This window comes from Phalacrocorax carbo, chromosome 1, assembly GCF_963921805.1.
Source record: "Phalacrocorax carbo chromosome 1, bPhaCar2.1, whole genome shotgun sequence".
Lineage (NCBI taxonomy): Eukaryota > Metazoa > Chordata > Aves > Suliformes > Phalacrocoracidae > Phalacrocorax > Phalacrocorax carbo.
In genome coordinates, this window is record NC_087513.1 from 120,498,131 (window position 1) to 120,569,205 (window position 71,075).

Sequence of the window (71,075 nt, forward strand, 5' to 3'; positions counted from 1 at the left end):
GGAAAGTATGGACCCCTTGGTTTCATCCAGAGGAGAAAGCTAAGCAGGTCCCAACCGGAAAGGTCCAGCTCCGCTTCCCAAACTCCCGTGCTCAGGGAAGACGACCCGCGCCTCAGCAGCCCTCCCAGGCTCGGCGCAGTCAGGACCCCGTCACCGGTAACGTTCGCCCTCCCTTTCCCCGCCGGAGCTCCCCCGTCCCCTGCCCGAGGCTCCCGGGGCCGAGAGCCGTTTCCTGCCCCGCTCCTCCCCGGCACCGCCCCGGCGGACCCCCAGCTCGGCCTCCGCCTCCTCGGTCCCCTCCGAGCTCAGGTCCGACATGGCCGCGCCGCCGCCGTCACCGTGGCAACCAAGGCGCGCGGCGGAGGGCAGGGGCTCGCGCTGCTGTCCCGGGTGCTGAGAGCAACGGCCGGCCCCGCCCCTCACGGGACCGCGCGAGGAGCGGGGGGCGGGTCCGCCCCGCCGCCGTCCCGCCTCTGAGGAGGGGGGCCGGCGGCCTGCGCTGCCACCGAAGGCAGAGGGTCCCGCCTCCCCGGGAGGCCCCCGGGGCTGCCTGGTAGCTCTCGGCGCGGGAGCCCTGGGAGGGGTGGGCCGGCGGGTTAATAACGCTCGGGGGTGTGGGACGCCGCCGTTCCCCCTTCTGCTTCTTCCACTTAGCTCTTCTCCCGACCTCTACCTTAAGCGTCGTGAAACAGGCCGGTGACACTGATATCCCGAAGAAAACAGAATTTTCTTCTAAGTAATAACAATGAACCATGTGAGCCTGGCAAAACAGAATTTGGCAGCCAGAGAAGGGAGCTGAGAGATAGGGAAGCACTTGTTTTACGACTACATCCATGAAGAGAGCTGAGAAACTGATAGAAGGGAACATCCCACCTGAGAAGATGCTGAGAACTGGGGGATAAAGTATATAGTCAAGGAGAACAACTATTGGGATCTTGATAAGAACTAAAACTAAGTGTCCTTTAGGTGAACTGTCCTCATTATAATACTAACAATCATGCCCATAGGCCAGAAAACCCCCCACTCAAATAAGCCCCTTACTCTCTGAGCATGCATGGTAAATTTAAAGGGAGGTGTATCTTTAAGTTGAAATGAGAAAGAAACTAACCAATTATTAGCTGAAGGGTATAAATATTAGCTGTGACTGACACGTTTAATTGTATTCATACCTTCTGGTTTCTTGGTGCGGGGTGCTAGCTTTGTGGAGTCACCACCTAGCACCCATCTTTGTACAAAAATTAAATTAATAAAATACCTCTGCTCTGTGTGTAGTTTGGCATTTTGTACACTGGGTGAACGAACCCACTTTTCAGGATAACAACATCTGAGTTGAGACCCGAGACCCTTCAGTCTTCTGAGAGCTCCCAGTAGTTTGGCCAGTTTGGCCTGTAAGCCACATTTATTGGGTTTTTTCTGTCAGGTGTAATTATGTTTAGAAATTCTAGTCCATGGATCATATGCTTTCATTTTATATCTTAATAGTTTCAATCTGATGAGCCTCATTCACCTCCTCAGCAGACCAGGCATTTCCCTGCACACAGTGTGGTGAATCCCACTGGAAATGCAGTAACTCCTTACATTGGAGTGAGAAGGCCAACGGCATTCAGCTCCAGTCTCCAAAATCCCACAGGATTACCACAGCTAGCTTGGTGGTGCACGTCTGATGGTGCAGTTAGAGACAGAGGACCCACGTATACTCCTCAAGGGTCGTCACAGAAACGTGCTTTGGCCATCACCGGCATGCCTGGGGCACTGTCCTACTCTTAGTGGTCAGGCTCAGGGGCACTCTGAAGAGATTCCCTTGTTTTCAGTGCAGAGCACAGCAGAACAGTGGTAATTCGGGGGTCAGGACAGAGGTGGGGAAATGCTCTGGTGGCCAGGAAAACCCTGTGTTTCTGCCTAAATGAACGAAGGAGTGCAAGTTATCTCTCCTGTTATTTTTTCTAGGTTGAACTAACTGCTGTGGTGACATGGGCACTGTGCAGTTCTAACAGAGTTACTAGTAAGATAGCAGAACAATGAGTCAGTCAGGTTTTTACGTCGCTTAAGCATCTTCTGCTTTCACGTATACAATTACTTTTACTTCCACTAATTTTTTTGTCTTTTCCTTTTAGGAACTATAATTCTTAAGGATCTTAACATGTAGGTAAATCTCTGTGTTCTGACTTTTCCCCAAACTCCTCTACTCAGTCAGCCTCAGCAGTGACCTACATAAGTCTGATTACATGTTCAGTCACCTCAGCCAGTCAAGAGCCTCCCGTAACAATATAATTACAGCTAAATCAATGCAGGGAGGCAAGAGAAGGCTCTCCTTTCTCAAAGGGCCAAGAAGAGTAGAAGGGAGTAGCTCACCAGGAAGAGCAGAGAGGATAGTGCATCATAGCCACCCTCAGTCCATATGAATCAGTAATAACACCCCAACTGGAAAAGACCTGCTTTGTATTTTATGTCACATCTTTTTATGTTTCATATGTGAGCTGCAGTATTCAAAAACAATCACTCTCTAAAACCGCCTTACCTCAATCCACGGTAGTGCTTTGTTATTCTTTACAGAGGAAAATGCCCCTAGCCTTGGCTAAGGGAGTTGATGGTGACGGCATTACAGCTCATGCCCACCTCCTGCAGACGTTAAGGATGGGTTGCCTTGCTGAACACAAGTGGCGCTTTGCTTCCCTGCAAAGCAGTGGCTTCACAGTGCTTGCAGGAGCTTGGCAGGACTCAGGGCCTGCTGGAGACAGAGGAGTCAGGCAAATCACCTCACTATTCCTTTTGCACAGTAATTTAATGGCCGAGGTTTCACAAGAGGAGCCATGCAAGGATATGCGTGGTGGAAAGCTGTTAGCTAACTAAGCACTGGGCAGAGGAGGTGACGCTTCTGGGGTAGGCAGTAAAAGGAGTGGCAAGTGGCTGGAAAATGTGGTGGAGGTGACCTTGTACCCTAGGTCAGAGCTTTACCACTCAAACAAGAAGAAAAACAGTGCCATCTCTATACAAAGGTACACCATATATTCAGGTAATTTTCTTGGTTTTCATAGGTAGGAATCTAAATAGCCAGTATTCCAATAATAAATAAATAGCATTTATTTATTAAAATGTGTCACTTATGTGGCATATGTGGTTTTTTTGTTTTCAGTTGGGCAAAGATGAAAATGAAAGAGAACTATTGCTAAATACCATTATGTTCTTAGCTCATAGGAAACGTTTGGGTTTCCGAGTTAAACACCCGGTTACTAATTTGAGAGCGCTTTCTGTTTTGAAACATTTAAGTACACTGAAATTAAATTTTGTTAGCTGGCAGAGCGTTAGGAAGCTGTACGTTTATTAACTCAAAATTGTATGGTTATTTCTCTTTCCTGTACTTTCCAGCGTTTGACTAGGGAAGCCTAATTTGCATAATGGGGCCATACCGTTATGAAGTAACTGCAGAGTACGCGAACTACTGCTCCGATTGCTTACCTCCTGCGGAACTGGGTATGAGTGCATGTTATCTGAAGCACAGTCTTCACATTTCCTCCCTTTTCACTCTCAGTAATGCCTCAGTATCTTCTTTCACCTAAGGATGGCTAAATCCTTTTATCTACAATAAGGTAATGTCTCGCATTATAAAACTGGTTACTTAGTCTGAGTGGCATGTTAATTCTAAGTAGACACTGCGGCTCAGAGTTGTAAGGGAAAATACGTTTGGGAAGCATATAGCGGTGCTCCCTGCTAAATTTGATGACAAAAATAACCAGATATGTCTTTTGGCTTCAAAGCTCACGTAGCCCAGGGAACAGCTGTGACACAAACAGGATGCAGTGACAAGCCGCCCAAGACACTCCCCCTAATGATCACTAACTGCTCTTGCTCTTCATATTGTTTCAGAGTCCTGAAGGAGGAAAGTATCTGAAGGAAGAACAACTCATTTTCTTGGGAACTAAGCAGGAACTATTTCATTGTAAAATTTAAACTGCTCTGAACCTAGAAATGGCAGATAGCACAAACGTCTGCGTGTCAGGATCATAGAGGTCAGTTTGACCTCTATGAGGGAGGCACCATTTACAGCTTTCTATTCTTAGAAACTGTCTTGTGAGGACAACTACAGCTTATATAGATGCATATAATTAATGACAAGGAGGATATATTTTGTAGTTTCTGGTCTTTCAGTTGCATTTGGGTGTGTTTCAATGTCAGATTAAAGTTAAGCTTTAGGTATGTTACTCTTGAAACAAGGGCCGCTATCCTTACTTACTTGTTCTTTTTCCTTTTCCATCAAAGACCAACATAATACCATAAATATTCTTAAGATCCTGCTGATCTTGTACATAAATTTCATTTGGCAAAAGGCCCATGAGGGATAGCGGGTGTGCTGATTATCTGCTCTGCTCTTACTGCTAGCTTGGCTGGCAGCTGCCAGCACCAACTGCCAGTCACCCTGGCAGGAGAGGGCAGAAGCTGCCATAGCTGTGAGCTGCCCTGCATAAGCTCCTGGTTTGCAGTTTAAGCAGAAGCCCCACACGGAGAGAAAGCTCCAGCGAAACCTGAGGCCGTTTCTGTCAGAGGTGCTTATGAACAGGGAAAGACAGTGACATAGCAAAGCAAATGGCTGTTAGGCACAGGACCCCATATGGTACCTCCTGGGGGAGAGGACAGCCCTGGCTGTCCTCTTATCCTGCTTTGCAGGTCTTCACTTTGAATTTAGCCAGAGACCTAAGGAAGAATGACCAAAAGGCACTTTTAAGGCCTGCTATGCTCCCGGCTCTCTCTGGACTTTACCCTGTGTTAGGAGTGGGGAGACTTTTGGCAGCACCCAGGTTTTGCAAGGAAAATCCTGCAGTGCCAGGCCTGGCCTCAGGGGCTCCTTCCAGCACTGACTGAGCTTTGAAAACACATGTTGCACAATGAACATTAGAAACTACAGTACTTTTTGTTCACCCCTGCATTGCAATCAGTGTCTCGCTACAAAGAGGTGATAAAAATATAGCAGGCTGCACACATTACCTCTGATGTGGTAAAGGTGGCGTGCTGCTTAATTCACGCTAGGTGCACTTCGGTGTTCCTGCCCTCTAGGAGCTCTCTGCTCCATGCCCCTGTCCTACCATGCATCCTTCTTCCAGGGGCAATGCCGTTGTGAACCAGCTTTTATCCACCCAGCCAGCAATGTGGCTCTAGAGAACCATCTTTTAAAATTCTGCCATCAAAATTAATGGGAAGAGCGGATGTAGTCTGCCTGATTCACAGGTTGGTTTTCTTGCTTTGCCTACAGTTCAATCATTTATTGGTTACTTTGTGAGAGCCAGTCCTTGGGCACTCAAGTCAGCTTGAGTTTTGCTCTGAGCTAAATTAGAAATGCAAATGACCATGTATTGCTTTTGGTAGGGGATACCTGGGAAAGATTGTCTTTTGGCAGGAATTTAGAGAACAGAAATCTGTAGGAAAATATTTTTTTACCTCTTAGAAGGTAGTCTTCTACATCTTTCTCTTTATAAAAGCTAAAACCACAGTCTAGTGTACTGCATGGTCAGTATTAGATATTAGCAAAGTGTAAACTGGAGCTGTCAGGAAAAACTTGATGAAATCAGCTCTCTTCATCCTGAAACTTTATATAAACCAGGTTGATTTCATCAGCCTTTTGGAGGAAAACTGTGGGATTAGGGAATTAAGATAATACCTAAAGGGGAGTTCTTGTTTGGGAATATATATTTCAGGACTTTTTTATTATTCTGCAATTTATACTATCAGACACAGTTAAAGAATTCAAAATATTTTCTTAGATTATGGGACAAACAGTGGACAAATTGCAATTTACTGTCACTACCTTCAGTATATTGAGCTTTCTTCCTCCAATTCAGAATTAAGCCAGATTCTGAAATGTCAAAATCCTTTGCAAAATGGGAACTTCTCTCTGCACAGCTCTTTTTAAGCCCTTTACAGGCAAAATGAAAGCTGCTTAGTATGTTTGTATGCCAAGTAAAGATGGCCTCTTTTTGTGCTCATAACCAAGGCAGAAAAACAAGTAAATGACATTTCTAGCCACTCAGTTTACAACTGCCTCCTCCAAGTACAGTTAACATTGGGATTTCCTGAAAGTGTGATAATTAGGAAAGAAAAGTTTGTATGAAAGCTATTCTTGAAATACCAGTAATATTTTTTTGCATCTTGGCTAAATATAACCTTTCAGTTCCCTCCTGCAAATTATCCAAGGGAAAGTGTTCTGCTGTATTTATACCCTGCCTCCCAGCTCTCTGACCGTACTGCTCGTTTCGAAGCAGAGCTCATTCCATTCTTCAGCCACATGGGAAAATTCTCAAGTTTTTCTTTTTATCTATGGGGTCTCCCTTTCCACTAAAGTGCAATAGGGACATACACAGGTCACTTCCATTCCATTTAGGCAACTGTTGCTAATGTCTTCTCTCAAGACTTTTATGACAGTCAGCATTACTACTGCTACCAACAGAGCAGTTGGCATTCATGGGATGAAAAACTATCTTACAGTCAGTATAAGAGTAAAGTAGTGTTACTATTACATTTTTCTCCACTTCTTCCTGGAAGTGGGTCTTGTTTCATTAAATAACAAAAGCCCAAACCTCAGCTGCTTTATTTAGGCATAGCTTGTAACAACATAAAGCTAAAGCAGCCCAATCCTTTTGTCCGTACCATCTCAAGTCCTGACCTGCTAGCTCAGAATGAATTCAGAATGAAACAATTGAGGAAGATGGGACTAATTGCTGCCTCCTCACTCCTGTCAGCTTGAATACCTTTGTATTTTGTCTTCTTACACCTGACTTGCAAGGCATTTGCTTTAGTGTAAGCTCTCTGTTGCAGTCTGCTTTCTATTTCACTGTGGTGCTTGTAACTGTTCTGGTACTTGATGTCTATTAAAATATGCCTCAGTCCTCCCTTCTCATATAAATGCCTTCCAGTGATCAAGTCTGCAGGCACGGAGAAATGAAATCTATCGGTAGCCTATTTCAATCTGTTTACTCTTCAGCAATTGTTTCCATAGCCATTTCCTGCACTTCCACTCAGCTCTCCATGCTGTTGAAGAGGAGTAGAAATAAAGGCAAAGTAACAAGAGAAACTCTCCCATTTCCTGCTGGCAGCAGAATTAAATTCTTCAAGAAAAGTTCCCCAAAATAGACATTCTTCTTTTGTAATGAAAGATGGTCTATATATTGTTTTACAGATTCCATTTATAACAATACAGCTTGGCTGTGTTTTGGTTTTTTTTTTTAATTATGTGTTCTTGGTACATTCTTGTTCATTTTTCTGCGAGCAGGTGGCTGACAGTACAAGAGCTGACTGGGATCTCTAACCAGGGAACCCCCAACCTAGCCACAGGGGCCACTGATCCCCGTAGCAACAGGTCACGTGCAGCAGCCCAGCCCAGGACTCCCTTCAGTAGATCCTACACCAACAGACACCTCTGTTTTTACAGATTTTTACAGATTTTTCCTTAGGCAGCATGCAGTGATTTAACAGTCCCACTCTCCAGCCCTCTGGAAAGCCTTGGGGAGAGTCAAGAGTAGTATACTGTCAGCACCGCTGATCTCAGTTTTCTAAGCAGAACAGGAGGCTGATAGGCAACTCACAGGGTTCAAATAAATGTCCTTATTTGATTTAGAGATTTAGAAATTAATTTAGAATTTCACTTAGAAATTAGTCTCCTGCAGTCATAGCAATATCTCTCCTTGTGGAAGAGGCCTGGAGGCAGTTTTACTACACACACACCCCCACACATACCCCCCCGTTCCACTTGCTATAGTTTTTTTCTTCCTAAGTAGCCTGTAGTACTCGGGTACTGTCCTGCTCTGGCTGGGGAAACAGCTGTGCTGGCACAGCGGTCTTGTCTGCTGGTCTCTTTTCCTAAAGATACCGACTGGTGATTCTCACCAGCTTTCTGGCAAGCTAGACGCAATGAAAGTACCGATCTGGAAACTATATAGTCACACTGGTGTGGCGCTGTGCCGGCACTAAAATTTCTCATCAACAGGCAGGACATACTGTGCAAACTCAGCTAGATGTCTTCCAGACCACAGCTGGCTTACCTCTAGCCCTTTCTGAGTATGGCCGCAGCAGGGCTATACCTGCCTACTCCCAGCCATACGGGCGTATCCTTCACAGCCTCCTCCTTTTTTGGCTCTCCTGGATGTTTTGGGTTTTTTTTGTCTGCTGAAGCTCTATGGCAGGTTATGTCTGGATTGCACCCAGTGTTGATGTGAACTGCTTATACAATATCCCAGCTGCTCTGTTGGGAACACAAAGCATGCAAAACTAATAAAGGCAACTAAAAGCCATGACTCTCTTGGTCCTGAGAATCCTGCTACTTGTGTGGAATGAAGTCGAAGTAGATATTGAATTTTATATAGTAAAATGTATATGTTAAATACTATTTAACAACCCACTGTTATGTAAAGAAATTATGAACTTTTCTGCTCCCCTAAGACAAAGAGATCACTCAGTGACTAAACAGATTAGCCTCTTCCATCTGTGCAATTATGAATCATAAAATAACACTTGTGCAATTTACTGGAAAGAAAATGCATTAATCGGCTAAAGGATGCAATAGTCTGCATTCAGACCTCTGTTAAGCCAGCATCACCTATTCAGCAAAGGAAAGACTACACTGACATCCACTGCTTCAGTGTTTTGCTACACCAGGACTTGAGAAGTTACGAGCACCACTCTTGTTCAGTGGAAGTAAAATTTAACTGTCAACCAGGAAATTAGATAATCAACTTTTGTGAGAGAAGCACCAGCAGAAGCATACGTAAGCATCTGCCAACTCATACATCTTTACTTCTCTTTGGTTTTGCAGACAAGAACACAACCTGTTCTATTTCCTCTTGTATGAACATTGCCAGCAGCTTAGAAAGCCAAGCTGCTGCCACACTCGCTGCCCTGTATAACCATTTACTGGACCATATCCTTAATATGTATTTCTTTCTAGAAAGGAACTGGCAAAATGTCCTTCCCGTTCTTCTCTGTGAGACTCTAGATTACATAAGTTATTTTAAAAAATGTTTTGTGTTCTTTATTTTAACCATTTACTCCTGGCTGTAGACCCCTTTTTATCTCAACAGACCTCTGGCCCTCCTTTGATACCCTACACCAGCAGGCTGCTGTGCAACCAGCAGCACAAGCTCATGTCATGCTGCTCCTTCACCCTGCGTTCTTACTTATTTGATAGCTTCTGGCAACTGTGGCTGCTGGTGGCCAGCACTGGCACTGCAGAGAGAGCAGCTGTGCCAAGCGTGGCATCTAGCAGGTTTCAGTGATGTTCGCGGCATGCATTAGGAGGAACCTTTATTTTAACGGGAGACGCGGTTTCTACGAGAAGTAGGAAAAATATCACGGGGGTTTGTGGCTGTTTGGCTTGTGCTTTTTTGCAAGTTGGTTGTAACTGACGATACAAAGGTACTCAAGCAAGGTTACATTCTTTAAGGAACTTAAAAAGGGCCAAGCCAACATAAATTTAAAAAATATAAGGACCTTGCATGATGATGATAGTTGTGATAATTTGGGATGGATAATCATGTATACAAACAAATGCACTGTGACAGGTCTGACCTCTTCTGCTGTAAAGAGACAAAGCTTGATTTGTGTGTGTGTGTGTGTGTGTGTGTGTGCCAGTCATAATAAATGGTGCCAGGGTGCTTTCTCGTGCTGGTGCAAAAGCGTGGTGACGTGATTCCTGCAGACCCCTTTTCCTCGAGGAGCATTCCCTGTCTAGTTTTGTCTCTGCTAAATGGTTGTTACAGTAGAAATTACAAACATCAACTCACATAGATGCTCTGCTCTTGTTGTAATTACCCCACCTATATCTGATGTTAGCTATGCTTTTCCACCCCAGGGAACAAACGCTCTCTCCATGAGACAATGGCATTTCCATGATACAGGTGCTTAGAAGAATAACAATGCTTGAAGTATTTCCTTGTCTAGTTCATGCACCATCATACAGAGGAGAGTAAACACGGAGAGCTAAGGCGGCGTCGGGATGTGCCCATTTGTGCTCCACCTCCAAGCGTGAAGAGTCGCTAAGCTTAGCATGCCACCCAGGGCACCAGCCATTCCAGCTGAGCTGATGGGGGTTTGGGGCAGCTGGTTTTTCGTTTGGATTCACAAAGGACACAGAACTGTATTGCCAAAAAGCAACTACACGCTGTCCTTTCCCCAGGATGCTGGATGAAACCGTGGTTTGTCTTCTACTGCATGATGGTTCTGTAAAAGCTGTGCCATTGTGAGACCTTTTGATGCTGAGTAGCGGCTTTTGCTTTTATCTGTGAACCAAAATCATCTCCTTAGAAGCTAAGATGGATGCTAATCAGGAGCAGTGCATTAGCTGTTCAAGTAGGAACTTTGTAGCATTTAGGGAGATTAAGACATTTTTTTTAACCTCTGATTCACTACTTACAAATCTCAGCTACACAGATGTGAGCCTGAGCAGGACTCAACACCTGCCCGTGACAAGCTGAGCAGCAGCAGTTTGTGCAGCCCCCACCTGCACTGCAACGCTCTTGTGCAACTCCGAGACCCTGGTTCTGCAAACCTTACCGTAAGGGAGAAAGGCTTGTTTATTGACCCAGAGAGTGTGAAAGAAAAATGCGCCTGGGATCACGGACCAAAGCCAAGCACGTGTCTAAGCGTTTGAAAGGTGGGGCCTAAGTAATATCATACTGGGAGAAAAAGAGTTTATTTTACTGGAATTACTGGCACAGGCAGTGCAAGAAAAGAAGGCAGAGATAAAACAGAACTGAACGCTTTCCTGAGTGCCTTAAGTGGGCTGCTTGTCTCAGGCATGTGATACCCCACATAGGACAAAGTTATATAGATAAAACCCGCAGAAGGTAACTGTTAGCAGCTATTCCCTTTAGGATGAAATAAATAGCGTAGGGTTACCTGCACCGGTGAGGTGGTCATCAGAAAGAAATACACCTGCAGCTGAACGTACACATTTCTATAAATAACTAACTAAGCTTTGAAATATGTGTGGTTGCTGAAAATGAAAAAGCACTCCAGGATCAGGAAACCAGAAGGCAAATAAAATGATTATCTTTCTTTTAAAAAAAAAAAAAAGGAATAATTTTTTTCTTTTCAAAGAAAAGGAATAATTTCTTTCTTTTTAAAAGAAGTGCCACCGAATTTTTCCGTCAGTTTTCACATGACCTGACGCCTGATTTCTGAACGTTTGTTGTTTGGCGCCAGAAGCACCCCCGCGTGTTTCAGGCGGGCAGCCGCCAGCGCCGCACGGAAGCTCCCGCCGCACACCCGCCGGGCCGGGGCCCGGCCCGGGGACCCCGCCGGCGATGCCGGCCACCGCGGAGGCCGTCGGGCCGCTGCCCCGGAGCCCCCGGAGCGGGGGAGGCCGCCGAGGTGACAGGTGGGTCGGCGGGGACGGCAGGCAGCACCGCCTCAAGGAGCCGCTTTTCTCTCCGCCGCTCCCCGGCGGGCCGGGCCCCCCCCCCGAGGGGCCGCCTCCCACCCTCAGCCCCGCGGCGGAGAGGCCTGGGGAACCGCGGGCAGACGGCTCCCCTCGCTGGCTTCGCCAGCCCATGCAGAAGCGGCCCGGAGCCGAGCTGAGCCCTGCAGAGCCCAGCCCTATCGCGGCCCGCCCCACCACCGCGGGGCGCCTTCGTCCTCCTCCTCCGCCGCCGCCGCCGCGGTGGGGAGGGGCTCGGGCAGGCCGGTCCGCCGCGCAGCTCCCGCGGCCGGGCGGCGATCCGCAGCCGCGCCCGGCCGCGCCGCTCGGCTGGGCTCGGCTCGGCTGGGCTCGGCTCAGCGCAGGCCAGGCAGGAAGCAGGAAGCTACCGGCGGCGGGAGGAGGAGAGGAGCGGCGGCGGGTAGGCTCGGCGGGCGGGGGGCGGCCGTGCACCTGCCGTGCCCGCGGAGGGGGCGGAGCGGGGGCGTCGCCGCCGCCGCTTCCCGCTCGTCTGGCGGCGGCCCCGCGGGGCTGCCCCGGAGCGGCGGCCGGGCGGGGGCTGTCCCGGGAGCGGCGGCCCCGGCTCTCCGCCGGAGGCACGGGGAAGGCGGCTGCAGCGCTGCCGGGGCTCAGGCGTTTGCCCCAACTGCCACCACCGCCCTCGGGTCTCTGTTTTCTTTCCTTCACCTTTTGCCGTGCTTTCCACCCCATTTTATTTCTTTGAGGCTGGGCTTGCTGTGAGACCCCCCTACCACCCCCCCAGCCGGCGGAGTCAGGCCCCGGAGCCGGGGAGCGGTGTTTTGGGGTGCCCCTGGGTGTCGTTGGTGGCAGAGGGAGTCAGCCCTTGTGTCCCTAAGGGTGCAGGCAAGGTCCCACCGAGCAGCTGGAACCCAGAGGCAGAGCCCAGCCCTGGGCTGGCATTGAACTGCGTGAAACCTCCCCGTGCGGTGGGAGCGGGGGCTCCGGGAGCCCACGGCGCCTCATACCCCTGTGAAGGGCCCGCCGTGGGGAGAGGGTTGTGCTTGCCACCTTCCCCTGGCTTGGCGCCTGGGCTGGCCCCGCGGGGTGAGGGTGTGCTGGCCTAGGCCTGGCTCGACCTCTAGGCCTCCACTGGGTCATCTGGTGGTGTGGTAGCGCGTGGACTCGTACGGTTGGTGATGCAGGGTCCTGGGGCACAGGTGTGGATTCACTCTCTAATCACAGGGACTCTTGTCCCCTGCTGTTAAAGCAGGATTAACTCATTTTCCATGTTCCGTGTTAAATGGAAGGAATATGGCCATTCAAGGTCCAAAGCTGATGGGTTTGGCAGTTTATGGCTCAGGTGCTGAGCTGCTGGGTATTAAGCACAATATGCATTTCATCTGCACGTGTCTAAAGGCCCTTGGGGTCCTTAAGGACACCCTGATGAGGACTTGGCATTTCCCACTGTATCTGTGTACACAGTATTAATGTCTGCCCTCCAGGGGAACCGTGCACAACCAGGCAGGGGCCAGGCAGGAGCTTCGCTCTGTCTCTGGTGTGCAGCACAGCTGAGCCAGTGGTAAAGGCCAGTCACGAGTGACTGTATTTTCCTGAAACAGGGAGGGAGCTATGTTTCAGCCAGTGCAGCAGGAAGCCTGAAGAAGTAATACAAAGTTTGGAAGGTAAATGTGGATTCCAAGTAAGTACCAGGATATTGCGTTATATGTTGCAGTACAACAAGGAGGGAGCAAAAGTATTTGTTTTCGTTGTCAGGTAAAATAGTTGCTGAAAATGAAAGGACAGAAAACCAGTTCGAGTGACTGAATTGGAGCTTGTCCTTGGCTTCATTAGTGAAACGGAAATATAAAGGATGTGCTGGTAAACTACCAGTTATGTGTTGTAGCCTGTTAATGTCACTTTTGAAGAATAGCTTGGTTTTAAAATCTGGTTTAATCTACAGCAGGATGCAGCCTTTATAACCTGTTACCACAAGTTTTATTGCCCCAAGTTTCTTTGCTTTTGTGGGGGAAGTTTTATTTGTTTATTAAAAGCACATCAATGTCAGAGGAACTTATGGATATATGGGGACAGAGGTAAGCTGTTGATGAGTAAATGAGAACGTGGATCTCTCTGCCTGCAGTAGATAAAATGAAATCAGCTCCTGTCAAATATAGTTAGGGTGCAGTTCTCTAAATGCTGCTGAGAATCCAGTCATCTTTGCTAGGGCCTCGTGACTGGATTTATGGCCAGGATATGCTGTTGGGAGGTGGTGCGAGTGTGATCTGTGCCGCAGGTGCACAGATGTGCGACCATGTGTGACCACTTAGGGTTAAAAGCTCTTTGTAAGATGCATGAAATCTTTTTCTGCATACGCTAAAGCTGTTAAATAGTAACCTGCAAAACAGTTCCTTTTCTGTGATGACAATTGCCTTGTCCCATTGTAAGAGAACCATTTAAAGAGGTTTATAGCCTCAGAGTTTTATTCTTTGCCAGCCTTTCAGTTTTTTCCCAGTAGATATGTGTGTCACCTCACTTAAAGTGTGGCCAGTTAAATAATAGCTTAGGTGTTTGGGATAACTGCGAGAGAGGGGAGATGGGGTTTGGGACCACCCTGAAACAGATCTGATACTGCTGGCAGAAAAGTTCACTCCTCCTCTGGGTTGCCTGTGCCTGCCTCTTCTTTCCTTTCTTCTCCCACTGGAGCTATCCGCAGCTCATTTCAACCAAACACGAAATTACTGACAAGCAGTTGTTGGTTTGAAATTAGAGTTCAGCTGACCTAACTGGCTAGCCATGGCTGTAAGGGGCAGTTCCCCCCTTTAGTCCCTGCCTTTATGCTCCTGCATAAAGGAGCATCCTATGTAGCAATTTCATGGCCGCAGAGTGAGTAAATATTGTCTGTTGGATCAGCTGTTTTTCAGGGCAGGTTTTCTGAGGGAACAGCCACCTGAACCATCGCTGCATGAGTACAAGGTCTGACACAGGGAGAGGCAGGGATCTGCAGCCGGGGGTGGGAGAGGGGAGGAGAGTGTAAGGTTGCACTTTCCCTAACCTCTGCAACCTCAGAGAGGAGGTAGGAAACTGATGTTGGGTGGGAATGATTATGGGGTTTGCTGATTGATTGCACAACCAGTTATCTGATTCAGGACTGGGGGAAGGAGGTGGAACACGCCAAACGAGATTAGCAAGTCAGTTCACTTTTAGGGGAGGGAGGTGTCAAGCTGAACCAGGACATTGTGGAAAAATTAAAGGTATGACAAAAACATGTCAGTGTAAAGGAACAGACCCTTGATCTTTTGGTGGGATACGCTGTTTTGTGAAGAGATGGTAGTTTTCCTCCATTTCTGGGGAAGAGCCTGTGTGGATAGTGAACCTTTCAAGTTGCCAGCTTTGACCAAGCAGATACTGTTTGGTGTTGTCATTCAGCTGGCTAGGGAGGAGTGGTTTTGATTTCTGTAGTAAGATGGGGCAATAAAGAGGAGAGGAGAGAGGGTCACACCTTTGCCTGCCTGGTGGCAGCCTCTAAAATTTCCAGGTTCTCACAAACCCTTGGTCTTGGCAGGTGTGTTTTCTTCAAAGGAGATTTTTGATTTAGCTCATCTCCTCTTGTTTAACCAGAAGAGCTAGTCCTGTGTCCTGCCAGCTTCCTGTCAGGAGCATGACAGTGGCTGATGCTGGCGTTAAGCCCGCTAGCTGGGCTACTACCAGCAGGGTAGGGGTTATGCTGCAGACCCTGGTGCGTTATGTGGCATCCTGCTGGGGTGGCTCTGCTGTCAGCAAACAGGGAGGCTCAGCTTGCCTGCGTGAGTTGCAGTCACACCTTTTGCCTACAGTGCCTTTTGTTATTATACTCAACAGTTGGCTCAGACTTGCTGCAAGATAACAGAGCATTGTAATACGCTGTTGCAGTGCCTCTAATAAAGGGTACTGTATATATTTTCCTGTTGAGGGGCTTCAGCCCAAATTTGAAGAAACAGGAGGAACTCTACAAGATTTTAAATCAGACTGAATTGATGCTGCCACAGTCTCACTCTTCGCCCCATGTCACGTACACACGTGAGCCTGCCTTCTCCCTTGTGCTGGATGAGCTGGTGCAGGGAGCTCAAGTGGTAAAAGAACTTTTTTCTTTTTTTCATTCTCAAGTTTTCTGGTGATATGCAGCGCTGATACTGGGGTGGGGAAATTGGGCTGGAAGAGGGAGAGCTGGTCAAGCCTTGCTGGCAGCGTTGTTCAGCAGCACCAACTCTCAAGCTGGAGGAGTCTCTATTCTGGGCTGAAAATACTACAGTCATTTTTGAACAAATTTCAAACTCATGAGTGTCTCTGATGTGTTAAAATAGATCTCTGTAAGGTGGGGAATTGCCTATTTATAGTCTTTCTGGGACAAAGAGCAGTGTGTTTTGATGTCAGCTGGCTTTGTATCATGTTCTAAGTTCATCTTTCCCTTATGTCCCCACTGCTTTATACTAGGTTGACTTTTCAAAAATAGATTATACATGATAAAATTCAGAAAAGGCTGCAATTTGTATTGGCTTAAAGGTCCCCATTGCATTTTTGATGTCTAGATGGTAATTACTTGTCTCTGAAATAGATAATTGCTATTCAAACATTATGATTAGAAAATATTACAATAAGTCGATAAGAATATTTACTTATCAGCTTCTCTTATTTGAAGATCAGCAATTAACAAAGGCAGAGTGAAGAATTTGCTACATCGTGACTGACGGTATAAGAAAAATACCTACAGGGAAATCAGCTCTGCAGCGTCTCTTCCAAGTTTCCTAACAGCCTACCATCCCACAGGTTTGGGACGATCTTTGGTAGGCATTCTGAAGAACAGATAACGTTGTCGCAAGTTTACAACTGTGTCACCTAAAATTTGATACCAGCTGTAGAGTAGATGGCTCAGCTTCCTCCTGGGATTCGCTTCATCACTTCGTTTTCAAGAGATCAGTGGTAAGTCTTGAAGTATGGTGGTGATCTTTGTTTTGGACAATGTGAGTTTGTATCTGGGGAAGATGATACTGTTGCCTTGCTCTGGTTTTGCTTTTTCATTGCTCAATATATACAGCAAGAAAATATAGTCAGTTGTATAATGAATAAATATTGCTGGCATTTAAAAAGCGAGATACTTTGTTGGAGGAACCCAGACAGGTCCTTATTAGTCAAGCGTGCTAGAGAGCAAAGCCTTTTGTCCCTTTCTTTGCAAGGTATGTATTTAAAGGGATAAATTTCAGATTTTCATTTTCAACCTCTTAGGTGGGAGGAGTGCTCAAGGCCAGCTTTCTTTTCTTAACCAGAAGTGTATTTTCTCTCCCATAATTTGATGTGCAATATAGACGTGTAGTACTACAGTTTTAGTTCTTGCTACTGTAATATTAAAAAAAAAAAAAAAACAAACCCCAAACACAAAAGGAACAACAAAACAAAACTGAAAACTCTTTTGCTTTAGGAAGACTAATCTTGGAAGTTGGATGGCATCAGTTCTTGTGCTTTCTGTGACAGAATACTGAGTCAATTGTGTGTGAATAACAAAAATAACAAATGAAAGACCAGGCACTTCCCATTTGAGTATTTTTATCACGTGCTTTCTCTAGTAGAGCAGCAAGGGCAAAGTCATTTCAGTTTTATCACTTGTGAGGATGTTTTCCTCATGGGGGTGAATAACTCAGCTCGTGGGATAACTTTTTGTTTTTATTGTTTCTGTGAATATGCTGGAACAATAAAACAAGACCATTGTTATGTAAAAGTTTGTAAGGCAGAAAGTGATTGAAAAAGGCTAATTAAAAATTAGGGACCATAGCAGACAGTGTGATATCAGATCTTTGTATGTCTGTATGTACTTTTATTTACAGATGTTAATTTTAAGATCAAGGCTAGAAAGAGCCAGTATATACACCCTGATCTCTGTGTATTGTGAAATGCACAAATCCACAAAACACTCTCCTCCTCAAACAACTGAAACGCGCTGCAGGTACAGAATAGAATAGATCAGATTGCTATTTTTGTTTAATGCTCGCAGTGACAGGGTGTCTGAGGTGCCCTTTTAATGCAGATGAACTGCAGGGAAAGACCGAAGGATGCCAGTGAGATACAAGGGAAATTTCCTTCCCCATCCTAAAGCTGGTTAATTATGTTCATGTGCTCCAGCTGACAGTACGCAGTCAGTGTCAGTCCATCTCTAGAAATGGCTGATTTTGGTTGTTACAGAGGAAGGCAAAAGTAAACCAAAATCCTAAAACCAGTAAGGAAGGAAAGAAGTAATAACACACAGTAGCCAAACTGACAATTCACAGAGCCATTGTTTATGTCCTTATTATACTGGAAAACTGGATGAGAGAGTGAAATGTGAAATCTGATTATCAGTATGTTTAATGTTGAACTGCCTTTTAATCGACCCCAAAGGAAGGTTGTAAATAAGGCAGATCAGCTGCCAGAGCACTGCCGTGTTGTCCTGCTCATACCTGTGTGCTACCAAGCTCCCTCCCAAAGCCAGATCAGACTAGGTGTTGTAAAGCAGTGTAACTGCTACGGTGGTTCTTCAGGCTGTTAGAGAACGTGAAAAAAGTTGTCTTCCACTTTTCCAAGATTACCAATGCCGTGTGTAATGTTTTTGTGTAAGTTAGTACTAAAAGTAAATATGAATAAAATAATTTTCAAATACTCTTTTTTTTTTTTTTTTTATATATATTGTAGGTATAGAGCCTTCATTTTCTCTCTCACTTTCTTGTTGTATGCCAGCTTCCATTTATCAAGGAAACCTATTAGTATAGTTAAGGTAAGCAAGGTTGCATCCTTCTTTAAACATCCTTCTACACCTGCCAAACACGGAAGTAGTTGTATTTTTCAGTATTTCCTTTTGCGAAAGGCAGTGTTTAACTTGGAATGGTTTGAAAGGTGAAAAACTGATAAGGCTAATACGCAGTGACATTTGCTTGATAAACTTTAGTAACGCCACACCCAGAATATTGTGTATACCCCTAATTGTTGGGCTTAAGACTTGAAAGAGCTATGCCTACATTTAATTCATGTGAATTAATCTAGTTATAGAAATTAAGAGTTTACAGGTTTACATTCATATGTTTGAGAAAAGTTGCTCATAACTGCTGAGTCAAACATGGTAAAATTCTACTGGTGTTCACAAGACTGTTCCAAGTACTGTTGAGCGTCATAGTTGTCTGTACACCTGGGATTCTGTTTCCAGTGAAGCTGGTGGCAAAACATTATCTCATTCTAGGTTTGTTTAATCTTTGGCCTGTGTAACTTGCCAAACACAAATTAAATCCCCCAGGGCTGTATTTTTCTGTAACTGATGAGTAACAGTGGGCAAAGTAGCTTGGTGTTAGGGAAGAATTTTGAAATTCTGCAGTATCAGAAACACCAATTCACTGTAGCATTTTGTTTTTAATGTTGTAATTAATCATTCATGTAATGGTGGTTTCACCCAGCAAAATACCAAGTAATAGATAATGGCTAACAATTTTACTGATTTCAGTGGGTTTGACACAGGTTCGTGCAGAACTAGAATTGTTAAATTTATTGCTGTACAGGGGATTAACAGTCACAAGTGAATTTTCCATTTTGAAATTTCCTTTCTGTATCAGGGAGAGCTGCATAAGCATTGTGCTGCTTCACATGAAGTTGAAGTCAACTCCTACAAAGAAAATGCTGTCCAGATTCAGCCTGTCAAAAAGCCATCTAATATTTCTCAGTGCGGTTGGGAGCCATTTGGTAAGGGTTGGGTTTTTTTGTTGCTGTTGGTTTTTTAATTTAGTTTTTAATTTTTTAAGTTTTTATTTTTCTTTCATAATAATGAGCTGGTATTCATAATTAGATTATTTGCCTCTTGCTATATCTTCTTCATGTGTGGAGGTATTCAGATGTGTATGGGAGGGGTGTTTTGTCTTCCATGTTCTCACTGATTTTTCCAAAGAAAGTTAAGTTGTGACTTACCTTATGATGTCTTTCCTACCTAAAGTCGCTTAAACAACTGACATTATTTTATCTGTTATAGCTATGAGATAGTTCCAGTAGATCAGTTTTCAGTCAGAAAATGGGATTTGTCTTTAGAATGTCTGTAAGGGGAAAAAAGGGGTGAAGAATAAAATAAATCATTATAATTGTCTGCTGTTTTAATTCAAGGTCCAGCAATCATTTACATGAAATTACTTGGTGTTTATCTAAATTGGAAGTTTTCAGAATCCTTATCTGCCAGAAAGAGTGTTTTTCTCCCCATTTTAATGGAGAACAATGGGAGACACTGTTGCAGAATAGAGTTGACAGCTTACTGAATAGCTTACGAACCTGGCCTTTCACTTAAATACAAAAAGTATTTGCCTACTAACAATTAAATTTGAATTTAATTGTATTTGAGGTTAATAGAGATTTTTAATAATTCCTTAACACTTTTGTCACTACCAAGAACGTCAGTGAAGTAGAATAGTCTATTCTGTCAATGTGCCAGTCCGCTCCAGTCTATCTAACCATTCATTCCAATTATTCTTTAATCAGCAATTAAAACAAAGTCCTACTCTGTTCAAAGATAGTTAAAGATCTGAGCTCTGGGCTTCCCGTGAACAAAATTCCTGGTATAAACTGCCTGTTGCAAGGTAATCTGTCTGCTGAAATTATTTAGTCCCACAGGTTTCCAGATGTATTGGGATGCAGTTAAACTTGGTGGTTGTTTCATGTCCCTGGACCAAAGGGAGACTGAGTTTGCTTGTCTAAAACACTACTTAGCTTTTTTTAATGGTCATTTGCTGTACGGAGCAGAACCCTGGCTTTTTTTTTTTTTTTTTAACAAGACTTCTAGCTCTGTGCCTTATGAATAGTCGGAAGATGAAATGCAAAAAGCTTTAACCATTTAAAAATATATATTAAGCTGATTCCTTAAAAGCCTATATGATGATGGATTTTTTTTTAGCCATTTTGACTGTTAGGACCTCACACATTTGCCTCACATCTCTCCACTTTTAATAAAGTCTGTTAAAGTTTGGCTTTTCTTTTGTCGAAAGATCTATATGAAAAGAGGACCTTGTTAATACCTTGTGTTTCTTCTCTCCCAAAATGCTGTTTTGAATAAGGTGGAGTTAACAATGGCCTACCAATATTTTTCTAATTTATTACATGCAGAAGGGTCAACTGTAGAGGGAATTTCTTTGGTTAAACAAAATGTTTTGCAAAATATATGCTTAAGTCAAACTGCCTATAGAAAATTAAATGTCAGCGCGTGTTCACTAAGATTTCTTTTGTAATATGCAAAAATGGTTGGGGAGTTTTTGGTACATTTAAACTGATAATTTGTTTTGAATATTATTCTTAGATAAGAACAACTACAAACAGTTACTGGGAGCACTGGATTACTCGTTTCTGTGTGCATATGCAATTGGAATGTATTTAAGGTAAACCTCACTCTCTTGGAAATCTGCTTTATCGCTTACTGTTAATTTATGAGGCTGTACTACTTCTGAGATATTGTCCTTTCCTACTGTAAAGTTTCTGGAGAAGAGAGTGTGAACTTAGTAGCTGAGGAAAAAAGCCTACATCATCCTGAGTTGTATCATACTTGTTGGTATATAGAAGGCTTCTTACCTGCACCCGTCCTGACTGCTGTGTGCAGGAATGCTTTGTGACTTGCCATCTAGCCTGTCTTTCCTTCATATGGAATATGAAGAAATATATGCTGGAATATATGTCCTCAAACTTTACCAGTCTCTAGCTTGCACATGTAAACTAAACTCATTGTCAGCTTTCTCTGTAGTCACAGGACAGAAGCAGATGCCTCCTAAAAAATAATCCCAAAACCATCTTAAAATGTGCAATATTAGCTGCTGTTTGGAGATGCTTCTTTTTATTGACTAAAACTAGAACCTTCATAACTAGAATAATTAGCAAGGGAGACAAGTCTCGCTTTAAATGGCCGGAGACATGTCCCACCCTATGGGTCATTTGGAAAACAACTCTGTAAGTAAATGACTTCCAACACGCTTCAGGTGAGTATCTCCCTGAAAGGTGGTCGTGTAGATGTCAGCACTTGGAACTTAGTGAACAGGAAATGTTTGTTGGTTTTTTTCTGTCATGTGCTAAAACCTGCTCATTTGCTGCTGTGAAGGAAAACAGCAGTTACTAGTAAAGTTTCTGCTTAACGAGAATTAGACAACACAAAATACTCTTTTATTTGTGAAGGCTTGGGGTATGATTTCATTTTTAATTTTTGCCTTTCTTTTTATTTTCTTCCATATTCCAAGTGGAATAATAGGAGAACGGCTACCTATCCGGTACTATCTGACAGTTGGGATGCTTGCTAGCGGACTCTTCACTGCTATGTTTGGATTGGGTTATTTCTATAATATACATAATCTGTGGTTTTACATAATGGCCCAGGTAGGCACAATGTTACCTAGATATTCTTGAGTTTCCATGGTGCTGTTTAGTATTGTACTGGGTTTTTTTCAGCTGCAAACAGTGATTAGTGGTTGGATGGGAGGATGTAAATGCTGGCATACATTGTTGTCGATGACAGGCAGAAATGATAGAGTAGATAGCCCCAGGTTTTATTTTTGAAACATGTTTTTTTAATGCAAGAAATCTTTGAAAACAAATTAAAGTGTTTCAGTCTGTCAAATCAGTGGTGAAATCTTTGCAAGCTTACATGTGGGTGAGTTTTAAAACAAATATATTTACTTTTGTCAGTCTGCCAAGACCTGCGTGACTCATCCTGGCTTTCTCTGCAGGAAAACTACATTTATACTGCTAATGATGAACAGTCTCCCACATTGGTGTGGCTGAGAGCAGGCAGTTTCTGTAATGAGATTAATTGTGTGGGATTTTTCAGACCATTTGTAGATTTCATCAGGTCACAGGTCCCAAGAATATTTACCATTGACCTAAAACGGAATATAGGTCAGGACCAGGATATGGTTAGCACCTCTGAGCCTTTTTGGACAGGTCTGCACCTGGCACTGCTGCTTTCTTTGTGTTACTGCAGTAGCACTTTCACCACTGGCACGTTTGCATGGCATTGTGCAAAATGGCATGCAGCGATACTAACTTGGGTACTGCAAGCTTTTATAACCCTTTCACCAAGTCATCCATTTAACCATGTCACTGCCCCAGTGCTCTTGGCTTATGTGGTTTCCACGACAGGAGCTGGCTCCTTTAGGGTTAAGCTAACTATCTCTACCAATGCCACACTGCGCGGTGTGATCAGTGAATCCTGTAATACTGCGGGTGGTCTCACACCACCAGCCTGATTGGTTTTTGTTGGGTAGAGTAAGGTTGTTCATTGCATGTTCAAACGTTCTTTGCACATGTGCATTATTGTACTGTGACCTTTATGTTAATGTGTAATTCTAGACAGGGAGCTTTTTAGGAGTTGAGATAAGTTAGGATTATGATCTGTGCAACATGGAGGCTGAAATAGTTCTGACTTCAGCCTGAATACAGTAAGTTAAGTTTCTCACTCAGTTTATTTACAGGTGTCTGTTAAGCATTTTAAAGTTAATGTTCAAAGTTATCCAGTCTCCCCTCAAGTTTTCTTTTTTTCTGCTTTGTTTGACTACAAACATGCTTTGCCGTATGTTCAAATTGAGATCAGTATTATGTTGCTGTTTGAGTGTGGGGAATTCATTTCTCTGTTCAGTTCAGTCCAATGTGATTTTTTTATTTATTTATTTTATAAGCACACAATTGAATGATTATCTTTTGTGGTTCAAATCCTAAAAGAATTGGAGAGATGTAGGTAGAGGGAAGAATCTCTGCAGAACATTGTAACTTGTTTATTCTTGGAGAATAATGCTTTCAAACCCCCTCCTAAATTTCTAAATTCAAAGCATTTGTGTAGGCTTCCTTTTCCCAAAGCAGCACTCGGCAGGAATTGTGTAAGAAACGGACTTATTATAGGGTATGTTTATTTATTATTATTATTTTTATATACTTTCAGATAGCTAATGGGTTGGTGCAAACTACTGGCTGGCCGAGTGTCGTTACATGTATTGGCAACTGGTTTGGAAAAGGAAGGTAAATAATACGTAATCCAGAGTTTTGGAAGTACAAATCAGCACGTTCTGGGCTGTAATATTATAGTCAATTTAAATATCTTTTTTTTGCTTCAGTGTTTTTTGGGGATGAAACAAGCAGTTAGGTAGATCTTTAAGAGGCGTTTCTTTTTTTAGGCTGATTAGTTTATATATCCGTTTGAAATATTCTCTCTCATGTCACAGTGTTCTGTGGTAGCTCTTTTAGTCTGATGTTTAATTTTTCAGGTGAAATATTTCAGAATTGAATTAAGAATAATTCTTGTGAATATTAACAGTCTGAAACCACTTTTTAATAAAGGCTGTTATTACACCATTTTAATGTATAATTTCCCATGTTTTCATTTGTGTTTCAAAGCAGTTGTCAGGGTGTACCTTTAAAAGTATCTTTTGTCTAATGTCTTTTTTCTAACACACTTACAGAAATTTGAAAATTTAATTAAAAAAGAAAATACACATGGCAGCTGATTTAACATTTCTTTTTGTCACTTTCTTTAAATCATCTTTTTTTTTTTTTCCTTTAATCCTCCATAGAGATCACTCATAATGTTTGTTTTGGCATATCGTACAGGAGTTTTCCATAAATTTTAGCATGCAGCTCTTGCAAATCCATTGGCTCTGATAATGGTTGATGCATGTAGCATATAGTAATGCTACTGTAGTACCATCCGTTGTAGATACATACCATTGAACAAACATTATCGTCAGTCGGTTCAAGAGAAAGACATATGAAAATTAAGTATATGCTTTCTAAATAAAATCACAGGACAGTTATGAAGATGTAGGTTCAAACTAGTTTTCCATAGTCCCTGCAGTCTTTCTGGTGAATGTTACAAAATGCAGAGAATGACACCATCATACAATACTGAACAAAACTGATGAGTCTGTGTAAAACAATTAAGTTTATTTAGATTCTGCTTTGTGTAAAAGCAGCAGCCTTTACTTTTAAGAGGCCGCATAGTAGACTGGTAGATGGGACTCTCGTTTGAATGTCAGTGATCTGGTTCTTGTTTCCATTTTGTTACAAATTCTGTGAAACATGAGCAGACCTCTCAAATCTTGTTTTCAGCCAAAGGAGATGATTTGGTTTAGTTCAAATTAGGTTGTTCCAGGTAAACTCCTGCTGAGGGCAAGGCAGTTTTCCCATGACTTACAAGGGAAAAAAGAAATCTGCTAACTGTTGTGACTTTGGTAGGATTTTTGTAGTTTACATTAGCTGAACTGGACCTATTCTACAGCAGCTCTAATCTGGGATTTCCAGGCAGGCAGCAGTTTGATGTGTCTGTTAGCTAAGCTTGCACAGGTGTTATCTTCTACTAGTACCTAGCAAGTCCAGAATGCAATTAGAAAATACTGAATTTGCTCTACCTGTCCTGTACAGATTGTTTTCTTCTGCATGATAAATCTCACATATCCTGAAAGCATCAGATTATCGGTGCAATGTGTTTGCAAAGACATTTATTCCCAGAAGCATCAGACTTAGCGTGCACATGCTACACAACATCTGCACACTTGTTTTTATAAAAGAAGCTCTATCCAGAACTATGCAAGCCCTAGTGGTGCCTTTAAATGCCATTAAATGCAGGATGAGTTCTGTCGTGCACAGAGGAGTATTTAGAACACTTCTATTAATATTTAGGTGCCTTGAAATTGCCAGATGAAAGACTAGCATAAAGAGGTGGTCATGGTCAGTTAAGGAACAGTAGGTTGCAAATATTTCACTAACAGATGAACAGTAATTTTTGATACACTTTTCTCAAGGTAGTAATATTTACTGTTGGAATAATAATAAATGTTTGTGGTTCTTTTTTAAACGCAGGAGAGGTTTGATCATGGGAATCTGGAATTCACACACTTCAGTGGGAAATATCTTGGGATCCTTAATTGCTGCTTATTGGGTGTCTACATGCTGGGGTCTCTCTTTCGTGATGCCTGGTGTTATCATTGCTGTGATGGGGATTGTTTGTTTCCTGTTTCTTATTGAACGTAAGTACATTAATAGGACAGAACCATGGAGGGCTCATTATGGGTAAAGAACACCAACTGTTCAAGCTAAATGACCCAGTGCAAAGTATATTCCTCAAGGTATGCCAATACTTAAATAAATTCTTCCCAGAACACTAGATGGAGAAGAACCTGTGTACTTCTAAAGAGTTTATTCACTCAGACTCTGGCATACCTGAGAGAGTAACACTTGAGAATTCAGTCCACTGCCCTGTCATTAGTTTCCTGTCTTTAATAATCAGTTAAGTGTATCTTAGCAGAATGCCCCACCGGGCTGTAGTGTATATTCTGTGCTACCATTCAACCCATGCCATCCATATTCTGTGCTATGAAATACAGAAGTCACCTGATAGAGCAAGTTTTGCCAATTTAAATTAGAAATTAAAAAGGAATGCCCCATCTTGTCCCAACATAGACTCAGAGATATTAGTATGAATGCTTATTTTACTGTAACTGTCCTGTTTCAAGGAGTAAAGCGTTCTGCAGATATAACTAGAATGATGTAATGAGCTGGACTGCCAGAATAGGACTTAACGTGGCCATAGGATGGGAAGGGTACTTGGAGCACCCTTTTCTTTTTCTCTAAACCTACAGTTACACATTTCTACCAGGACTAGTTCTGTGTTACCTATACTGGTGGTTTATTGTTGCTAAATTACGCTTCTGGTAAGCGTTTTAAGAGATATTAGTTATGCTTGTTTTCACTACTAACTATGTGTGGTATTGTATTTCAGATCCTAAAGATATAAGTTGCTCCAGCACACCATCCAGTGTAAGTGAATGCTTTTTCTATTTTGATTTTTGCCTCCTAATACACCTGTTTATTATGATAGCTCTGGAGGTCAGAGGATCTGCGTGGCCCTTTTGTACCAGGCTATTATAACTGACCCTATACGTGAGGGAATGATATGGTCTTCTGTGCTTCACTGGTAAAGCAGTAGCTTACTTCCTATCAAAGCAATGTCAGTCAAGAGGTGAATGAGCTAAAACCATGACAGTTTGTTTTAACTAAAGTTTTGGGTAGGTGATCTTGCTACAGTAAGCCAAGTAAAAACTGTTCATGGTTGTTTTTTTGAGTTTTCTTACTTCCCTCCAGTCTTCCCGGGCATCTCTAGAGCATTTTGACCTATCTCCTGCTGTTGCCTGCCTTGCTTAAGTATGGCATAATGAGGTAGCTCCCAACCATATCCCGCAAAGGGTCTCACTGAGAATCCTGTATTAGGCATTGCAGAAAGAGAAAACAGCCCTTTTGCTGACATATAGCGTCAATGAACCATGCATCTATGGGCTTGGGGATGGAAGGTGGGGTGTTCCCTTGTACAGTGGGAAGGAGAGTAGGAGCACATGGCAACGGAAAAGAGGAAGCAAGAGATTGATATGGAGCTGAGATTGGAGCAGTCAGTCTGTAACAGTGAATTTAGACACAATATAATATGGCCTTTATTTAACCAAAATTGACATTAATGAAGTGCTGTGAAAGGAGAAATAATCTGTGCTTAGTGGTATGGGTCACATGACAAATCAATACTTCAGTTTTTATGGCATCACAGAATAATTTAGGTTGGAAGAGATGGGGTCTCTGAACATTGTATGGTCCTACCCTCTGCTCATACTAGGTCTAAATTTGACATAGGATCCAATTGCTTAGGTTTTGCCTGTCAACTTTTGAAATCTTCAAGAATGCAGATGCTGTTTATACATAGATGACTTTTTCTTTTAAATATAGAGTGAGTTTTTAGACTGCATTGATCACATGTTTTATTGGCATCAAGGCAGTGGATCCTGATATTGTATGATGGCTTCAAGGCCTTAAATTTTGGCAAGGTAGTGAACTTCACTAAGCTGTAAATATACTGTCACACCCAAACTGTGGTACGGATACTGCCTGGATCACAAGGGAAAATGCAACTCTCGTGACACAGGAGTCTGAAATCCAGCATCACAGATAGAGTGCTTAAGGCATTGTTGAAGCAGGCTTGAAGTATGTGTGCGTGTGCAAATGTCTAAGCTTTCTTTGAGTTGCTGGACATTGCGTGTGTACTTCCTTGTGCCATTGTGGCAGCAAAACTCATAGCTTTTTAATTTGTTTTTAAAAGGAAAGCTTTCTTTTTAAGTATTAGAATAAGGTTGTTCAAACGCTATTTTAAAAGTAGGTTGGAAGTGGTTAAGCTCTGGTACCAAGACGTTTGCCCAATTCTTTTGAACCAAAAGTTCATAACACATTTTATGTACTCAAAATTAAGTGATGTGGAAAGCCATGTGAATGGCAGAAAGGTGTGCCTTAGAAACCTTTAGTTACTACATGAGAAGATGATTCCTTTCTTGCTTTGTGTAGCTGTGACCCAAGAGGAGGGAGGCAATCCAAATAGAACAACAGAAAAATAAAAAGCAAGGAAAGAGAACAAAAAGAAAAGCATTAGGAAGACCAGCTGTGTATAGCTTCTCATAACAGAATGTCATTTGTAGCCCAGTGTCGTTTCGGACTGTGTTTGCAGGTTGATCTCTCTTTCATGTTCCATAAGACTCTGGTATGTGTTTGTCTCTATTGTAACCAAAACCTAAAGCAGCGTGTTGCTCCAGGCTCTTTCTCCTTTGGCTCCCAGAGGCCTGTGGAAAATCAGGTTTGACACATTTTCAGCTAGTTCTGTGGAAGAATAGGAGGGGGAGGTTGGCAAAGAAGGTCTCAAGGTTTCCTATGTGTGAGGGCAAATCAGGGCTGTTCGGGAGAGTGTTGGAGGGAAGGTCCCAAAAGAATCCGACGTATGTTTTCCAATGCTAGGGGATTATACATGGAGACTGTCTGCACATGTAGGTTAACATGAACTATACCTTTTAGTTGCAAGCCTCACAGGTAGATTGTACAGGGATGGTTGCTGTTTTTTGACCGCCCCCCCATTAGTTTCAGGTAGATGGCTTTTTACATTTTAATGCTCTCTTCTTCTTGAATAGTAACTGACGGCAATTCTTCTAGTCTGTGTTATCTCTTCTTTACCAGATAATGCTTTTTTTTTCCCCTCATATGAAGTACTCCTGATAAAGCTGAATACTTCTAACGGTCTGTGGAACTCCTATTCTTAGTTTTTTACTGTGAGATAAGGTGTGCTCACAATGAACTCTCTATTTTCCATTGAATTCTCTTTCATTTCTTAAAGGTAACTTCTGTCAAGTATGAGAATATTCTAAGTGTCCCTTAGAGACTCCTAACAGGAGGTATTTTCTTCCTTAGCTTTTATGTAGTTCAGAAATGCTTTCATGAACATTTCAGCTGCTTTTATAATACCTAGAGTATAATGTTTAAAGAATTTGCTGTTAAGCTTTATGGAAGTAAATGTTTGTTATTTGTTTGAAATACACTTTTACTGGAAAGCATAACTAGAAGAGTTCTGCACAATGTGTTGCTCATATGTCTGAAGGAGCTGGTATGGAAAAACTTGACGTTCAATATCTACTTGCTGTGATATTTTTAACAGAAATTTACTATTTTAGGAGCTTCCCCCTGCCCCCACTTCCATTCACCACCCTTTCCCCCAGTCCCAGAAACAGGCTAGCATTTGACCTAATCATCTCTAGGACACCAGCAAGATCACTGTTTCAGGCGCAGTCTCATTGTGTAGGGATGCATCTGACCTGCTTCCCTGGAAACCTTGCTCTCCAGAGCAAAGGACATCAATTCTTCCTTCCCTATTCCACATATTCGCATCTGCAAATCTTGTAGGAGGTTTATAAAGGTGCTTCCTGACCTGCCTTGGACCCTTCTCAGATTAAGATTTGCCATTGTCTTGGGAAGCTGTATGCCATTTGAATTGCTCAAAACCTCTCTTCAGACGTGTGTGGTCTGCAAAGTATAATGGTTTCTAAATTCTTCATGAATAGGGGTCTCTGCTTCTAGTCGCTATGGGGAGGGTGGTTTTAGAAGTTAAGGAAATTAATAAGGTAAGAGTAGAAGTTCAAGATTGCCCACAAATGCAGATGTGGTAGTGACAATGACTGTAAAGAATACTGATTGCTAATTGAAGGAAGGTTCATGTAGTAAAATGGACTGTTATTACTGGGAACAAAGAATTTCAGCCATGTTGTACAAGAGGTAGAATTTGCTGGCAGGCATAAAATACTCTCTCTTTTTTTGCTCAGTCATTTCAGTGAAAACCTGAACAACCTGTGTGGTTTTGCAAACATAAATGTTTTTCCTAAGATATTAAAGAACCTACATACTTGCTTTGCTCATAAGTCTGTAGTAGGTCACTTTGGGCAGATGTCTTGGCTAGGTGCAGGCAGTTCTGCCAGCTGGTGCCAAAAGCCTAAGCTTATTGTGGAACAATGAGGCCAGTTAAATTTAAGCACAACTAAAATAAATGCTCAACATGAGGGAAGGACTTCAGGTATATTTATATTAAGATTTATGGATCAGATTCATCTCTGTGTGTTATTACTATCTTGGATGAATTTGGTCTACTGTTTATTTGCAGCATGATTGTGAGCCCAGTATTTCTACAGAATTTGTAGTGGTGAGTAATCTGATTTGACTGAGTTGTCAAGAAGCATAGACAGAGAAGCAGGCAGAGAGTCTTGAATGCGCGGTTCTTATTCTTTATTCACCACTTTCTTGGGCTGTGCTTCATTTCCTTGTATTCACCTTAGGTCTGATTTATTAATCCAGAATTTGTTTCAAAATACATATTTGAGTACAATAAAGTGCTTTTAAACGCTAGCATTGAAGGCTTAATGTAATACTTTCCAAAAGGCTATACCTATGACAAGTGTAAGAGAGAAGTCAGTGTGTTTTATTAAGCATTGGTGTGCTTTCGTAATGAAAGTTAGAGTAGATTTAATGGCATTTGTGAAATGTGATGATTTAGAACTGGTTTTATGGCTTCTCATCTTTTCTCCGTGTACCTCTATTTTTTTTTTCATAGGTAAACATGTTAGTTGCAGCACGTTCATACAGACCCGTCTTTATGTTCTAGGAACTTTCTTTGACCTGACTTTACATTTCCAGGAAACTTAGCTCTTTTAAACTCCTGTGGCAAAGTGCTTGTGCATTTAAAGGATACCAGCTGCAATTTTTATTTTCTGAAAAGGAGAAAGAAGTCTAAGTACAAAGTACAAAAGTACTTTTTTGTACTAAGTACAAAAAAGAAAGAAGTCTAAATGTACAGCCTCCCAGTCTAGTCGTTTTCCCCAGGAATTTCCTCCTTACCACAGTGAATCTTATTTTTGATAGTCAAATGAAAAAGCCTAATTTTCTGTAAGATAAAATCTAAAAATCTGTTTTATCAGACCCTGGGGGTTTGAGTGTTGCTTGTTTATTTTGGGGAATGCATGCCCAAAACTGCTTGCGCCTCAGGTCTCTGCTGAGCAGCAGAAATACTTCAGTTTACTCTCAGAAGTTTTTTGCCTTCTTAGAAGGATTTGGCTGATGAATGGCAGTTTGTCTAAAGAATACTGTAATACATACCTTTGTATTTTTGTTGGGGAAGAATTACCTAGTGATTCATTTTAATTCAAAATGTTCAGTGAGGATGGGCATTCTTTTTTAGTTGTGGTAGTGGGTTTTGGGGGGTTTTATCTGGGGCATGGTTTGGGGTTTTTTTTGTTGTTGTTGTTTTTTTTAATGTGTCATCCAGAGCGTGATTAGCCACTTAAACAAATATCTCATCCTTGAAGAATGCATAGTGCCTCGTGTGGTCTTAGCAATAGGTTGTCCCTACCTGACTGCAAACCTACTTTGAAGCTGTATATATAATTTGGCAGTCAAACCTTAATGTCCCTGGCAAATCTTTTTAGATGAAGGATCTCAGAATAATGTTTTCTGGTGAATCCAGTTTTGGTGTGAACTGATACACTAATGCACTTGTTAATAAGTAACTATAAAAAGCAGGTCCATTCAGGGCCTAATATAGCTTTTATATATATAAGCTTATATATATATATATAGAAGCAACAATACAGCTTGTTGCCTGGATTTCAGTACTGAGCATGCTGGAGTTACTCAGACTCTTCATTAATCCTCCTGCCCACAAGAGCACAGTCCATTTCTGGGTTAGAAGAATATGGTGAATATAAGCTAAAGGGATAAACTTTTATCTTAAAGGGGTGGGGAACTGAAGAATCAAGGTTTTCCTGAAACAAATCAACTCCTGTCGCTGCTAGTAGGTTCATCTGCTTATGAGAAAAAACTAAGTTTGCAATGTCAGTGAAAGTTCAGCAGAGGAAAAAGCAGCTGAAGATGTTAAGAATGGCATGACTGTGCTCTGAGCTCAGTATGCTGCTTCTGTGTAAAACCAGTATGAAGCTAGCCTTCAAATGTATTTGTGATTGCATTTTATGTACTTTGCCATAGGTCTGCATATGAACTTTAAAAACCAAAAATACATGGTCATTAAATTAAAGATGCTTCATTTGGGGTTTCATTACAATGCTCAGACTTTGGCTGCAGAGAAATGATTCACGCTGATGTAGTCCTTAACAAAACCCCCCCCTGCACTTTTGTTACTTGTTTTTTATTCTTTTGTTTTTTTTCTTCAGAGTTCTAAAACCTTTCTGAATGGTACATCTCGATTCAGAATCCAGATGCCAACCTTAAATGCTAAGGAAACAAGCAAACCTCAGGTAAAGTATAACGTATTGTTGTAAAATAGTATAGAAGACTTCCTAAAGCTCACATGGAATATTTACAGTAGATTTACTATTGGTAAAGATTGTTCTTCCTTTTATTATGCTGAAATCTACTTCTATTTTCTATACACAAATGTAGCTTCAGACAAGGGAACTAAACATTATCTAACACAAATACTGCAAACCCAGCTGAATAAGGTGGCGTACTTACTCAGGTGGTCTTAACTTGCGGTCTTCATACAATTCCAGCAAAAGTAACACACTGCAAAATACTTCAAATATAGCCCTTTTGAAATCTTTAAACTACTTCTGTCATGTTTGTCACCTCCTTGCAGTCCCACTTCTCTCCCTTTTTAATGTAATAGATGTATGTACTTACAAGATTATACATGGAGACAGAGAGTTCTAAATATGAGCAATTATTCACAGAAGTCCTGGTTAAGACTTGTAACTGTAAGTGCTGGTAATTCTCACTGGAAACTGAATTCTGGATTTGCCCATTTGTGGGCAGAAATGCATTTTGTCTTGTCATGGACATTAGCTGAAAATTTCCATTTGAAATTTTGTATTTGTATTCAGTACACTTGGCACATCATATCCTGAGAGGATAACTTTTTTTCTAACTTCTTTTCAGACTTCTACAGGAATATAGAAACTTCCTGTTCTTTTCATCCTTTGCCCATAGGAAAATGATCAGCATTCACAGGGTGTAATAATCAGTGTTGATGAAAAGGTTTTGAAATTTTTGTTAAGGAAACACTTCACTCATAATTTTTTATCAGTCCACCTTAAACCCCCCCTGTACTGAGTTTATTCGTGTTCATTTGAGCTGCCCAAGAGCAGCCTCCAGCCTGGAAACCACTTGCCAATATTATTTCACAAACAACTGGAAGATAAGGAGAGGTGATACAAATATATCAGTAGATGTTTTTAGACAAGTCATGAAGACAATTAAAATATTGTCAGCAAATCAGTAAACAAATATTTCTATTCTAACTCTGCTAACTCTAATTGCACCCTCACTGTCAGCCTATGCAGTCTCCATAGCAAGTGGGCAAGGAAGATGTACCCCCTCTCACACTGCCTGGTGCTCCCTTGTGAGCAGGCAGAGAGACAACACGGACAACAAAGCACGAGGGCACTTGCTGGCAATACCGTCAATATTCCCTTTTTTATTTTCTCCACCCGGCCAGCTGGGTTACATGTTTGTAGTGTGGAGTCCTAACAAGGCTTTAAGAAGAAATTAATAAAAAACAAAAAACAAAAAACAACTTGTTTATCACTGTTTGGGACCTCCCTGATTTTTTTTGCCAGTGACAAAAGCTAATCTTTTTCCTGTCGAAGTGGAGCTGAGCATCTTTCCGTCTTACAGAGGTTGTGTTACAGTTATGCTGAGCTGGCCATCACAGTCAGCTTTTTTCCCCCGTATAAACAACAGATGTTTTGCATTTATGAGCTGGTCTTCTCCAAGCACACTGGAATGACAGCTTTTACTGATTTTTCATTGAGCTCTTCAATTACTGTAAAAAGACAGCAAATATTCAGGATATGCAGTGATTGAAAGCAGAATGTGTTCTTGGCTGCGTGACCTGAATACCTATGTGTGTTCATTACCACTTATATCAGGTTGGCCTATTAAAAATTACACAAAATTAAGGGATAATGAATCCTTCCCTGGAGATCAAGAGTCTGCCATACATCTAATCATGCTGTATGGCAAGCTGGCAAGGCTGAACATTATCTCTGCCAATCACAAACTGCTGGTTTTATTTATCATTTAGCTATGTGCAGTATAAAAATCCCATATTGTTGATAAACGTTTCCAGCATGAGTTGCTAAATAAGGTGTTTGGACTTTGGACACCTCCACTTCAATATTCAACCCTCTCTTAAATAGGCTTGGAGCTACCTGTTTGAGAAATGAGCAGCATTACCTCAGACAATCCTGGTTAGGGTTGCTGTGCAAATTGTGCAAGAGATATTCACTTAAGATGCTATCTAGACACATATTCCTTTTAATCCACTGGGGAGCTTCACTGCTTAAGCCTTTTTTTTTCCTATTGCATCCTTTTTCCTGTTAATAGCTGGTAGTTTGAATTGCTGCCATTAAAATAGTTCAAATTTTGAAGTTGCTCCAGTAATTCAGAAGATAAATACTTAATGATGATGGAGTGACTTATGTGCCATAGCATAGGTCTACAGTGCCATGTCAGAGGTCTATAGGTGTTTTTCCAGTCTTCTAGTTAATCAGGGTGCAGGGTCTCCTGTAAACCCTGCCTCCTGCCAATCCTGTGCAAATATTTTGGATGCTGCATGGTAGCTTCTAAAATTATGCTAAGTGTCTGGGCTCAGGTGCCCAGACGGTTCCCTAGTGTCTTCTCCTAAATGAAGTTCTTTAAAAACAGAATTTATTTAGAACCACTGAGTGTAAAATTGCAGAGTTGAATTTGTCCAGCACTTAATTATTTTTTTGCTTTCTTCCTCTATCAGCTTACCAAATATTAATTGGAAAGTTTTCATCTTTGTAATAACTACTGGAAATGGAATGGCCTGCCATTTTATCCTTACTAACCTACAGCCAAATATATATTTGAGGTTTAATCCTTCACCGAGGCTTTATTCAAATGCACAAGAATTGGGAGAAAGAAGATAGTATGTAGAATACATCCATAGCTAGTAAAAGTACACAGCAGCTGAAAGTGAGGATAGCTACATCCTGTCCTTTTTCTAGTTGGAAGAGAAGTACTGAGGACTATTTATACCTGAAATTTCTTTTACTGTGTACAGCTGTAGGATGTAAATTTCCAGTTCTATTCTGAGAGTTTACTTCAGTGTGGTAGATGGATAAAAATAACAAGATATCCTCATGGCTAGATGGGGTGGCTCATTCTTGTTGAGTGATAACTTGCTACACAGGTATTCTTAGCAGCCAGTGGAATTATTAGAGTAAAATCCTTCCTAGGGCTAGAAAAGAACTCAGAATTCACAACTTAGAAAAGCCTGGAGTTTACCAATATTGCCTAAGTTGTGGCTTGCAAGGCTCAAATGAAACAGACGTGAAAAAATAAGTGCTTGCTTAACATAAAGCACTCAGTATCCATAATTCAATTGGAAAGATGGCCTGTATTTAAATCATGATGCATTTAAATAAGATGATGTTACAGAATGTGAAAAAATGGGCTTAATATTTGTACAGAAAGAAAATAATACATGCTTTTATACAGAAATGTGTTTTAGTACTCAGTTTTAATTAGATCACGTTTACGTAGTGGGGTAAGGGAAGACTGGAAATTCTTTTACTCCATTGAATTGAAATTGTTCCACAATAGAACAGAAACTTGAGTCCATAATGGAGTGTATGCACTCAGACATAAACGAACAGGCTTGTTTCACCTGATAGCCTGTATATACTCTCTACTCTCTCTTTATACACTGTATATCCAAATCAAGAGATCTTTAAAAGCTCTAACTTTCTGTGATAAAATAATTTTTATAAATTATTTTGGAATGATTTGATTTCTTGATATGTGTTTTGATGCATTGTGCCTTTCTTTTTCATATGGTGGTGTTGGGGGTAATTGCAGGATCCAGAGATGCAGCATTTACTTCTTGACTGTGAAAATTGCAGTGTGTCACTGAACTCCAGCACTGTGGTCACTGGGGAAAGCAGACATGGGACATCAGCTATCAGCTTCCTTGGGGCCCTGCAAATACCTGTGAGTACACATGCTATTCTTGCCTGTTCCTCTAAGAATTAAGTTTTGCCTCAAAATTCGTATTTCCATGAAGTTCTAGAGGGAGTGGTAGATGACGTTAACTTTGCATCACAGGCTTTGATTGGCAGCGCTGGTATATATGGGCTAAAGCAGATTCTGGTACACAAGATAAGGTGTGCCCCTCTCAGGAGGAGTGAAAATAGGTACAAGAGTACTGTCATCCCCAGTAAGCAGATGGCATAAGCTCATTGGTTGCATCTTAGAAACTACAAACATCTAGGTTCTAGCACCCATATAAGGTGCCTTTTTTCCCCCCACCTCAGTATGACTAGAGCAGTCTATAATATAAAATGTGTTTCTTCTCAGTCTTTAACAATATTGATAGACCCTGGGCTGCCCGGTCCCCTGAGTTGGAGGACTATGAATGTGGGAGCAGTGACTTTCCATTTCTGGACACTAAAATTGTAAGGGACCAGCTGTATCAGCTGAATGTTCACAAGTCCACGGGGCCTGATGGGATTCATCCCAGAGTACTGAAGGAAATAGTGGATATGATGGCAGGACCCCCCCTCAATCATCTACCAAAGGTCTTGGAGGTCTGGGGAGGCCCCTGCAGACTGGAACCTAGCCATTATTATTCCAATCTGCAAAAAGGGCGTGAGGGAAGACCCAGGGAGGTACACACCTGTTAGTCTAACCTCAGTTCCTGGAAAAATTATGGAGAAGATTATACTTGGTAGTACTGAAAGGCATTTGAAGAATCATGCAGTCATCAGGCACAGTCACCATGGGATCACAAAGGCAAAGTCCTGTTTAACTAATTGGATATCCTTCTATGACACGGTCGCCCGCCTAGTGGGCAAAGGGAAGGCAGTGGATGCAGTTTCTCTGGATTTTAGTAAGGCTTTTGATACTGTCCCTCACGGCATCCTTCTGGAGAAGTTGCCAACTGTGAAGTGAGCAGGTTCACAATGTGCTGAGTGAAGAACAGGCTGAAGGGCAGAGCTCAAAGGGTCGCAGTGAATGGGGCTACATCTGGCTGGTGACTGGTCACCAGCAGCGTTCCTCAGGGTTCAATGCTATGGCCAGTTCTGTTCAACACATTTATCAACAATGTGGATGCAGGAGTTGAATGCACCATTAGCGAGTTTGCTGATGATACCAAGCTGGAAGGTGCTGTTGGCTCTCTTGAGGGACAAGAGGCCTTGCAGAGATATCTAGGTAGATTAGAGCATTGGGCAATGATTAACAGGATGAAATTTAACAAGTCCAATGCTGGATCTGCACCTAGGACAGAATAATGCCAGGCACAAGTATAAATTGGGAGAGGAGTGGCTGGAGAGCAGCCCTGCAGAAAGGGATCTGGGGGTGCTGGTTGACAGCAGGCTTAATAGGAATCAGCAGTGTGCCCTGGCAGCCAAGAGGGCAAACTGCATCCTGGGGTGCATCAAACACAGCATAACCAGCTGGTCAAAAGAGGTGACCATCCCGCTGTATTCAGCATTGGTGCAGCCTCACCTTGAATGCTGTGTGCAGTTCTGGGCCCCACAATTTAAGGAGGGTGTGGAGGTCCTTGAATGCTTCCAGAGGAGGGCAACAAAGCTGGTGAAAAGGCCAGAAGGAATGTCTTACGAGGAGCTGCTAATGACTTTGCACTTGTCTAGTTTGAAGAAAAGGAGTCTGAGGGGCAACCTGATTGCTCTCTGGAGCTTCCTGAGGAAAGCACATGGAGAGGGAGGTGCTGAGCTCTTCTCCCTGGTACCCACTGACAGGATGCATGGGAATGGTTTGAAGCTGTGCCAGGGGAGGTTTATACTGGACATTAGGAAGCATTTCTTTACTGAGAGGGTGACCAAACACTGGAAGAAGCTTCCTAGAGAAGTGGTGACGCCCCAAGCCTGTCAGTGTTCAAGAGGCATTTGGATAATGCCCTTAATAACATGCTTTAACTTTTGCTCAGCCCTGAATTTGTCAGGCAGTTGGACTAGATGATATTTGTAGGTCCGTTCCGACTGAAATAGTCTGTTCTCTTCTGAAGTCCATTCTAAAAGTTTTCTGGTCTTAATTAATGGCACATGGATATTAAGGATGGAATAGCAGGCTGAGTTTATAAGCACTTCTCTGCATCAGAACTTCGCTTCCCTTTTACATTCCTCAACATTGTTTTTAAAAGCTTTAATTTTAAATCTCTTGTATGGCTTATATTGAGAAGATTCAGACAGCACAAACATTCGGACTGCTGGGAAAAGGAACAGAAGTTTCCTTTAGGTCAGGGACCATCATCCTTGATTGTCCTTTCAGCTTGAAGCCTAGCAGCTTCAGTAAGATCCACAAGTAGAATTATATGCAAATTGATTTTGACCAGGTGTAAAAACAGGGGAGGAAATCCCTAGCACCCAACCACTGTACTCCTGCATACTGTCCACTCTGATCCTTTGTCTCAACTGTCTTCCTGTGGCAAGTGAAGTAATAGGTAGAAAAATCGGTGTTGCCACCTGGAGTCTCTGTAACTGTGGTATTTTTCCTGCCTGTTGTTGGGAAGGGTCACAGCTGTACGTGAAGTAGACCCAGCTGTGTATGGGTGTTGTTCATACAGATTCCTGCAGTAGTCCATACCAGGGATTTAAGAAATATGGTTTCAAACAAAAAGGTATCGGATGGTGAGAGTAATGAAGATAGGTTAATTTGGCAGTTTAGCTGCAGCTCTGTGTAGTAAGTATACCTTTCATGTACCCAGCAGGAAAGAGGGTGGAACGAATTAGAATTTTAAATAGGCATATGCCCTGTCTGTACCATGCTCTTACCACACACTGATTTGAACTGTGTCATACTCGTTAACTGGGTTTTTCTAAACAGTTAAACAATAAGGAAGAAATCTTAGACCCATCTGAAGGAAGGATCTAAAGAACACAGAAAGATGCCAGTTTCTCTGGAATACACTGGAAACCTGCTCTAATGCTATATAAAAACTCTTGAAACGATGAAAATAAGCAGTGTGTGTCCCCAACAGTATCAAATCCTTCCTGTTAATTTTAGTGTTCTCTCTTCAGTCAATTCAGTACAATTAAGAGGAGAGAAAACATGTAAGTAAAATATCATGGTCTGCTGTGATTGTAAGCTTTGTGCTCTCAGGGGAAGAATGCTTCTTGGAAATTCTTGAGAGAAAAAGAAAAGCTTAAATTCTTCTTAGAAACCATTTTCATAATGGTCTTTGAAAGCAAATCGCAGCCTCTGTCAAGATGCTAACCTCCTATTTTCTTTATTCTCTCAGGGAGTCATAGAGTTCTCCCTTTGTCTTCTGTTTGCAAAGCTGGTGAGCTACACTTTCCTCTTCTGGCTTCCCCTCTATATCACGAATGTCGGTAAGTATGGTAAGGGGATACAGAATTATGACTACAAAGTGTCTGGAAATATGAACTTGAAAGAGGGAAGAAAGTAAACATTACTGCTTCTAAAATAGGCTATCTTTGCTACAGTAACAGGAGAATTGTAAGTCACCAACTAATGTATTTCTCAGTTTTATGAATTCAGTATTATGAGAGGGCATTTTCAAAACAAAGAAACAAAAAAAAAAATCTGGTTTATCTTCAACAGTTCCAAGCATAAATGCTGTGTCTTTGGCTCTTGTAAACCAATCAGAAAGGTTTACTTTCTAGTAACGTTTTTATGTGATTAAAGTGCCTTATCAAAATGTACGCAAAAAAAATCTAAATGAGCTTCTTTATCTGTTCAGTACTGCTTTTTCATTTGTGCTGTAGAGTGAAGAGATAGGAGCTCTCCCTAGTGAGAGAAATTCATGTTCTTGTGAGTCATGATGTGACCTTTAAACCCCCAGCTAACACAAAAGCTGTGCTGGACAAGTATGGCAGTAACAACCAACAGAGACAGACAGGTTGAACACCCTCTGAAAACACACAGAGCTGCAAATCCTATAGCTAAAGGCTGTTGTGTGTGGACTCCAAATAACCAGAGCTCCTGCAGGACTGGGCTCCTTAAAAGCCCTGTGCTTTCAATGGAAAGGTTAATGATACTTACCACAGTAGTACCACCCGTGCTGGGTGTGGCAGGTGTTGGTGAGGGTAAGGTAGTGCCACTGACACCACTGTTTTAGCACATGCTGCTCTTTCAAATGTATTTCAGAGACTTCAGCAAAAATACCAAAGGGGTTTAGAAATTTGGCTCCTTTTGGAACCTCATACTTTACACAATAGGACTGACAATTTCCCAACATTGTGATGTTCTTTTGGGAATCTGACCCCATAGTGTATCAGTAACTACATTAGACTGAATGTAAATATGTTCAAACAGTACCTATGGCAAACAGTAGACTTAAGGAAGTCACTGTCTCTTCGTAGTCCCCATAAACTGCACAGTGCATGCTGTGCCAAGCAGGGTTGCCAGACATAATTTAATGAAGAATATTACTGGTCATGTGATGGAGACCTCCAGGATGAGGCTCTATAAGTGAGCCAAATGTACGCTAATTATGCTTTTAAAGTAGAGAGCCTCATGAGCATTTGTTAACTGTTTATGAATCTGTGGCACTTCACGAATGGGAATATTGTTAGTCCAGACTTTAAAAATCAACAGCTGGCTGGACTGCTTCTGTAGTTAAGGTGTTAAAATGTCCTGCCGTGAGTGTAATTGCATTCAAAAGACTGTACCCCTGAATACCCAATTATGATACTTTCTTGTTTGTCATATACAGTGACAGCTTATGGTAGCTTATTCCTGTGAACAAACAATACTGCCGTTAGATGCCTTTATCCTAGCATGACAAGTCTGTGTTGCGATTTCTACATTTTGTAGTCTGGAAATGAGACAAATATTTTTCTTCTGTCACCAGAACATCTTGATGCCAAAAGAGCTGGGGACCTTTCTACACTGTTTGATGTGGGTGGAATCTTTGGTAAGTTTTATGTATTAATATTACGTCTTCAAAGAAAGACTGGGGAAACTATAGGCCTGCTGCTGAATGAGGTAGGGGCCCTGGTGACGCAGGATGGAGAGAAGGCAGAGTTACTGAATACTGCCTTTCCTTCAGTGTTTACTACTAAGGCTGCCCCTCAGGCATCCCAGCCCCCAGAGGAGAGAGAAAACATCTGGAGAAGGAGGAATTCCCCTTGGTTGAGGAGGATTGGGTTAAGAGATTCCCTAGGCAAACTGGATCCTCGCAAATCCATGGGCCCCAATGGGATCCACCCATGAGTGCTGGGGGATGTTCTTGCCAAGCCACTCTCTGTCATCTTTGAAAGGACAGGAGAGGTGCCCGAGGACTGGAGGAGGACCTGGGAAACTATAGGCCAGAGAGCCTCACCTCTATCCCCAGAAAGGTGATGGAGCAGTTCATCCTGGAGGACAAGAAGGTTATCAGAAGTAGTCAACATGGATTCACCAAGGGGAGATCATGCTTGACCAACCTGATAGCTTTCTATGATGGTGTGACTGGCTGGATCAATGCAGGGAGAGCAGTGGATGTTGTTCATGTTGACTTCAGTAAGGCATTCAGTACTGTCACCCATAACATCCTCACAGGCAAGATAAGGAAGTGTGGGTTGGATGAGAGGACAGTGAGGTGGATTGAGAACTGGCTCAACAACAGAACTCAGAGGGTCATGATCCATGGAGCAGAGTCTGGATGGAGGCCTGTCACTAGTGGTGTTCCCCAGGGGTCTGTGCTGGGTCCAGTCCTGTTCAACATATTCCTCAATGACCTGGATGAAGGGATAGAATCATAGAATGATAGAATCATTAAGGTTGGAAAAGACCCTTAAGATCATCAAGTCCAACCGCTAACCTATCACTGCCAAAGACAGAGTGTAACCTCAGTAAGTTCACTGGTGATATAGAACTGGGAGGAGTAGCTGATACGCCAGAAGGCTGTGCTGACATCCAACGAGACCTGGACAGGCTGGAGAGCTGGGCGGAGGGGAACCTCATGAAATTCAGCATAAGCGAGTGTGAGGTCCTACACCTGGGAAGGAACAACCCCATGCACCAGTAGAGGCTGGGGGCTGAACTACTGGAAAGCAGCTCTGTGAGAAGGACCTGGGAGTGCTGGTGGACAGCAAGCTGACCCTGAGCCAGAATGTACCCTTGTGGCCAAGAAGGCCAGTGGTATCCTGGGGTGCATTAAAACAAGTGTGGCTAGCAGGTCGAGGGAGTTTATCCTCCCCCTCTACTCCACCCTAGTGAGACCACATTTGGGGTGCTGTGCCCAGTTCTGGGCCCCCCAGTTTAAGAAGGACAGGGAACTGCTTGAGCAAGTCCAGCGGAGAGCTACGAAGACAATCAGGGGACTGGAACATCTCCCATATGAGGAAAGGCTGAGAGACAGGCTTGTTTAGCCTGGAGAAGAGAAGACTGAGGGGGAATTTCATCAATACCTATAAATATCTGAAGGGTGGGTGTCAAGAGGATGGGGCCAGACTCTTTTCAGTGGTGCCCAACGACAGGACAAGGGGCAATGGGCACAAGTTGGCACACAGGAAGTTCCACTCAAACATGAGAAAAAACTTCTTTCCTGTGAGGGTGCCAGAGCAGGGGCACAGGCTGCTCAGGGAGGTTGTGGAGTCTCCTTCCCTGGAGACATTCAAAACCTGCCTGGATGCATTCCTGTGCCCCCTGCTCTGGGTGTGCCTGCTCAAGCAGGGGGGTTGGACAAGGTGATCTCCAGAGGTCCCTTCCACACCCTACCGTTCTGTGATCCTTAATCAGACCAGTTTAGGGAAAGCTGTGGTACACACAGCTTGCTTATATTATTTGTCCTTGTGCGTTTTGTCCACTGAAGAAGTGTGGCAGTAAAGGTACTAAGTTGAGAGCTGTGTTGGTTGTTGAAAACCTATCAAAATATCTTTAAATTGAACAACTCACAGAGCCAATGATATTGTCCAGTACAGATTGTAAGAGCCAAATACTATGGAATCTTTTAGCTCTGTCAGCTCTGGCCCATGTGTCTTGGTCATGCCACCTGTCAAAATATCTTCCTTTTGTCACTCTAACATAACAGAACTATCCTGGCTTGCACAGTTGTGTATTTTTTGTGGGCGCAGAGGCAAATGGCCACAGGTGTTTGGTTTTTTTTTCTTCATGCCTCATATAACTGTATGTGATAAAATTGGGAGATTGTAATAATACTAAGGATGAGACTATTCCTTTGTAATTTGTGAGGTGACCACTGAATAATTACATTTTTATGCCAGTGTAGACAGTATAGCTCACAATAAAACATCAGCAGCATCTTGGTGCCCAGCTGATTTGTGTGACCCATCGTCCCCCTCCACTTCCCCCAGTTCCAGTATGGAAATAAGCCCTGTATCAGTCCATTGGAAAATGATGCTCATGCTGGAGAAGTTTCACTGGATCAAGAGCTATGTAGACCCTGATAGTTCAAGATGCAGGTGTCAAGGTGTTTTGCAGTTACTATTCCAGTCTTGTGCTGGATGTGACTTTTGCTATTTCTCATTGCTTATATCATCCTAGACAGCTGGAACCAGAGTTAGTAGTACCTTAGAGATGTGGGTGACTTCTTTCAGCAGCATCTTATTACACTGTGAATACAATCTGGCATTTAAATATAAATTTAAGTGGGATGTGAGCACTTTGGAGATGGGCATCTGGGAAGGGAGAGGCAGGCCCCATGATACTTAGGAATCTGGAGAATACAGAGAAATTCCTTTCCTTCTCCCCTTAGCAAGTTCCCTTTATATAATTTTGACAGCTCTTGCCCTCAGGCCTTCCAGCCCCCTCCTGCGACACACCCTGATTAGTACTTCTCTGTACAGTCATTGGCAAACACAAGAAGTAGGGAATAGTAAAGAGCCTGGAGTGACTGCCTGGAGAGAAAAGCAAATATTTGCCCCAAGAACTAGAATAGCTCGTTTCCCCTGGTTGCAGTGTGATGTGGACAGAGCACTTGAGAGCCAAGTTTATTGTTGCAGTGTGAGGAGTTGAGACCAGGGAGCAGCTGGGCACAGCTGGATTCCAGAGTGCTAGCAGTGGGGCCATGTGGCACCTGGTGAAAAGGCTTTTTGCATTCAAAAGCAGAACAACAATGATTTCTAAATATTTCTTCCATCTCTGTTCCACCCTGTCATCCTGGATATTTGGTTGACATAAAAAATGGGGAAGAACAGCTGTCTGCTTCTGTTATCTTCCAAGTCAAAATTGGTTGGATTAATAAAGATATTACTAAGTGTGAATTATGTTGTCCGCCTCATGCTCTGTGCTGCTGTGTATAACTGTACATTAAAAGTCACATCCTATTGTTTTAGTCTGGGTTGGGTTTCATTAAGTATAACCGATATCTTTTGTGTAAAGCATGCACAGGATGTTTTCCTCACACACCTGTCTCTTCTTTCAGGTGGAATTTTGGCAGGCCTTGTTTCAGACAGGCTGGAGAAGAGGGCATCAACCTGTGGAATGATGTTATTGCTTGCAGCACCCACAGTAAGAGTTTGCCCCTCTCTTACAGCTGCAGCTGAGACTTTGACAGCATTCCTTGGGAAGATCTGGAAACAGCATCTTCTAACTTGATATAAAGAGTTCAGGCCAGGTTAAAAGCTGGCGTGAACAGCTGAGTATGTGAGCAAGTATAGGTGTTGGGCCTCCTTGTAAACAAGCAAACAAGTCTAGTGCATTGCTTGTTACAGGACTATATGGAAATTTTATCACTGTTGGGTGTTTGTTCTGGCCAGAATTTTAGCTGCTCAAAGGCTAAAATTTCTATGCTCTAACTATTAGTAAACTAGCAGTTGGGTATATGAAGCGCATTTTTTCTTTAAGTGTTGATTCTTTTGTGAACTGTATTCTGTGCTGTGTTGAAGCTGGCAATTTGAGAGTTTAAAATTGAGTGGTCTCATAGCACAGCCCTTTCTTCTGAAAGGACATACTGAAGAATAGGAGTACATCCCTTATTTCCCTCCTTTGTCTAATCAAACCACCATCCTGCTGTGGTTTAGTAAAACCTAGGAACTAGCTTTCACATAATCCCAACTACGATGTTTTTTTAGTTAGCATGGGGGAAATAGGGAACCTAAGATTAGTACATATGCTGCTATTCAACATGTTTGGGTTCTTCATCTTTACAGTTGTACATGTTCTCTGCAGTCAGTAAAATGGGCCTTGAGGCTACTGTAGGTGAGTATTTTTAAGTTATTTTCTGCCTGGCTTTATGTGAACTTTATGATCCTTGGATGCTTTCTTTTTTTTTCTTCTTTTTATTTTATTTTTCCCTGAGAGGAGGAAGTATGGAATCAAATTCCCTATACTTTGTGTTGCAGGCTTTTTATAGGGTAAGGAAGTGGGTTGGGAAGCAAGTAAGGGGTGGCATGAGAACAGCGATTTATCATTAATCAAATATCAAAATAATTTAAAGTTAATATCATTAGTCATCTTTCTGGAGCTTGTTGCATCAGCACAGGCTTTATTATATGCTCTATGCCCAATGTCAGAGGTGTTTAAAGACTACTTGTAGTTAAAAGTTAACAGCAGCATTAACGTAACATGCTTAGTCTGAATTAACTTGTGTCTTTCTGTTACCTCAGAACAGAATTTGAAACACAAGCGCTGTCAGTAGTGTCTCATCTACCTAAAGACCTTGTTAAGCACCTCTGGTGCTTGGTGCTATACAAGCAGAGAAGGGGTTTATGGGTGGGTCCCTGTGAGCATCTCCTGCTCGTATGGTCACTTTGGTCAGACTTCTCCCTTTCTCTGACCTACCAGTGGGAAGTGCCTTTTGACTCAGCCCTGTCTCCTCTTAGTTGAGAATTCATGTCATGGAGTAAGCATTGCAGGGAGATACAAATATATGTTGCTTTTCCTCCTGTCTCAATCTCTAATGGGGACAGGGAAGCCAAGGAAGGATTAAACTACTTGAGAACCACAGGTTATGATGTCTCCTGTTGCTATGGTTAACAATCATTCAAGCAATTCACATTTTCCATTTTGTCTCACTTGCAACAGTGATGCTGCTTATCAGTGGTGCCCTGGTGAATGGCCCTTATGCGCTGATCACCACTGCTGTCTCTGCCGACTTGGTGAGTTTGGCTTCCCCTCTGCTTCCAGAGTAGCAACTTTGGCCTCCAGAGAGAGCCCTTTGACATCTTCAGGGTTGTCAGTGAAAGGGCTGTGTTGACCCACAGTAGAGGGATAAGGAGCTGGATAGGCAGTGGTGAACTCAGTCATTGAGATTGTTTTAGAGTTTGTATATTAGTATGAATGAGTACCATGCTTGTGAGAGGCTTCTAAATTATTCTTGCCTACAACAAGACAGTCAAAATCTTGTAGATGACAGTCCAAGGTGAATTGAAGGTTGCATGCAGGTCAAGTCTTTGTACAGGTGCCTTCTCCCCTTTTATACTTTCCTTCTTTAAATGAGGGGAGGGGCTATGTCTGTGTGAGGGATGAGCTGGAGACATAATTCTCATCCGTGTGGAAAGCTATACATGGCACATACCCTTACTTTTGTCCATGCTACCCTCTGCAATTTCTTGTACTGTTGCTCGGGTTGCCAGCACTTCCAGCTGGATCAGGTCGGTCAGTCACAAATGCCATGTGAAAACATTGACCCTGGTACCTTTAATTAGATAGGCTTTGGAAGGTTGCTTTCAAAGGTCTTCACTCCTTAAGGCACCAAGCAAGAGGCAAAACTCCTCTAACAACAAATGCTTTAAATCTAGGAAGAGGAGCAGGACAGAAATCTCAAAATGTTCTCTGGAGTCCTGTCCTTGGCCTGGTGGTCTTGGCAAGACAAAGGAGGTCATCATACATTGCCCATTTTATCCTTAGCCTTGTTGAAGGGACTGCTAGCTAGAAATTGGGGCCTGATATTGCAAGATCCCTACCCAGCCCTCAGGAAGAGGGTTGAAACTGCCAACCAGTTCCTAGGATGCTGGCAGTCAAGCAAATGTAAAACACTGTTTACCTGACTGTATTCTCCTCAGTGTACTGGAGATAAAGGACTGTCTGTCTTAGCAGTTTTCTAAACTATTCAGTTTTTCTTTCTTTCTATTAAGTCACTCCCTTTATCAGTTGTTTTGTTCTGAAGACCTGGCTTCTAAAATTGGGACTAACAGCTTCTTTTGGTTCAAGAATTCTCTGAATTAGCATTTCAGTATATATCTGGTACACTGGTATACCTGTTGCAGCAGTGATATTTTTTGTGTGTGTGTGTGTGTTTGTTCCACAGAGCTTAGCTGTATTAGCAGGGGAAAAGAGGGCTGTGGAAACAGCCTTGCAGCATAATGCAAAGCTGAAGTGTCATCCTTGTTGCTTGAATCTGCAGTGCAGAACAGGAAGGTTCTTGGCTCCTGTGGTTTACATAACATGACTTAATAAATAAGAACCCTGTAGGCAACAAGTTGATGGGGTAGAAGGCTTCTTTAAGTAGCAATAGAAGGGTCTGAGTTAGGATATTTAAAGCATCTTTGCAATGCACATCTAATGTGGAGGGATCTGAGCTAGATGAGGTTGCAAAGACTTCTTTGGAGTTCAGCTCAGCATGGGTCTAAGCAGTCTTTGTCACTTCAGGGTACCCATAAAAGCCTGAAAGGGAATGCAAGAGCCTTGTCCACAGTGACAGCGATCATCGATGGAACAGGATCTGTAGGTAAGCCAGAGCTGTAAGGAGGGCTGCCTGAGCTGTGGTGGGTTAAAACAACGGATCTTTGAGAAACTAGGCTCTCTCCAGTTCACATTTACCAGGACTTGGTACAGCTTTGGAAATGGGGAGCAGAGCAAACTTAGCCTAAAACCTCTCCAATGGTCCAGCACCTGAGGGAGAGAGGAAGGAAGAGGATGATAGACTGATAGTGGGCACAGATAGCAGAAGTAGGTGCTATTGGGCTGTTTCTGAGATCAGGGATATTTTATTCATGCCTTCCGCACTGGTAAGTGGAAGGGAAAATCGAGTAGGATTCAGCTTAATACTGGATGGGCATTTTGTTGAGCCAAAGGCAGGCATTTCTGAAATTCCCAGTTTTCCAGCTTCCACTGTTTTAGGTTTCCCATTGGCTTGCAGCTGTACCAGTAATGTTTTGCACTTTCTGGGAGCTTTTAATACATAGGGTAATACTGAGTTAACTACGTGGAGAAAATTATATTCTAACTCAGAAAAACTATCTTTCACCATAGTAATTCTTACATTGCATTATTCTGACAATATCAATATCATATTTTAGGTGCGGCTTTGGGGCCTCTCTTAGCTGGTCTTATTTCCCCATCTGGTTGGAACAACGTGTTTTACATGCTCATGGTGGCAGATGCATGTGCCTTGCTAGTAAGTCTAAAATTACTATTTAGTTGCTGTGTATTTCCTTTGTGCTAAACTATCTCAAAATGCAAATTTTCCTTTTGCAATTTCAGTACTCCATCTTAAAAGAAACTTCCAATTGTGTAGGAAATTTTCAATTAAAGAGCAAATTTGCTCACTTCGAAATTCCCATCTAATTTTAATCAAAAGAACAGATTAGTTCCAATGCACTTCAGTTCTTGAGGAAACACACATCTGTTAATTGCTGGCTGAGCAGTTTACAGCAGGCATAATTGTAAGTAAACCTTCATATATAGACCTAGAAGATGCCTCAGATTCCACTCATGGAAGAATTACTTCTGTTTTCTTTAAAGCTGGTTTGGCGAAGCGGTAACAAATGTTTTGCTACATTGCTGTATCACCAAAAGCACTGTGGTAATGAAGCTGTTGAAAGTTAATACATCACATTTTCCAGATGGGCTCTAAAACTGCAGTACTAGGTTAGATGAAAAACTGGCGTCCTAACTTTTGACAGTAACCAGAAGCAGATGTTTAGTGAAAAGGAGTGCAGCACACATGTGGTGGCTTGGTACAAAGCACATCCATTTTCCTTTTTTCTCCTGACTGAGATACTGTATAATTGATAGGAAGATCTGAAAAGGGTTTGGGTTTTTTGTTTTGTTTTGACTTTTATGTTGTTGGTTTGGTTTGGGTTTGGCTTTTTTTTCCACTTCTGGCTTGCCCTGCTTTGCTTTTAAAGACCAAAGAAGACACGAGATAAGGCCAGGCGAGTCTTGCTGTACCTTTGAAGTCCATCTTGTTGCACCCACCTGTAGGTTAGCCTGTAGGTTAAATTTTTGCGTTTGTTACAGATTTTCCTGGCAGGTGTCTGTACCAGCTTTGTTCTCCAGCAGAGCAGAATGCTGTGATGACTACCTCAGAGATGTCCTGAAGTGTCACCTCCTTGTCTTCTCCTTTTAAAGTCCTGGGTAGAAGTGGTCATGAAAGGGCAGGGTGACTGCGAAACACTTCAGAAATACTCCCTCCTCCATACTGGCTGTGCCCAGGCAAAGCCCCGCGTCTGCATGCTATTGCACTGAGAGCTCTTTGCTCCTGCAGAGGAGCTAATGCTGAGTGTGTCAGACCACTCTTTCCTGACACAGGAAAAGCCGAAAGTCTTGCTTTGAATTACGGTTGAGACTTTTTTCCTAAATTCAAGTTAAAACACAAAATTCTAAAGTAAATTTTCCCACATTTAAGATGTGAAATCTCTAGAAAACTAAGTAACTGAATTAGGTAAGTTAATAGTTGAAGTATGTTGCCGCTGGTAGTCAGCAGCTCTATAAATCCTGATTTGTGCTGTTTTCAGTATTAGGTACTCCTTGCTGCAGAGTGAGGTTTGGGAGGTTGTCATAGTTTTCCCAAGTAGACTTAAAGCTCTGCTTTTTTCTTTTATAGTTATTTATTAAAACCAAGTGAAAAAATCCCACATTTCTTTGTAGCATCAGTTAAAATGCCTTTGTAAAGCTCTGTTTTTGAGAGGATTGACTCTGTGCTGTTGTAATAAATCCTGGGTTTTGTAATTCTTGTTCTGCTTTTCCTGTTCTTTGCAGTACAACATATAGATGCTTGTGTTCAAATGTTATTTCTCCAAAGATATCTGGAGGGGCTTTAGCCTCTTACAGGGTATTCAGTTCAGTCACTCTTGGCCACTGCCATACCTCTGATGTTAGGTTTAACTTGTTAAAACACCAATACTTACAATAGTGAAGAAACTTCCATTTATAACAGTGAGACCCTGAGGATAAGGAAACCAGTAACAGTGAGGAACCCTGGAATTTCTAATTCTGTCTTTAATGTATGTGGGGATCGTCAAATTTTATTTGTAAACTCAGTTTTCACAGTACTATCGAAGCACCCCTTTTAAAGTGCACGAGAAAGTCCTGATCCTGCGCAGTCAAAACACGTCTGACTTTACTCGCCTTGATTAATTGTGTGATTAAAGCTTTTCACACACAGAGTTGTTTTTCAGAACACCAGCTAGAATACTTTTATGCTCCAAAATTTCTATCTGCCATGTTCTCTTGAAGTCTTGGGTTCCCTCTGCTGGCTTCTTTAGACGTCTGCTGGTAATGTAACTTCGGAGAGCCGTTCTGGTTTTTACGAAGAAATGGGTCTCTCAGTTGCGAAAAGGAAATTATTTTCCTCTTGCCTGTTCATTGCAAAAACTCCTCTTCCAAACTTCGACTGAGCATCTGTAAGTCTTTTTTTTTTTTTTTTTGACAGAGTAATGTTTCAAATTATGAACTTTTCGAATAACAGTGAACATCTTATCCTGAAGCTTAGTTTATTTGTGTATCTGTATAGATATTAACACAGATACTGTGACTTTTTTACAGTTCTTACTCCGTCTTATTCAGAAGGAACTTTGGTGTAATGCAGATCATACGCTGTAAGTGTTATGCATGGCTGTTGCTCTCTAATAACAGCTTAAAAACATGTTACTGAACCTTTGCCCCCTAATGCCTAGATGTAGACTGAATGTGTTAAGGTTTCTGTATGTCCATTTCTGTTCTAACTTTGCTTCAAAAGAGGTATCTCAGTTTGGTGTTTTCATGCATATTTTTCTTTCAGAACATCTAATTTTGAAAAGTATCTGAAAACACATCTCTGTCACAGTCTCTTGGTTATGGTTTGGTTTTTCCCAAATATGTGATCTTCCTGGGTTTCATCACGGAGCGTGCACGTGGGGAATAAGAAGCTACTCGATTGCTTACTCTGTGTTTATTAATAGTTTCAAATGTAACTTCTTTCAAAAGGTCTCTTTAAAGGAAAAGGTGACCCTGAATTTAGTGTTTTGAATTGAGGGAAAAAAATCCACTGAATCAGTGGGGTTATACTTGCATATGCAAAACCTAAGTTGAGCCCCTTGGTTGTAGTTTTGGAGAAATAAAATGGACAGAGGATAGAAAAATGCATGGCAAGGGAGGGATGGATGCTGCATTTTGAAGTTAGTGGGTGTTATGCCTCACACCTCAACTTTTCCTGCCTGGTTGCTGTTCTTTTCCAGGTTTAAAGAACACTGAGCTGCGCGACCACATTTGAAATAAGGACTGCATCAGTGATCAGAGCTCTTCCCTGAAAAAAAACCTTTGTGGAATGCATCATTCTATATTATAAGAGATTCTGTTTGGTGAAGAACTTTGCACGTTTACTGGAAGCAACGTGAGAAATGCAACTGGTAAATCCCTGAAGCTCTTATTTTTGCACATGAATAAGTACCTCAAGATGGCAACTATTCATCAGATGAAGAGACAGGAACTTTGGGAAGGTTTTAGCAGCGCGCCTCAACTGAGCCAAAGAGAAATACCAAGTGCCTTTTTATTTCTTTTGATAGGATGTTTTTTATTAAAATGCCAAACTGTGTATTTTCCAAAAACAAGTGAAAGCTAGAGCAGAAGGAAGTTGAAATCATAACAGTCTAGCAGTGAAAAGTCCCAGTGTCAGTGGGCAAAGTACATATCCCTTTCGTCATCTTGCGCACATCGAGGGCATCACTTCGTTGAGGACAATACTAGCTGATTATTAAGCTGCACTGCTATTAGTGTTTTGAAGCTGCTCAGACAATAACCACCTCACCATATTATTAGTTTTTAACTACAGTACTACTTCTAATCCCAGGGACAACATCATCCAGCCTTTTGGTAGGTAATGAAATGGAATTTACTGTTGGAGCGTACCACAGTTAGCAGTCTTCACAGACTCTCCGGATGGATGTTAGTCCTCAGTTAGGGTTGTGCAAAAAGGAGTCCTAAGCAACAGAAAGTAGATTATGAGTCAGAATTTTCAGTGGGGGAGCTCTAATCATTTTCAGGGCATTGTAAACTGGTGGTGCAAGCATCACATAATTGCTGTGCTGCTCCTCTAGGCTGGGTTGAAATGAGAGGTTGTTCCTTTGGGGTAGCAGAGAACTGAGAGCTGTCATACTTTAGCACTACTGGATTCAACAGATGAGCTGCTTTAGTGCCCAGTGCCAGAGTGCTCTTTGTTGGGTACTCCCTGATTTCGGTGCTGGTGTGTACACGTGGAAGTTATTGTCAGATCAGGGCCTTAATAATCCAAAATCTCTTCCAAGTGGCTAATTTCAAGTGGCTCTGTATTTCAGATTTGGAGTCAAAATATCAGAAAAGAAAAATTACCTTGGTGGTAGGTTGTAAGAGAACATTTCAGTAACTAGTGTAACCCAGCAAATAGATGGTTTAATGTCTTCAAAACATATCATTTCTTTGTACAGCTCTCCTTTGTGAAATAGATGTTTCTGTGATTTTTTTTTAAGATGTACATACTAAAAAGGAATTTTTTTTGTATGAGGTGTTTATACTTAGATCATGAAGGCTAGTTAATTTAAACTGTGTATTATTCTTAACTGTATGTATTAAAGCTCTAGGCATATGTCTTGTTCTGAACTATGCTCTAAGTTTTGTGCAACAATGCAGTAGTTTCTACACTCCATTAACAAAACAGCACTTTCTAAAATAGTCTGGCAAAACATGGAGTAATGTCTCACCAGGTGCTTGTGTTCTGTTTCATGTACCAGCAGAACACTTACTTTCCAGGCTGTTTTGTAATTGTTCAGTCTTTGATGAGTTATTTCACTGATTTGATTCAGCACGTGCTTTATGCTTGACTAGAAAAGTGTAAGAATGTGTTCATTTTTAACAGTTTTGCTGAACAGAGATACATGGAAGATCTCAGTCCCACAAAGACCTGAGGAGGGTACCAAAGTCCTTGCAGATGAATGCTCTATGTAGGCCCTGAACCTGCGATTGCATAGATGAGTGGTTAACTTCATATATTTTGAGTAAACCTGTAGAGACCAGTGGGGATACTCAACGTGGGCATTCGTAAATCTGTGCTGTGTTTGGGCTTTAGACTGTAGTTAAATGCAACAGAACTCTGCAGCAATGTTACTTGAAAGGACTTCCGTCCTGGTGGCGTGGCACACTGCCCCTCGCTCAGCCATGCTGGCTTTGGGGGACTCCTACCCAGACCAGGGGACTGATCTAGCCTCTGATGGGGGAAAAAATAACATTGCAAGCCCAAACCAGCTGTACTGGCACAACTTCAATGGCTGTGTGAGAAGGGAGGCACGGAGGACTACTTTAGCTGAACATGTCAATCCCTTCCCCACAAAAAGGTATGTAAAGCTGCAAAGTATTTTATTAAAACCGTATAAATTCTTCAACTCTGCTGCACTCAGATTTTGGGAGGCTGTCCCCTATGGGAAGAAGTCTTGGTTTAAAATGCTTTCAGTTGTATTTAACAGTTGCAGGTTGTAAAGATATTTAACTGTGTTTTGGATTTTACATGTTTTACTTGTTGGGGCTGCTGCTGTTATTTATTTATTTATTTGAATAGCTTTTGCACTGCAGTGACTCGGGTATGGGATGGCGACAATGTTGGAGGTGCCAGGCTGAGTATTTCTTTCCATCGATTGTAGGAATGAGTTAGGACTCTTAGTGTGCTCATGTTTCTTCCTTGCTAATGTGCAGCATTTTAGTTCCTCCCAGCTACAAATTTGTTGGACAAAAAGATAATATTTGCTTTTCTTTCTCAACAACCCTACAGGTCCCCCAAGTTGTGTATAAACTGTGTGTTTGGTTAGTAATGGGTGTTAATATCCATAAATCTGGAAGTGAGCAAGACTTTTTGACAAAATTTTGTGTGTAGAAATGTGAGCGACCAAGTAGGTAGAGCCAAATTTAAGTATGACTGCAGGGTTTGTTTGTTGTTTCTTAATGCTGGTTATTGTGAATTTTATCCATTTACTGTCCTGTGCCAAATAAAAATAGATCCTGCTGTAAAATGAGAAATGTTGATTACTTCGTCTTCTACATCTCCATAAAGAAATGCTCCATTTATTGGTTGGATGGATAGACATCCCTCCTGGGACAGCGCTCCTATCTTTTGTGAGGGTAATGAAAATGGTTCAGTAAGAGAACAAATTAGAACCTTTTGTTCTGAAAACAGTGCCTTTCTCAACCTGAATTTGTAATTTTTTTCATTTCATGGGATCGTGGGTTGTACAATGTCAGTATTTCCAATCAGCTGCGTCAGATGGGTATATTCTGCCAGCTTATTTTGGTCTAGTAGGGAAGGAGGACGCTCACCTGAGTCAGGGACCGAGTCCAGCTCCTACAGCACAGTTCTAAGGTGACTTTTTTGTTGTCTGCTTTGCTTGCACTTCAATTTATATGGAATCAAAATTGAAAAGCTTCAGCTTTTCTTTCTGCCTAATAATCATCTTGAACACTTACTGTCTTGATTCTGTTATGATGCTTGATGGGGTTTGTGTGCCTCTACCAGAGGTACAATGTCCAAACGACAGACGCACTGGGGAAACACTACCTGCAAAGGAAAATAGTTTCTCGTTAGAAAAAGGTGTCTGAGGGTCTTGGACTGAATTTCTCAAAATGTGCCCGAAGTGCGTCCCAGGAATAGGCAAATAATATCTAGAGCATCTTACAAAAGAAGGGAGACTCAGATCCAAGTTTCTGTTCTGCCTGATTTGGAGCAAGAACCTGCAGCCGGGAACCCGTACCCTTACGGGCGCCCTGGCTGTTGCTGGACACGCTGCAGAGGAGGTTTGTCTCTGTTGTGTGTAGGAAGGGTTTATGGGGTGAGGAAAAGAGGAATAGGTAGCGGGGAAGGTGGTGGTGTATTCACAGGTCACTTTGAGACTTCTTTTGCCTCTAAGTTGAACAGCTGACCTGCTCCATGCACTGATGTACCTACTCCTGTATGTCTTGCCAGTTAGGAGATTCCAGAAGGGATTCTGCCATCTGCTTTGGGAGGCTGTTGCATGTGTTTCTGGCATAATAACCTTAGAATAAAAATGGCAGTCTTCCACGTGTGTGTGTGCCGATGCCACACTGCCCTCAGACTTTGGCTGACCTCATCATGTTTATGCTTGGGAAGCGGTTTGGTTGCTGCTGGTAGGTTTCTCTAGTGACTGATGTGTGGGGTTGTTTATATGAGAAGCGCAGCCAAATATTAGGTAGACGTAAGATGGTATAAATGAAATCGGAGGATGTTTAGAGCTGTTGGAGGCAACTGTTCTTCATATGGAATTAATTCGAGGAAGAATGTTTACAATCTCATCAATGATGAGGCCCAGGATTGGTAACAGTGGTGTTCTCTGGTCTGAATGAAGTTTTATGGCCAGCATGCTATACAGGAGACTAGATTAGATTATTTCATCATTTGTCCCAATCTCAGAGTATATCTGATATTGATGTTCTGATTGCTGAACTACGTCACTTTCACCGTACAGCAAGTCTGTTTTGATTTTGTTTTGCTCTCTGCTAAACTAGCCATGCAGTGATATGGACCCTTCTCCTGCCTCCTCTCGCAGCCTGCCGTGCCTGCGGAGGGACTGTAGGCAGTTCGCTGGGAGGTTTGCCCCTGCATGCTCTGGGGCTTTGGTAACCTTGGACTACATTTTCTGCCGCACCGAGTTAAAAATCTGACTGTCACCCTTAAAGCTGGGGCAGGAAGGAGAGGATTTACCTAGCAGTATGCTTCAGCCTCGTGTCCAGTGACCTTAACGTTGTGTTACGTTGTGCTGCCTTAGAGTTTATTAAATGCGACTGCTATAAAATGTAGGTTGTTCCTTCTTTGTCTCCCTTGTTTTGGTTTGTTTCAAGTTTGAAATAAGGAGAGAACTAGTTAAAATCACCAGCTGATGCTTGGGGTTTATTTTTATTTTTCCTTCTGTATTTCTGTCTTGTTGTAGGATACCAGTTATCCTTATGCTGCAGTGAAACTTTCACAGCTCTGTAAACTGTGAATACAAGAGCCAAACTTTCTTTAGGCACATTTCAGGAAACCTGCTGCTCTTTGCATCAGGAGATTAGCTGTCAAAAACGTGTTGAAAGTTTCTTTTGACACTGTACTTAACTTAGAGGATTGTAAGGATGTTTTCTTCACCTCCTGACAATCCCGGCAGTAGGGTTTCTCCTCCTCCTTCTCTTATAAAAGCAGCTGACAAATATTTAGCCACACTTCCACAATACTCCCTTTGGTCCTGTTGTTTCTTTCAGGCAGAGGAGGACGCTAAGCTGACTTCACACGTACTGCCATGTAAGTATAAACATTGAAGCACTGTTAAAACGCTGATGCGCCAGCTAATGTGTCTGACTTAGGTGGGATGCAAAAGCATTTCCTTCCTGGTGGTTGATTACAGTCTTCATGCCAAGCTTTCCCAGCCATTCAGAAATGGAAGACAATTAAAAACTCTTTTCATGAATTTTTATGCTGCAGCTTCACATTGTAAGGGACTGTCTTTCTAGTTGAAAGTTCATATTTGTATTCTGTGCTGTACAATAAAGGTACATACACACACATCCATAGAATATCCTTGCTTGTGATTGTTAAATAACTCCACATATAAATAGATATAAATAAGTCTGTCTTTTTTTGTTGTTGTTGTCTTTTTTTATTCATCCCCTGGAGAGGTATATCTACAGGTCAGTGAGGGATTTTTTTTTTTTTTAAAAAAAACAACAATAAAACAACCAAACCACACATACACACACACAAAAGGGAAATAAAGTACCTGTTAGCATAAGTCAGCAGAAGGCTGCAGTCAAGAGCTCGGAGAGAGTTCATCTGAAAAAGAGCAAGGGCCTTCGTGTATGAAAAAATGGCTACAGATAAAGAAAGGAAGTGCAAAGACAGAAAGGTGGTTCAGTTTTGGAAAGGAAAAGAAAGAGGAGGACATCAAGTGATGGCTGACATCTAATTAAAATGCAGGATGTAGTTGGGGAGCTACAGAAGTGAGAATGTGGCATGGAGGAATGGTACAAATGCAAAGAAGGCAAAGCCCAAAAGACTGAGTTGGCTGGGAAATGAGGAAGAGAGGTGAAAAATCTGGTGTCAGGATTAAAAATAAGAGGGATGGGAAGAGCCACCTCACCCCAAAGGTCCTGCGGTGCTGAGCAGTGTTTGCAGGTGGGAGCAAGGGGGCTGCTCTCCCCGTCTGCTTCTGGTGGGCACTGGACTTGGCCTCAGGAGAGCCTGGGACCCCTGAGGGATGTATCCTGAGGGTGGAGGGCTGCCATGGCTGGATGTGGAGCTGGTCAGCTGCTGGCTTCCTTCCCACGTATTATTTAGGTGTGTGTAACCTGTAAGGTAAACAGATGCCTTGGCCTGAACAACCTTCTGAATTTTCCATTACCAGAGGGTTCATGTGATGTTTGGCATTTTTGTACTCACATCTGTAAATTTTATTTTTATTTCTTTCTTTCCAAGAACCAGATGGTGGTTGTGCTTGTAAGAAACACCTGTGAGGGTTGGGGCGATGTGCTATCTCAGTGCTGTAGTGACCAAGGGCTTCTGCAGGTACCTGTGGAGCCGTTGCAGGACTTGCATCTGGTAGCATTCACCTGATTTTTCATTTTTTGGCATCAGCATGCTCCTTCGCTCGTGGGATGGCAGGCTGGACGCAGGGCTGGATGAGCAGCTAGTGGAGGACCTGAGTGGGGCTGAAATTTTGAATGTCCTCTGCAGGCAAGGTGCAGGCCAGTCCGTATGGAGCCCATTTGGAATTACTTCCATCATCTTCAGGTTACTGTAGTTATCTGAGTCTAGGCTTGGGGATAGGAGTTAGTACTTCAAAAATAAACATCTTGGAAACTGAATGACTCTGATATTTGCATTTATTTACTGTCATACTAATCAATTCTCCTGCTCTAATCACATTTATAGTGTGTTTTTTTAAAAATTCATCAAAAAACATTTGAGCTAAAACTTAGTTCTCATTTTTCCTCACCCCTACAGGTCCCTTTCTTGCATAAACCTGGCCTTGCCTTTGTAGGGCTTCTCCCAATATTGCAGGGTGGAGATTTCATATTTGTTAGAAGATTGGCTTTTTGTGGCCTGCCATCTATGACTGAGTTAGTTTTGTTTGTTTGTTTCACGTAAAGATTCACAGAAGGCAAAACCTTGGAGAGGTGGTATTGGATAGACGAACTGTGGCAGAGTGGGGTGAGCTAAGTTGCTAAACCTTTCCCAACTGCGAGTACTTTGGCAACTGTACTCCCAGGCTGCAGCAAAGATGTAATCCCTTCCAGCCTTTACTCCTAGAAACTGATTGCCCTTTTGCCTGTGTAGCTCAGGAGCAAACGTTTGGAGAATACAAAAACTTGGAGTCCTTGCTGTCTTGGGCACTGAAGGTTTTTTCAGTTTATCTGGTACCTAAATCCTTAATAGGTGGCCTGAATTTCTTTAGGTTATTCAGAAGCCAGCAGCAGCTCCTTGCATTGCATTGAGGTCAGAACTCAAAGCAGCAGCCTGAGTTACTATGCTAAATCAAGCGGGATACAGATGTGTGTGTGTCTATATATATATATATATATCTCTACTCTAAGACATGAGCTGCAGCACAAATTGGGACCAAGCTGCCCAAAGGTTACAGGGAGTCTAGCTCAAAAAATAAGTGACAAAATGACCAATAACTCCTGAGTTCTTACCTTCTCATTTTTGTGATATGAAGGGTAGTTGGCGTAGGCAGCCCGCCATAGCCAAGTGATGTACGGGCAAAACTTTTGGAAGGAGTGGGTTTCTTCTGAATCTTCTGCCAAACACAGCGATGTTATTTCTGTTGCAGGGGACAGAGTATTATATTTGAGTCTGAGTCACCCAATTTCGCCACAGGCCATGTGAGACTTCAGCTAAATAAGTACAAGAGGTTCTGAATCTATTATTAAATGGCTCTGATCGTCTGGTAGGAAACAGCTGAATGTTGTGTCGTTCTGTGGCAGAATCTGCACGTTTGTTTTACACCAATAGGTGTAGCAATGGCATCCAATTTAGCCATCCCTGTTAGAAGTAAGTCTTTTTAAAGCTTCTTCCCTTTCTCCTCTGGCTGCAGCTTTCCAGTTACGTGAAAGGAAGAGAGCGCATTAACAAAGAACGGAAGAGGTCACAGAAATGTATCAAAAGCATATTCTCTCTCCCAAAGAGAAGAAAGAGACGAAACGGCATGCGTGCGCTCAACTTAGCGCCAGCTCTTTACTTTCCTCTTGGCCGTGTTAGGGGTTTGGAAGTAAGAAAGCTTGCAGCTTGCTTGGCACTGAGGGGAATCCACTACCACAGCTGGTCTGCCTGTCTGCTTGCAAAACGGTGCGGTCGCTGAAAGCGGAGAGAAATGGAATGAAACCTTCTGGTTTCCTTGCTCTGATTCTCACACTGGCAGTTGTCAAAATAGGGATTGCCAGCCCAGAAAGCCAAAACTGGGCTGACTGACAAATCTGGGGTGCAGGCAAAGAAGCCTGAGAATGTGCGGTTTAGGACTGATATCTGTATTGGAGCTACATTAGACAAACTTCCCATGCACTTCGCTGTCAGGCAAATCACGACACTCTAAACTTACCCCAGATTTGAGCAAATAACTTTTTCAGGGGCATGAAATCCCTCTCCAGCAAAGCACATAGAAATGGTGGTTGGATTAAATCCCCTGAACTTCTGAAGTAGAACTAACACATCTAGTTCTCAGAACAATTTTCACATCACTGTCATTTGAAATGAGACCTCTTGGTAGAAAGGTTACAGATGATGTAAGTCATACAGTAAGAGGGAAAACAAAGCTGATCTATTTGCCTGCTTGAAATCCTCTAATAAAATAATGGGTCTGTTGAAGCAGCATCTAAATGTCATTTCTGTGTGTCATCAGAAAGAAAATGTTATTCCTAACTGCAGACTGGTTCCTATACACAGTTTTTTCAGCCTTCCCAGGCCCATAAAAGCAGTCAAAATTAATGATTAGCAGCTCCGCTACCTTCACCTTATATATCCCTGTAAACATCAGGAACTGCCTTCCAAGTTGTTTTTACCATCTCTGTTTTTCAAGCACAGCTGAAATTGTCTATTTAAATGTGCTCTGCTGAGAACAATAACAAACCACCTTGTGATAAACTGCTAGTCTTATTTTTCAGGGCAAAAAAAAGGATCTAGCAAGCACTCAGGTGCTGTGTGGCTTTCCAGCAAGTTCAGTATTCTGTGGCATGAGTCTGTTTTCAAACAAGTTTGACAAAGAAATTACTTCCTGAATTACAGTTCAATTCACCCAGAATCAAATCCTGCATTATTTTGGAGCATGCAGCCTTTGCTGGGCTTTGCCCCGTACAGGTATCTGCACCGTCTGGAGCAGCTAATGCTCCCTGGGGAATGTGCTGGCTGGGGGAGGCTGGGCTGGGATGCCGAGGGCAGAATGTTTTCACAAAGTGATTCATGGTGATGGATTTTGTGTCTCGGGAGGACTCGGCTGAGCTTAAACCTCGTCACCTTTAGAATATGAAGCAAAGCTGGTTGCTAAAGCTGGCAGGCTATCAAGTGATCGTGTCAAAAGAAATGCAGAGCAGATGCACCCAGAGAGCAGCAGCACTGGGGAGAAACCAGACTCCAAATGTGTGAGAAGAGCATGCGGCTCCTCTCAGGTAGTGTTAGGATGTCTTAACCTTGTAGGAGGTATGGGTGTCCTTGCGGAGAGCTCCGTGGAAGTTCCTACAAATAATATTCAGCAATGTAGAAACAGATAGTAATGGTGATGTTTTGCATATTGCAATATGAGGCTATAGCATGGTAACAATACTTAATCCATGGTAGCCACCACAAGTCTTGGGGCAGGGTGTTCATCATGCACGCCATACCTTAAAGATGTATAGAGCACACAGATGCATGCACCTGAACCAGTCACGCCTCTGACACAGCTCTTCAGCAACAGGCACCGTCCTTCAGATAAACTCTGGTCTCAGTCACTCACTCTGGGAATATGGTGGGATTGGATTGGTGGAGGGGAGAGGGCTGTGTAGAAGACAAATAGACCAAAAGCACCAGTTTATTAAGAGAAAGTGATATGTTGCCTTTGGCCTTCTCCCTAGCAAGCGTGAGGGTCAAGCACTCATACGCTCCAAAGCAAGCAGGGCTCAGCGTCTCTGCAGGAATCCTGTTTTGTTGGCAAGTGATTCTGGCTCTGTGGCTTTTCTGCTTCTCATGGGCACCGTTCCTTGGGCAGAGGGAAGGCAGAGAGCTGGTTGCAATGCTGGCAGGAGAGCCACATGGCAAATGGCGGGGAGACTGTGCCCCTTGGATGAAGTAGGGCAGGGGGAAAAGTGTGGAGCCCCTTCAGCTGTGGTGGGTGAAGACACTGGGGCAGGTAGTGGGGAGCAGAGCACTGGTCAGAGGAGATGATTATGGATGACCAGCAGCAGGAGAAACAAACAAAAAAAAAACCTGCAGGGAAAAGGTGTGGGCTTGGAGAGGAGCTGGGTATAACATTGTGGCCTTTTTAGCGGAGGGCTGCTGGGCTTTTATGTTATTTCTGCGTGTTTACTATTTCTGTATACTCTTGATCTTCTTGGTTTCTTGCCTGAAAAAAAGCTGCCTACAGGAAGCTTTTAGACAGTGGCTAAGAGCCAACAGTACGTTTTTATCAAACACTTGGGCAGAGGAAGAGATCCAAGGAGGGGAGAAGCTTAATGTCCAGTGTCCAGGTTGTGCGGAAGCAGCTGAAGGTGGGAGGATAAGGATTTAAAAAACAAAATCCAGGTGAATCCAGTGAAGTCCATTCAAAGAAGGAAAAAGAAGGAAGAAAGGAGGAAAAGGAGGATCATAGAGTCACAGAATGTCCTGAGTTGGAAGGGACCCGCAAGGATCATCAAGTCCAACTCCTATCCCTGCACAGGACAACCCCAAATCTACACCATATCTGAGGGCATTGTCCAAGTGCTTCTTGAATAGCATCAGGATTGGCACTGTGACTGCCTCCCTGGGAACCTGTTCCAGGGTTCCACCACCCTCTGGGTGAAGAACCTTTTCCTAATATTCAACCTAAATCTCCCCTGGCACATCTTCCTGCCATTCCCTCGGGCCCTGTCGTTGGTCACCAGTGCCTGCCCCTCCTCCTCCCCTTGTAAGGAAGCTGTAGATGGCGATGAGGTCTCCCCTCAGCCTCCTTTTCTCTAGACTGAACAAACCAAGTGACTTTAGCCACTCCTCTTACAGATGAAAGACTAGGAAGGAGATGTGGCTTCAGCTGTGTTGGAGAGTGATGGGAGAGGATCCAGCCACCAACAAAGCCCCTGTGGAAGAATCTTCCCACTAAAAGCCAGCAGCTGTCACACTGGGAAACCTTGGGGACAGCTGCGAGGGCTGTACCTGGTGATGGTCCCTAGGCTGCCTTCCTCAATTTTGAGGCTAAATGCGTGCTGTAGAGCTAGCCTCAATATGGTATCGCTGGGTCCTTCCCTGTGCAGGAGCTAGACGGGGAGCGCTGGCTGGAGCTTGTTTTCTCTACCTCTTGCAATATCTTGAACTTTACTGTTCACATCTCAGAACCAATGTTACTGGTCTCAGGGTTCCCCTGGGGCCACCTTTAAGAAAGGGAGAGTGCAGGAGGGGAGGTATGGGCTGAGATCCAGCACAGTGGTAAAAACTTGGGCTGTGTAGGGAAGAATCAAATGAAGGATGGAGAAAGGGTAGTGAAAAATATTCACCAAAACAAAAAAATAGTTTTTTGTGGGAGGCACTTGCTCCCCCTGTAAGCTACTTCCATTTCATTTTCTGTAATACTTCAGTGCTGTCCTTTCTCCTGACCGTACCATTAATTTATGATATTTACTGTTTTCCTTGGGAAACGGAATTGTCTTATTGCATGAAAATCTCAGCTCAATTTTGTTTCTTAGTGAAAGTTTCTGGTTTTCAAAGTTGTAGAGAAAAGCTCACGTACATGACCTGGATGAACAGTCAGGTTCAGAAAATAGGAGACGAGTAAAATGAAGAGGCACAAATGTGTTATTTGAAAGCAGACACTAACAATTTTTCATCCAATCTTCTGAGTTTCTTTCGTTGTGACCTGTGATTTTTAGAAACGGTGATGATGCGAATAGAGAGATGGGTGATGGGTGATCGTCTAGGTAATGCTCCTGGGGAAAAGCACCACTCAACTCAATATAGTTTTGGAAACTGCAAGAATAGTTAAAAATTTCCCCATTTCATGCAGCCTTCAGTATTTCGGTGGAACAGGTCAGGCACTTTCAGTGCTACCTGAGGCTTTTGTCATCCTTTTCATACAGTGTCTGTGGCTTTGTTCTGGCCTCCCACCCTAAAAACTGAGACTCTCTAATTACTGTTATTGAGAAAATGTGCTTCTGCCCGTTAATAGAAACAGCACTGAATGACCTGTGCAAACAGAACAAATACGAGAAAATACCTACGTTATAGAAAAATGTTATATATTTGGAATATTATGTAGCTATTTTTGAAGTTCATTATTTTAAAAATCATGTTAAAACAGAAGGTCTATTTTTTTAAGTACTGCAAAGAACTGTGCAAAGTCCCTTTATGCTGACCCCCCAGGGATTCACGTGGCTAGCTCCGATTTGTATGGGACACAGGTGTGGTGCAGTTGAGGTACAATCTCACACCTGGGGTCCGTACTTTGCCAATGCACCTAGCTTGCTGAAAAGCAACCCCTAGTAGTGAAACATTTCACAACCATTCCTGCTGATGCGATGGTGGCTCAGTGTTGTAAGGAGGGGGTGATAATCAGCGGGCAGATGCGGAGGCACCCAGGGATGAGACATGGATGCAGCAATGATTGCCACCTGCTCTGCTCATGGCAGGTCTTTAGCCCAGATGTGAAAGTGCACAGACAACCTAGTCCCCCAGGCCCCACAGCTCATGAACCTGTAAAATACATTACGCCAGGCTGGCACTGGTATTAGCAACCCTTTGTTAATCTTTGGGTTGCCAAGACTTTAGGATGTCTGAGGTCCGCTTGTCAGAAGGATGGAAATAGCTGATTTACAGTGAGTCATTGAGCTGCTCAGATGGCAGTCTCCCAAAACCGGCATCTGAGGTAACTTCACTTTCCTGCACCACATAAAATGCCAGGCAGTTTTCTTCAAGTCGAGCCATGTACCGCTTCCCTCCCATTTGGGAGCGCAGGCTGCGGCCCCCGCCCAGGCTTTCCTGCCAAAAGCATGAGCCAACCTTGTCCAGCAGAGGGAATTGACTTTTCCACTTCTTGGCTATCAACCCTCTGAATGATCTAGTGGGTGACTCCAGACACAGTTAGTTTCCTTTTTTTTTCTTATCAGCTTTTGAAAGTTCCAGTCGGGTCTATTAATTTCTTCCATGACCTTATGAAAATACAGATTTTACAGCTGGGCTTTCCCAGAAGCTCTATACTAGGGATCCTGCACACCGATTTCGTGTGTTGTTAGCAGCTAGTTAGGGTCTGTGTTTGTGTAGGTATTGCATGCTTCACATACAGCAGTGCCTAGGGCAAGATTGTAAGGCACTCAGGTACTCTTGGCTCCATGTCAATACTTTAAATGAAAGACTAGGAACAGATAACTGGATTACAGAGATGGGAAGGGAGTGAGAAATGAAGAGGTGGAAAATGAAAAGCAGAGAGGGAAGGGAGCCTGTAAATCAAGCTGCGAGGTTGCAGGATTGCTGCAAAGGAGGAAGGTGCAGCCCAGTCTCTCTGCAGGCAGCTGGCAGCACTCAGCACCAGGGCATGGGGATGCCCGAGGTCCTGCTCAGTCCTGGCAGGGAGAAAGGAGCCAGGTGAGGGGGTCTTCTGGGGAGGTGATGCAAAGCATTCTTACTAAAATCAGGTCCTTAAGGTTGTCTGTGTCACTGCGTTGCAAAGCCTGTGTCAAGGAACTGATGCTAGCACTGCAATGAAAAGAAATGTTTGTGGAGGCTGAGCCTCCTCCACACCCAGCAGGGAGCAGGGAAAGGCAATGGGTTTACACTGCTGGGAGGCCTTCAGGAAATCAGCCTGGAGTGATGCCAGATACTGCAAGTGCTTTAGAAAACAGATTACTAAAAAAATTGCTAACATCATAGAGCTGGAGAAGGAAAGTTTTTTCCTCAGTAGACGAAAGAGGAAAGTCAAGAAATGCCAGATGCTGTAACGGACACAAGCTTTCATAAAGTGGAAGGATCGCCGTGGCTTGAGCCTGCTCTTCTCCAAGCCAGTACTGCATACATGGGCAAGTGTTTGTGAATTAAAGTTAACAGTTAACTATCCTTATTTTCCCCAGATTCGAGCCTACTAACCGGCATATACGCGTGCTGAGAACACAAGCAAGAACTACTGTTACCAGAAATTTAACAACAGCTGTAAACAGAGTAAAGGCAGTATTACCACCAAGGTGGCCAGCATTGTTGGATTAAAGAGCAAAGCTGTTTCCTAAGTGAGTGGTACTACATCTCCAGCCCACAAGGCTGTATATCTGCACCCTGCTGCCCTGGACCAGCCACGTCAGGAGATGCTGCAGCTCCCTTCCAGCCCATGTTCCTGGGGGTTTGCCATGGAAACTGGGATGCGAGCGATTACGGCGGCACCGCGTGGATTGGGGCTGGGGCTGGGGTGAGCAATGGACCCAGAAATAGGGCTGGAGGCAAAAGCGAGGTGGAGAGCTGCACTGCTGTGTGGTGAAGGGCCAAATGCTGGCTTTCAGGGCCTGTATGGACAAATCATATAAAGGTCCTGGTATTAATAATCACTCATTCTGGAGGCAGTGGCGATGCTGTCCCTGTGTTGTCCTCGATGGCTCACCGCCTTGGTCCCTACTGTGTAGTTGCAGCCTGGGCAGGGGGGACAGAGTGGATGGGGATGGTGCCATGCCACCCCATGCCAGCCCTGCCTGGAGAGTGGCTAGGGGACTCCTTATCACTAAAGATTTACACTCAACCTTTAAGCAGGGTTTGTAGCAGGGGGGCACCTCGACCTACATAAAGACAGCATGGATGTTCTGCGTCTTGAGAGCAGTGAGTCCAAGTGCAAACGGTGTGTGATCTGAATATCCTACAGATACACCTTGGAAACCCTAATAAAGCTGCCTCTGAATCACATATGTGGAGCAGGCATCGGGACCAGGAAACAGAGGCACCTTTTTTACTCCTTGGGAGCACCCACTGGGGTAAGTGATATCTGGCTGGTGCACCACCAGATCGTCGGGCCAAAGGCTCAGGCCCGGCAGCCCTCTGAAAGCCACATCTACTTTTAAAGGTTGTGTGTAAAAGTGGCGTGTGTTGTCCTCAGTAAACAACTTGGCAAAGCAGAGCTGTGCAACACTTGACGTGCCACCTGCAGTCTAGGGGATAACAGCTTAGTGCTGCCTGTAGCTGGTCAAAATGCTACTTGAAGGCAAACAACGGAGAAACATCATCTGGTGCCATATTGCCAGGATTTGGTCCAGTTGATGATCTGCTGAAAGGTTCAGTAAGATTGGGTAATTCTTCCAAGTCATTTTTGCCCTGTGTTGCGCAGCATATAATGAAATGAGGAGATTCAGGAGGGTTAAACCAGCTAAAGGAAGGCAGCAATATCGCAGAGCTACACATCCTCTTCGATGAACACCATCTTCTATCGCCCTTCAGGCATGGGCCTGAGGTGTGCCTTAGATTGCATCAGGCTTTTACCATCATTTCTGAGCACTCAGCTTTTGTAGATTCCCTTCTACATGAAAAGTTCTTGAGAAGTGCAGTAGTTGTCAATTTTACAGCAAAGAGCTTTTTCCAACAAGTATTACTGTAATTAAGGGGTGGGTGGGATGCATGCTGGAGCTTAGGAAGCACACTTTAAATACACAGGGACAATAGATATGACAAGGAGGACAGAGAGGCAGGAATAGGATCATCACCTGGATTTTAGAGCCTGCCTTTTTGCTGGCTGAAGAAGCTAGTAGCTTTGTAAATAGAAATCAAAAGGTGGATGCTCACTGGTATGAGATTCTGATCATTAGATGGCTCAATGATGTGTGATCGGATCTTGCAATGCAGTGACCTTGTCCAACCACTTTTGGAGTAGGTCATCACAGGGAGAGATCTCAGCCTCCTCCTCTACAAGACCAAACACCCCATGAGCATCTCCCACTGTGAGTGCTCTTGCTGCGTCTTTCTAAATGGCTGCAGTTTTGTTGTCATGGCCATCTTCCTCAGGTACCCGCTGCCTGCCAAGGTCAGTCAAGTCACTCAGGAGTGAACCATGGTAAAATGGGGATAAGGCAATGCTTAGCAGAGCAGGCTATGAAATGATCAGTCACAGAAGTCCTGACTGACATACAGAAGCAGTGGGGTTGATGTGGAAGTGCTGTTGCAGCGGGAGAAGCTGCACCCACCTCGGAACAGCCATGGCAATAGCCTACAGGATAACCTAGAGGATTAGCCTCCAGGATAGCTTACAGGATAGCCCATGGGATAGCCCTACAGCGGCAAAGGCTCTCTCCTGGAAGACTTCAATTGCCTGTTCCAAGCTGGCAGAGGAAGGATGTGAAGCAAAGGCTTGTACTTCCCCAAAGAGTCACCTTGCCACTGAACTGGCTCCAGGACCTGCCTAGCCCCACCAGCTCTTAAAAATCCCCTTTGCACAGTGAATGAGCCCTGCCTACGCGTTTCAAGGGCAGCCGAGGCTGCACTTTGTGCCGTGCTGTGGCCCACGGGGCCACATTTGCCTCCTCTGCAGGTCAGCTGCACCTTGCTCATGTTGCAGCAAGCGCCTGGGGGTGGGCAGGGAAGGCAGCACCGACCCCACTTCCACAAGCCCAACTCTCCCAGGCTACAGCACAAAAAGGACCAGGAAAGGTTTTTGCAGCACCTTCATCAGAAGCCTCAGAAAACACCGAGAACTAATGCTTACAGAACGAGCTGTTTCCAGCCGCTCTGCACGCTTGCAGCCCATCAGACAGCCTCTCCCCTGCGAGGGCTGAGGAGCTGCTGTCTCCAAAGCTCTCTCCCCTCCGTGACCGAGTGTCACCCACCACCACCGCTGCTTCAGGTCCCCACAGGCGCAGGCACGGCAGCACAGCACAGACACGCAGCAGATGGCATTTGGCACGCACTCAGAGAATCGACTGTCGGATGCTTTGCTCCCTCCTGATTTTCAGCTGCGCCCTCCCATGGGAGATGCCTTTGCCAGGATACTTCACGTTCCCTTCAATAACAAATTCCTTTGCTCCAGGGGTGGCACAGAGGGTGCTGGGTGAAAACATGGGCTTTACACTTTCTTTGTGCTTCTGGAGCTTATGGAGGGAAAAAAAGCAGCTGCTTTTTCTTTCTGTCCTTGTAACGATAACAGGAGGGATGTGGAAATCAAGCTGCTGAGTTTGGGCTCAGATAGCCCGAGTCCTGGCTGCGGCGGGTGTCTGCAAGGACAATCCCAGCACAGGGCGCAGCTGGGAGCCTGTCACACCGCTTGCAGGGTGCGGGCAGCTCACCAGAAGGGTCAGCACTAATTAAAAATGACGGTCTTATTTCACCACAAATGCAAATGATGTCTCTCACCACCCTGATGAAGGAGGGTTATTTTCCCCCCTCCCCAGCACCCCCAGGAGATAAGTGCCACTTGGTCTTGTGTCTAACAGGAGCTCGTCAGCCCCAGAGTCAGAGCTACAGTGCGGAAGCCCAGCAGCTCTCAGCCCTGATGCCAAGAGGGGTTGTTGCTATGGGAATCAAGAGGGCACATACAGACAGCATCTGGAGCCTGTGTCTTTCCCTGTCCAAGGCAGCTGGATTTGGAGGGAAGCAAAACTAAAAGGAGGTGGCAGAGACAGAGGCACAGCCGAATGCATGCATGTTAGAGGAGGGACCTTCCCAGAATGAGAGTAGAGTGGGATACAGAAGAGCGGGGACACCAAACTGTCAGGCAGTGGTGGCTCGGCTTGGTAGGATAAATCTTATTTTCTGCTCTGTTTGACACTGGAAAAAGGTCCAGTGGGAGCCCAACTGTAACAAGATGGGATCTGCCTCCTCAACTTACCGGCCCAAGTGTATTTATTTGGATATTGATGGAAGAATTCAAAAGGTACTTTTGCTGTTTTTCACAAAGTGGTGTCTCCGGACGCAGCAGCAGCTGCAGGCTGTGCTCGCTGCACGACCTATTTCTGTAACGCGAGTTAGACGCGTGTTTGCATTCAGCACCATTGCGGGCTTCAAACCTCTTTTTAAGGGGAAGGGTGGGGGGGGTCTTGAGTGGCTTCTGCTTCGTACACAGATGTTTATTTAAAGGGGAAGGGGAGGCTGGCAGCAGGGGAGGGCTGGGCCAGCCTGTGCTGCCTGAGCGTGGGATCCTTGATTTAGCAGCTGTGTAGTCTTCCTCTCCCGGAGTAGCCTTGCAACGTGTTTACAAAGTTTTGCCTACGGAGAGGTTTTCACCCAAACAGTAGGAGCTGGAAAGCATGGCATGCTGAGTTATTTGGAGGTTGCCTGCTGGGGGAGAGGGTTTTAGCAATGGGCATTTTCCTACCGCCCAGCTGAACGGCAGGCAAGAGCCCGGCTCTTGTGCAATGGGGTGTGCCGCTGCATCGCTGCGGGGCTGCGGGGTCCCCGCCACCTTTGCCAAGTCGTTCATAAAATTTTAACTAAAACTTTCACTTCCATTAGCTTGCCTTGTTTGCTTAACCACGGTTCGCAGCACAGGGGAAACTGTGGGAGAAATATGTTCTGGCTAACGGGGAGAGCTCGCACGCTGTCGAGCTGACAGCCCACTGCTTTTAAATCGAAACAATGCCGATGCATTTCTGTAAGTCGTCTTTTTCTTCTTTCTGTCAGCAATTCTTTGGCCACAAACCAAGTGCCCTTCTTGTAATAGAGGGAAAGCAGCCACGAGGCTCAAGAGCAAGTAACTCTGACTTGCAAAATTCAAACCTCTCCCTCCCATCTTCCTGCTCTAAGTCTTCATGTCCCCCAGCCTCGCATTTAGTTTCTCCTTTAAAAAGGAACAGCAAAGATACCCTTTCTCTTCCTTCCCCTTTGCTGTATGAGTGACTGCAGAAATGAGGTAAAGGGAGAGCTGATACTCACAGTCCTGTCCCACCACGCACGCCTCCATTGCCTATGGTCCCCTCTGCCACTGCCCTGGAGACCCACAGCGACTGCCAGGGTCCTGCCCTCAGGAGCAATACCTTGGAAAATCCAAATCTGCACCAGGTCGCCCACAGCGGCTGCTCCTCTTCATCCATCTCAGGGCTTAGACGTGACAGTGGTCCCTTTGCTGCTGCAGGCTCCTCCGTATCGGCGGGCGGGAGCATGCCGGCTCTGCTGAGCTGAAGGCGCTGCTTCCCTTTTGCCAGGACTTAATGAGTTGGTCGCCTGGCAGCCCCCAGAAGCAAGGCTTGTACGGAGCTCCCTGGCACATTTACTGTTCAGTAGGAAAATGTTTCAGTATTTTGAAAGGGTGGCAAGTGTTTCCATAGATGTTAGTAAGGCACATAATCCTTCATCTACTCTGGTTTGAAAAAGAAATAGCATTTCTCAGAACCAGTCTCTGGAGAGTAATTTTGACACTAAAAACACAGAAGAGGCACAACTGCATGAGAAAGCAAATGCAAACTCAGGCGGCATTAAGGATTTTTTGCTCGATAAATATATCTGGCTTTTTTGGTCAGATGTGAAATTCCATCTGTGCAATGTTTGGAAGGATTCCTGCAGTAAAAATGCCATGTAAATGGGGTTCACACAGGGGTAAGCAGGGGCATATCTCGGGTTCTCATGCCTCCCCAGTAACAACATTATTAGAAAGAAAGAAAGAAAGAGAGAAAGAAAGGAAGAGAGAAAGAAAGAAAGAAAGAAAGAAAGAAGGAAAGAAAGAAAGAAAGAAAGAAAGAAAGAAAGAAAGAAGAAAGAAAGAAGAAGAAAGAAAAGAAGAAAGAAAGAAAGAAAGAAAAGAAGAAAGAAAGAAAGAAAGAAAGAAAAGAAAGAAAGAAAGAAAGAAAGAAAGAAAGAAAGAAAGAAAGAAAGAAAGAAAGAAGAAGAAAGAAAGAAGAAAGAGAGAAAGAAAGAAAGAAAGAAAGAAAGAAAGAAAGAAAGAAAGAAAGAAAGAAAGAAAGAAAGAAAAGAAAGAAAGAAAGAAAGAAAGAAGAAAGAAAGAAAGAAAGAAAGAAAGAAGAAAGAAAGAAAGAAAGAAAGAAGAAAGAAAGAAAGAAAGAAAGAAAGAAAGAAAGAAAGAAAGAAAGAAAGAAAGAAAGAAAGAAAGAAAGAAAAGAAAGAAAAGAAAGAAAGAAAGAAAGAAAGAAAGAAAGA

At 43.2% G+C, this 71,075-nt stretch overlaps 2 protein-coding genes across 7 annotated transcripts in view; one reads left to right on the forward strand and one right to left on the reverse strand.

Annotated features, from left to right (window-relative positions):
- RSPH1 (radial spoke head component 1) overlaps positions 1-377 on the reverse strand; it is a 7,549-nt gene extending 7,172 nt beyond the window's left edge. Inside the window, exon 1 of the mRNA XM_064468354.1 lies at positions 268-377. Within this exon, the coding sequence (XP_064324424.1) occupies positions 268-318 (51 nt within the window). The 5' untranslated portion in view covers positions 319-377. The remainder of the gene's footprint in view (positions 1-267) is intronic.
- Positions 378-11,186: 10,809 nt separating this feature from the next.
- On the forward strand, positions 11,187-52,444 carry SLC37A1 (solute carrier family 37 member 1). Of its 6 annotated transcripts, none has more exons than XM_064472349.1 (21): positions 11,470-11,819; positions 12,979-13,058; positions 16,035-16,315; positions 18,056-18,137; positions 18,964-19,090; positions 20,682-20,760; positions 21,607-21,742; positions 23,301-23,377; positions 25,214-25,380; positions 26,133-26,170; positions 31,924-32,007; positions 35,597-35,728; positions 39,000-39,090; positions 40,575-40,637; positions 44,091-44,176; positions 44,818-44,866; positions 45,692-45,765; positions 47,258-47,336; positions 47,908-48,005; positions 50,378-50,430; positions 51,049-52,444. In XM_064472349.1, exons 3-21 carry the CDS (start codon positions 16,260-16,262, stop codon positions 51,062-51,064), a joined length of 1,587 nt encoding a protein of 528 aa, XP_064328419.1. In that variant the 5' UTR covers positions 11,470-11,819; positions 12,979-13,058; positions 16,035-16,259; the 3' UTR covers positions 51,065-52,444. The 6 variants fall into 6 exon arrangements, with proteins under 6 accessions (XP_064328435.1, XP_064328457.1, XP_064328419.1 ...); XM_064472376.1 differs by having other exon boundaries at positions 12,979-13,041; positions 16,163-16,315; XM_064472339.1 differs by having other exon boundaries at positions 11,471-11,819; positions 16,163-16,315.
- Positions 52,445-71,075: the final 18,631 nt, after the last annotated feature.

Bases quoted from the DNA above. Each gene is read 5' to 3' on its own strand.
- SLC37A1 (XM_064472365.1), top strand. From the start codon at position 16,260: ATGGCTCAGCTTCCTCCTGGGATTCGCTTCATCACTTCGTTTTCAAGA. The intron at 23,378-25,213 runs GTAAATAATACG...TTTTAAACGCAG, and splicing joins AACTGGTTTGGAAAAGGAAG to GAGAGGTTTGATCATGGGAA. The intron at 40,638-44,090 runs GTAAGTTTTATG...CTCTTCTTTCAG, and splicing joins TGATGTGGGTGGAATCTTTG to GTGGAATTTTGGCAGGCCTT.